General features: G+C 48.1%; 1 protein-coding gene and 1 pseudogene across 1 annotated transcript; one reads left to right on the top strand and one right to left on the bottom strand.

Moving 5' to 3' along the window:
* The first annotated feature begins 3,482 nt into the window (after positions 1-3,482).
* Positions 3,483-27,861, top strand: LOC135892248 (interferon-inducible GTPase 5-like). The gene is made up of 2 exons (XM_065419951.1): positions 3,483-3,548; positions 26,554-27,861. The coding sequence occupies exons 1-2, from the start codon at positions 3,483-3,485 to the stop codon at positions 27,838-27,840; spliced, it is 1,353 nt and encodes a 450-aa protein (XP_065276023.1). The 3' UTR covers positions 27,841-27,861.
* Positions 27,862-52,294: 24,433 nt separating this feature from the next.
* On the bottom strand, positions 52,295-53,536 carry LOC135892800 (interferon-inducible GTPase 5-like; annotated as a pseudogene).
* Positions 53,537-60,999: the final 7,463 nt, after the last annotated feature.

Below are 60,999 nucleotides of genomic sequence, written 5' to 3'. Positions count from 1 at the left end.
GCTGGCTCATAAAATTTAAAAGGTTGTAGAGCAGTTTTTTAACTAAGGGCTGGGGTAAAGTCGACAGGTGCAGAGGAGCATGTGGTTCGGACAGAGACATCCCTAAGTGGAGGATCTGTTAATGGAGATTCTCTATGTTTGAGTAAGGAGGAGAGGATGGAAGATGATAAAATATGGGTAGGATCCGATAAGAAAAAGTCAAATGAAAACAAGACCCATTCAATTACATCATTTAATGGCAGACAGCTAAAAAGCGACAATTTTAAAGTGCTTATATACAAATGCTAGAAGTCTAAACAATAAGATGGGTGAACTAGAGTGCCTCATATTAAATTAGGATATCGATATAACAGGCATCACAGAAACTTGGTGGAATGAGGATAATCGATGGGACACAGTAATACCAGGGTACAATATATATCAAAAGGACAGAACAAGTCATTCTGCTGGTGAAGTGGCACAATATATGAAAGAAAGCATAGAATAAAATGAAGTAAAAATCTTAAATGAACCAAACTGAACCATAGAATCTCTATGGATAGTAATTCCATGTTCTAATAATAAAAATATTGCGGTAGAGATATATTACCGACCACCTGACCAGGATGGTGATAGTGACTGTGAAATTCTCAGGGATATTAGAAAGGCTATAAAAATGAAAAACTCAATAATAATGTGGGATTTCAACTCTTCCTATACTGACTGGGTACATATCACCTCAGGAAGAGATGCAGAGAGAAAGTTTCTTGTTATCTTAAATGACTGCTTCTTGGAGAAGCTAGTCCTGGAACCCACAAGAGCAGAGGCAATTCTTGATTTAGTCCTAAGTGGAGCACAGGATCTGGTCCAAGAGGTGAATATAGCTGGACCACTTGGAAATAGTGACCATAATATGATTAGATGTAATATCCCTGTGACAGGGAAAACACCACAGTAACATTTAATTTCAGAAAGGGGAACTGCACAAAAATGAGAAAGTTAGTGAAACAGAAATTGAAAGGTACAATGTCAAAATTGAAATCCCTGTAAGCGGCATGGAAAATTTTAAAGACACTTTAATAGAGGCTCAACTTGAATGTATACCCCAAATTAAAAAACATAGTAAAAGGATCAAAAAAGTGCCACCGTGGCTAAGCAACAAAGTAAAAGAAGCAGCGAGAGGCAAAAAGGCATCCTTTAAAAAGTGGGCGTTAAATCTTATTGAGGAAAATAGAAAAGATAAACTCTGGCAAGTGAAGTGTAAAAATATAATTAGGAAGGAAAGAATTTGAAGAACAGCTAGCCAAAGACATAAAAAGTAAAATAAAAAAAAAATTAAGTAGATCAGAAGCAGGAATAAACAACCAGTTGGGCCACTGGATGATAGATGCTAAAGAAGCACTCAAGAATGATAAGGCCATTGCGAAGAAACTAAATTAATTCTTTACATCAGTCTTCATGGCTGAGGATGTGAAGTAGATTTCCAAACCTGAGCCATTCTTTTTAGGTGACAAATCTGAGGAACTGTCCCAGATTGAGGTGTCAATACAAGAGGTTTTGGACCAGGACCGGGAACAGATGGTATTCACCCAAGAGTTCTAAAGGAACATGAATGTGAAATTCTACTAACTGTGATATATAACCTATAATTTAAATCAGCTTCTGTACCAGATGTCTGGAGGATAACTAATGTGATGCCATTTTTTTTTTAAAGGCCCAAGAGGTGATACTAGCAATTACAGGCTGGTAAGCCTGACTTCAGTACTGGGCAAACTGGATGAAACTATAGTAAAGAATAGAATTATAAGACACATAGATGAACATGATTTGTTGGGGAAGAGTCAATATGCCTCACCAATCTAAGAGAACTCACTGAAGGGGTCAACAAGCATGTAGACAAGGCGGATCCAGTGGATATAGGGCACTTAGATTTTCAGAAAGCCTTTGACAAGGTCCCTCACCAAAGGCTATTAAGCAAAGTAAGCTGTCATGGGATAAGAGAGAAGGCCCTGTCATGGAAAAGTAACTGCCTAAAAGATAGGAAACAAAGGGTAGGTATAAATGGACAGTTTTCAGAAGGGAGACAGGAAAATAGTGGTGTCCCCGAGGGATCTGAACTGGGACCCATCCTATTCAACATATTCATAAATGATCTGGATAAGGAGGCAACCAGAAAGGTGGTGAAGTTTGCAGATGATACAAAAGGACTCTAGATAGTTAAGTCCCAGGTAGACTGCGAAGAGCTCCAAAGGGATCTCACAAACTGGGTGACTAGGAAACAAAATGGTGGATGAAATTCTGTGTTGATAGATGCAAAGTAATGCACATTGGAAAACATAATCTGAACTATACATATACAATGATGGGGTCTAAATTAGCTGTTGCCATTCTACAAAGAGATCTTGGAGTCATTGTGGATAGTTCTTTGAAAACATCCACTCAATGTGCAGCGGCAGTCGAAAAAGCAAACAGAATGATGGGAATCATTAAGAAAGATATAGATAATAAGACAGAAAATATCATATTTCCTCTATGTAAATCCATGGTATGCCCACATCTTGAATACTGCATGCAGATCTGGTCACCCCCATATCAAAAAAGATATATTAGAATTGGAAATGGTTCAGAAAAGGGCAACAAAAATTATTAAGGGTAGGGAATAGCTGCCATATGAGGAGAGATTAATAACACTGGGATTTTCGTCTTCGAAAGGAGATATGGGGATATGATAGAGGTCTATAAAATCATGACTGGTGTGGAGAAAGTACATAAAGAAGTATTATTTATTCCTTCTCATAACACAAGAACTAGGGGGCCAGCAGATGAAATTATTGGGCAGCAGGTTTAAAACAAACAAAAGGAAGTATTTCTTCACACAATGCACAGTCAACCTGTGGGACTCCTTGCCAGAGGATGTTGTGAAGGCCAAGACTATAACAGGGTTCAGAAAAGAACTAGATACATTCATGGAGGTTAAGTCCATCAAAGGCTGTTAGCCAGGATGGGCAGGGATGGTGTCCCTAGCCTCTGTTTCCCATAATCTGGGAAAGAGGGGACAGGGGATGGATCACTTGATGATTACCTGTTCAGTTCATTCCCTCTGAAGCATTGGCCACTGTCAGAAGACAGGATACAGGGCTAGATGGACTTTTGGTCTCAACCCATGTGGCTGTTCTTATATTCTCATGGTTTTGAATGCCAACTTCAGTCCATCATTGGAGTGCAACTCCACTTCTACTTGCCAGTAGCCGCTGGTCAAGTCCAGAAAGGAGAATAAGCAGGATGTTCCCCACAAGTCTAGAGTGTTGTCAGTCCTAGGAAAGGGATATGCATCCCTCATGGTAACGTCATTCAACACAAACAGGGCCTCTCCCTCCCATTTGTTTCAGTTGTTTGCGTAACTCCGTCGTGTGGCAGAAGGGGATCCACCATGGTTCCAGTGCCACAGATCACGCATCTCCAGTCTCGAGCCAGTGCTCTGTCAACCCTGTGCTCCTCAGGTCATGGTCCCAAGAGAAGAGGACATCAAGGTAATTTCCCGACAGTTCCAGGCTGCCTGCCGTTTCCAGGTAACAGATTCCTCCTCTGCAGCCCCAGCTCCTGCCCAAGAGCTTCTCTCTCCCACGTGTGTTTCAGTCCCATGTTCAGTCTGTCACGGTGATTCCCTCTTTTCTCAATGCCTTGGAGCACTGCTAGTACTTCGGTCATCACCTCTGGGTACACAGTCACCTCTGGGGGGACGTACCAAAGAACATGCCCTGGTACATGACTTGGGCTTCTGCTGTCACACTGGAAACTTTCACTGGGACACTATCACCTGTGTCCTGGGGGCTGGGCCCTCTTCTCCCATAGCCATAGGTGCCGACTCTATGGGTACTCCAGGGCCGGAGCACACATGGGGAAAAAATGAGTGGGTGCTCAGCACCCACTGGCAGCCAGCTCCTCCTCTCCTATCCCAGTGCCTCCCGCCTGCTCGCTGCCCTGCTAATCAACTCCTCCCCCTACCTCCTCCACCGCGCCTCCCACCCACCACGATCAGCTGTTCTCCAGCATGCAGGGGGCACTGGGAGGTAGGGGGAGGAGCGGGGACAGGGAATGCTCAGGAGAGGGGCAGAACTGGGCAGGAAGAGGCAGGGCGGGGGTGGGGGCTTGGGGGAAGGGGTGGGTGGGGTGGGGTGGGGTGGGGTGGGGTGGGGGTGTAGAGGCAGGAAGAGGCGGGACGGGGTGAGAGTTGGATGAAGGGGTTGTGTGGGGGCGGGGCCTGGGGCGGAGCAGGGGGTTCAGCACTGCAGGAGGCTTTGGGTGGGGCAGCCGTGGGCTAGGCCGCAAAGGCTGTGGCCACCCGGTGGTCCAGGGTTGGGGGGGAGCTGGGGCTGCACGGGTGCCTGGCTCGGGTGGGGCAGGGGAGGGTGCGCTAGCCTTGGGCAAGGACCAGAGGCCACAATGGGGGGGCGACTGGGGGTGTGGGGCAGGGACCAGCGGCCACAATTGGGGCTGGGTTCCAGTGGCTATGGAAGGGGTGGGGTCTTGGGCAGAAGGGGCGGGACTGGAGGGCTAGCCTCCCCAAGCCAGCCAATCACCCACCGCCCGTGCCAGCAGGGCTCGCATCGACAAGGCCTAGCTGGTAAAGCACCTACTGTGCTGGCATCCGAGTCATGGTAACCTGGCATGCTACCAGTGCCCTAGGGGTCTGATGTACTTGGGGAACCACAGTAATTACCCTGGTGTCCAAGGTAGGATGCCGGCTGGTAGATTTGGCTGGCAAGGCTTAAGGGGCAGGAACCACAGGTGCGAGGGCTGCTTGGTGGGTGGAAATGACCAACCCTGACAATCAAAGTGTTCCCCTGAGCTCCGAGAGCAGAAATAGGGCAGTGCAGGTGGAGAGATGTGGCCACTCGGCTTCATGCCCAGAGCTCATACTGGGAATGGCCAGGGCTGGGCCGGCTGAAGCAATCTGCCTGTGTGAGCTGCCCAAATAAATGGCTGGGGTGAGGCTGCCAAGCTGGATTTCCTTGGCCTGTTGCTCCAAGACAAAGTCCAGGAGGTTTTTGAAGGACGGACACATGGTACCACAGGTAATATGCCTCTGCCAGGGGTGCCCCACGGGGGAGAGATCCGGACAGCTCGCTGTAAGGACAGACCCAAAGCATGGAAGAGACACTCCCCCCCCCCCCGCAGGATTGGTGTGGAGCTAGAACTAGCCTCATAGATGCTACAGGCATAGACACTGGCTTCCTCCGGGTCAACCCACGGCTGCCCCACCCAAAGCCTCCTGCGGCCACCAACCCCCCAGCCAAGCCACCAGCCCCAGCACCCCACCAAGCCGCCTCACTCCCCCCCTCCCCCCGGAGCACGTCTCAGTACGGCCCCAACCCCAGAGCCCCCCGAGCGCTGGGCGACACCAGCCCCAGCAGGCTCTATGCAGGTAGGAGGGGGTCTGGCCTGGGATGAGCAGGGTGAACGGGGCCACCCCTGGCTATTTGGGAAGGCAATGCCTTTCCTTGCCTTCATTACACACCGCCCATGCCTGCTGGGTCCCAGTAACCACTCAGACACATGGCTGAGGGAAACGTTTTTACTAGGGCTGACCGGAAAGGGAAAGGCTGTAGAGCCCCTAAGTACAGATGGTGAAACAGTTACAGTGCAGAGTGAGATGCAGTGGTTGCAGGCCGGTTCCTGTCTGAGTCCCTGGGGCAGTCCCGCTGACAGCCAGGGCTCTTCAGGTTCAGTGCCTGGGGTGCCCTCGCCAGTCCAATCTCTAGTCCAGCAAACAGGAACTTGGCCAGGCTCAGTCAGTGTCTCTGTGCCCTGGCTCCCTGCCCAGCTGCTGCTGCTCCCTGATAAGTCCCTCAGGAACCTGCACCCAGCACTGATGTCGCACTCCCAGCCTGTTCCAAATGCAGCTCTGCCCACAGTTCCTGGGGCTTCTCTGCAGCTCCCTCCTGCCCTGCGGCTCCCACTGCCCAGCCACTTCCTGGGCCAGGCCCTTTCCCCTACTGGCCAGGGGAAGGGGAAGTGCAGTGGGGAAAGGGCCGAGGGGGTCTGCAGTCCCTGCTTTGCAGATCCAGCAAAGAATTCAGCTGAGATCGTCACCCCATCTCGAAATATATATTGGAATTGGAAAAGGTTCAGAAAAGGTCAACAACAATGTTTAGGGGCATGGAATGGCTTCCGTATGAGGAGAGATTAATAAGACTGGGAATTTTCAGCTTGGAAAAGAGACGGCTAAGAGGGGATATGATAGAGGTTTATAAACTCATGACTGGTGTGGAGAAAGTAGATAAGGAAGTGTTATTTACTCCTTCTCATAACACAAGAACTAGGAGTCACCCAATAAAATTAATAGGCAGCAGGTTTAAAACATAAGAATGGCCATACTGGGTCAGACCAAAGGTCCATCCAGCCCAGTATCCTGTTTGCCGACAGTGGCCAATGCCAGGTGCCCCAGAGAGAGTGATCCTACAGGTAATGATCAAGTGATCTCTCTCCTGCCATCCATCTCCACGCTCTGACAAACAGAGGCTAGGGACACCATTCCTTACCCAGCCTGGCTAATAGCCATTAATGGACTTAACCTCCATGAATTTATCCAGGTCTCTTTTAAACCTTCTTATAGTTCTAGTCTTCACAACCTCTTCAGGCAAGGAGTTTCCCAGGTTGACTCTGCGCTGTGTGAAGAAGAACTTCCTTTTATTTGTTTTAAACCTGCTGCCCATTAATTTCATTTGGTGACCCCTAGTTCTTATATTATGGGAATAAGTAAATAACTTTTCCTTATTCACTTTATCCACACCACTCATGATTTTATACACCTCTAGCATATCCCCCCTTACTCTCCTCTTTTCCAAGCTGAAAAGTCCTAGCCTCTTTAATCTCTCCTCATATGGGACCCGATCCAAACCCCTAAGCATTTTAGTTGTCCTTCTCTGAACCTTTTCTAATGCCAGTATATCTTTTTTGAGATGAGGAGACCAAATCTGTATGCCATTTTGTTGCCCAATCACTTAGTTTTGTGAGATCTTTTTGAAGTTCTTCACAGTCTGCTTTGGTCTTAACTATCTTGAGCAGTTTCGTATCATCTGCAAACTTTGCCACCTCACTGTTTACCCCTTTCTCCAGATCATTTATGAATAAGTTTAATAGGATTGGTCCTAGGACTGACCCTTGGGGAATACCAGCAGTTACCCCTCTCCATTCTGAAAATTTACCATTATTCCTACCCTTTTGTTCCCTCTCTTTTTACCAGTTCTCAGTCCATGAAAGGATCTTCCCTCTTATCCCATGACAACTTAATTTACGTAAGAGCCTTTGTTGAGGGACCTTGTCAAAGGCTTTCTGGAAATCCAATACACTATGTCCACTGGATCCCCCTTGTCCACATGTTTGTTGACCCCTTCAAAGAACTCTAATAGATTAGTAAGACGTGATTTCCCTTTACAGAAACCATGATGACTTTTGCTCAACAATTTATGTTCTTCTATGTGTCTGACAATTTTATTCTTTACTATTGTTTCAAATAATTTGCCCGGTACTGATGTTAGACTTACCAGTCTGTAATTGCCGGGATCACCTCTAGAGTCTTTTTTAAATATTGGTATTACATTAGTTATCTTCCAGTCATTGGGTACAGAAGCTGATTTAAAGGACAGGTTACAAACCATAGTTAATAGTTCTGCAATTTCACATTTGAGTTCTTTCAGAAATCTTGGGTGAATGCCATCTGGTCCCGGTGACTTCTTACTGTTAAGTTTATCAATTAATTCCAAAACCTTCTCTAATGACACTTCAATCTGTGACAATTCCTCAGATTTGTCACCTAAAAAGGACGGCTCAGGTTTGGGAATCTCCCTAACATCCTCAGCCATGAAGACTGAAGCAATGACTTTATCATCTTTAAGTGCTCCTTTTTTATCTCGATCGTCCAGAGGCCCCACTGGTTGTTTAGCAAGCTTCCTCCTTCTGATGTACTTAATAAACAAAAGGAAGTATTTCTTCACACAATACACAGTCAACTTGTGTAACTCTTTGCCACGGGATGTTGTGAAGGCCAAGACTATAACAGGGTTCAAACAACAACTACATAAATTCATGGAGGATAGGTCCGTCAATGGCAATTAGCCAGGACGGGCAGGGATGGTGTCCCTAGCCTCTGTTTGGCAGAAGCTGGAAATGGGCGACAGGGGATTTATCACTTGCTGATTACCTGTTCTGTTCATTCCCTCTGGGGCACCTGGTACTGGCCAATGTAGGAAGACAGGATACTGGGCTAGATGGACCTTTGGTCTGACCCAGTCTGGCCGTTCTTATGTAAGGAAGGAGGGAGAGGAGTGAGGGCAAAGGTTTCCCCATGCTAGGGTGACCACATGTCCCAGTTTGGCCAGGACAGTCCCTTTTAAAGCTCTGTCCCACTCTCCTGATTTTTCTTCCTAAACTGGAAATTTGTCCCATTTCCTCTTCCCAACTGCTCATTTCCCCACCAGCCCACGTGAGGTTGGAGGAACATGGGGGGGGGGGTGAGCGAGCAGCAACACCGGCCCGCAGGGCGGGGCTCAGGCAAGATGTGATGTCAGGCGGCTCAGGCCATCCCCTGCATGGGGGGTGGAGGTGTCCTGAGTCCAGCCCCACAGGGGGGTGTCTCAGGTGAGCATGGTGGTAGGGCTTGGGTGAGCGGCTCAGGCTCGTTCCATGCATAGTGGCTCAACTTAAATGTATACCCCAAATTAAAAAACATAGTAAAAGGATCAAAAAAGTGCCACTGTGGCTAAGCAACAAAGTAAAAGAAGCAGCGAGAGGCAAAAAGGCATCCTTTAAAAAGTGGACGTTAAATCTTAGTGAGGAAAATAGAAAAGACATAAACTCTAGCAAGTGAAGTGTAAAAATATAATTAGGAAGGAAAGAATTTGAAGAACAGCTAGCCAAAGACTCAAAAAGTAACATTAAAAAAAATTAAGTACATCAGAAGCAGGAAGCCTGCTAAACAACCAGTGGGGCCACTGGATAATCGGGAAGCTAAAAGAACGAGGAGTACTTGTGGCACCTTAGAGACTAACAAATTTATTTGGGCATAAGCTTTTGTGGGCTAAAACCCACTTCATCGGATGCATGGAGTGGAAAATACAGTAGGACGAGGTATATATATATATATATATATATATATACACAGAGAACATGAAAAGATGGGGGTTGCCATACCAACTCTAACGAGACTAATCAATTAAGGTGGGGTATTATCAGCAGGAGAAAAAAACTTTTGTAGTGATAATCAGGATGGCCCATTTCAAACAGTTGACAAGAAGGTGTGAGTAACAGTAGGGGGGGAAATTAGCATGGGGAAATAGTTTTTAGTTTGTGTAATGACCCATCCACTCCCAGTCTTTATTCAAGCATAATTTGATGGTGTGTAGTTTGCAAATTAATTCCAGTTCTGCAGTTTCTCATTGGAGTCTGTTTTTGAAATTTTTTTGTTGAAGAATTGTGACTTTTAGGTCTGTAATTGAGTGTCCAGGGAGGTTGAAGTGTTCTCTGACTGGTTTTTGAATGTTATAATTCTTGACGTCTGATTTGTGTCCATTTATTCGTTTCCATAGAGACTGTCCGGTTTGGCCAATGTACATGGCAGAGAGGCATTGCTGGCACATGATGGCATATATCACATTGGTAGATGTGCAGGTGAACGAGCCCCTGATGGTGTGGCAGAGGTGATTAGGTCCTAGGATGGTGTCCCTTGAATAGATATGTGGACAGAGTTGGCACCGGGGTTTGTTGCAGGGATTGGTTCCTGGGTTAGTGTTTTTGTTGTGTGGTGTGTAGTTGCTGGTGAGTATTTGCTTCAGGTTGGGGGGCTGTCTGTAAGCAAGGACTGGCCTGTCTCCCAAGATCTGTGAGAGTGATGGATCGTCCTTCAGGATAGGTTGTAGATCCTTGATGATGTGCTGGAGAGGTTTTAGTTGGGGGCTGAAGGTGACGGCTAGTGGCGTTCTGTTACTTTCTTTGTTGGGCCTGTCCTGTAGTAGGTGACTTCTGGGTACTCTTCAGGCTCTGTCAATCTGTTTCTTCACTTCAGCAGGTGGATATTGTAGTTTTAAGAACGCTTTATAGAGATCCTGTAAGTGTTTGTCTCTGTCTGAGGGACTGGAGAAAATGCGGTTGTATCTTAGAGCTTGGCTGTAGACAATGGATCGTGTGATGTGGTCTGGATGGAACCTGGAGGCATGTAAGTACGTATAGCGGTCAGTAGATTTCCGGTATAGGATGGTGTTTATGTGACCATCATTTATTAGCACTGTCGTGTCCAGGAAGAGGATCTCTTGTGGGGCTGGTGCAGGCTGAGGTTGATAGAGCACTCAAGGACGATAAGGCCATTGCGAAGAAACTAAATGAATTCTATACATTGGTCTTCACGGCTGAGGATGTGAGGTAGATTTCCAAACCTGAACCATTCTTCTTAGGTGACAAATCTGAGCAACTGTGCCAGATTGAGGTGTCAATAGAGGAGGTTTTGGATCAGGACCGAGAACAGATGGTATTCACCCAAGAGTTCTGAAGGTACATGAATGTGAAATTGCAGAACTACTAACTCTGATATATAACTTGTAATTTAAATCAGCTTCCATACCAGATGTCTGGAGGATAGCTAATGCAATGCCAATTTTTGTAAAAGGCCCAAGAGGAGATACTAGCAATTACAGGCCGGTAAGCCTGACTTCAGTACTGGGCAAACTGGTTGAAACTATAGTAAAGAACAGAATTATCAGACACAGAGATGAACATAATTTGTTGGGAAAGAGTCAACATGCCTCACCAATATAAGAGAACTCACTGAGGGGTCAACAAGCATGTAGAAAAGGGGGATCCAGTGGATATAGTGCACTTAGATTTTCAGAAAGCCTTTGACAAGGTCCCTCACCAAAGGCTATTAAGCAAAGTAAGCTGTCATGGGATAAGAGAGAAGGCCCTGTCATGGAAAAGTAAGTACCTAAAGCTAGGAAACAAAGGGTAGGTATAAATGGACAGTTTTCAGAAGGGAGACAGGAAAATAGTGGTGTCCCCCAGGGATCTGTACTGGGACAAGTCCTATTCAACATATTCATAAATGATCTAGATAAGGGGGCAACCAGAGAGGTGGTGACATTTGCAGATGATACAAAAGTACTCTAGATAGTTAAGTCCCAGGCAGACTGCGAAGAGCTACGAAGGGATCTCACAAAACTGGGTGACTAGGAAACAAAATGGTGGATGAAATTCTGTGTTGATAGATGCAAAGTAATGCACATTGGAAAACATAATCCTAAGTATACATATACAATGATGGGGTCTAAATTAGCTGTTGCCACCCTAGAAAGAGATCTGGGAGTCACTGTGGATAGTTCACTGAAAACATCCACTCAATGTGCAGTGGCCGTCAAAAAAGCAAACAGAATGATGGGAATCATTAATAATGGGATAGATAATAAGAAAGAAAATATCATATTGCCTGTATGTAAATCCATGGTATGCCCACATCTTGAATACTACATGGAGATCTGGTAACCCCATCTCAAAAAAAATATATTAGAACTGGAAAAGGTTCAGAAAAGGGCAACATAATTTATTCGGGGTACGGAATATCTCCCATATGAGGAGAGATTAATAACGCTGAGACTTTTCAGCTTGGAAAAGAGATATGAGGATATGATAGAAGTCTGTAAAATCATGACTGGTGTGGAGAAAGTAAATAAGGAAGTGTTATTTACTCCTTCTCATAACACAAGAACAAGTGGGTGACCAAATGAAATTAATGGGCAGCAGGTTTAAAAGAAACAAAAGGAAGTATTTCTTCACACAACACACTGTCAACCTGTTCAACTCCTTGCCAGAGGATGTTGTCAAAGCCAAGACTATAACAGGGTTAAAAAAAGAACTAGATTAGTTCATGGAGGAAGGGGTGCATAAATGGCAATTAGCCAGGATGGACAGGGATGGTGTCCCTACCCTCTGTTTCCCATAATCTGGGAAAGAGGGGACAGGGGATGGATCACTTGATGATTACCTGTTCAGTTCATTCCCTCTGAAGCATTGGACACTGTCAGAAGACAGGATACAGGGCTAGATGGACTTTTGGTCTCAAACCGTATGGCCTTTCTTACATTCTCACGGTGTTAATGCCAACTTCAGTCCATCATTGGAGTGCACCTCCACTTCTACTTGCCAGTAGCCGCTGGTCAAGTCCAGAAAGGAGAATAAGCAGGACTTTCCCCACAAGTCTAGAGTGTTGTCAGTCCTAGGAAAGAGATATGCATCCCTCATGGTAACGTCATTCAACACAAACAGGGTCTCTCCCTACCATTTTTTGCAGCTATTTGCGTAACTCTGCCATGTGGCGGAAGGGGATCCACAATGGTTCCAGTGTCACAGATCACACATCTCTAGTCTCGGGCCAGTGCTCCGTCAACCCTGTGCATGCCAGGTCATCGTCCCAAGAGGAGAAGAAATCAAGGTAATTTCCCAACAGGTTCCAGGCTGCCTACCATTTCCCAGGTAACAGATTCCTCATCATCATCCCTAGCTCCTGCCCAAGAGCTTCTCTCTCCCACGTGTGTTTCAGTCCCATGTTCAGTCTGTCACGGTGATTCCCTCTTTTCTCAATGCCTTGGAGCACTGCTTGTACTTCGGTCATCATCTCTGTGTAAACAGTCACCTTTGGGGGGACGTACCAAAGAACATGCCCTGGTACATGACTTGGGCTTCTGCTGTCACACTGGAAACGTTCACTGGGACACTATCACCTGTGTCCTGGGGGCTGGGCCCTCTTCTCCCATAGCCATAGGTGCCGACTCTATGGGTACTCCAGGGCCAGAGCACACATGGGGAAAAAATGAGTGGGTGCTCAGCACCCACTGGCAGCCAGCTCCTCCTCTCCTACCCCAGTGCCTCCCGCCTGCTCGCTGCCCTGCTAATCATCTCCTCCCCCTACCTCCTCCCCCGCACCTCCCACCCACCACGATCAGCTGTTCCCCAGCATACAGGAGGCACTGGGAGGTAGGGGGAGGAGCGGGGACAGGGCATGCTGAGGAGAGGGGCAGAACTGGGCAGGAAGAGGCAGGGCGGGGGTGGGGGCTTGGGGGAAGGGGTGGGTGGGGTGGGGTGGGGTGGGGTGGGGTGGGGTGGGGGGGTAGAGGCAGGAAGAGGCGGGATGGGGTGAGAGTTGGATGAAGGGGTTGTGTGGGGGCGGGGCCTGGGGCAGAGCAGGGGGTTCAGTGCTGCAGGGGACTTTGGGTGGGACAGCCATGGGTTAAGCTGGGAAGGCTGGGGCCACCTGGTGGTCCAGGGTTGGGGGGGAGCTGGGGCTCACGGGTGCCTGGCTCGGGAGGGGCAGGGGAGGGTGCGCTAGCCTTGGGCAAAGACCAGAGGCCACAATGGGGGGGCGACTGGGGGTGTGGGGCAGGGACCAGCGGCCACAATTGGGGCTGGGTTCCAGTGGCTATGGAAGGGGTGGGGTCTTGGGCAGAAGGGGCAGGGCTGGAGGGCTAGCCTCCCCAAGCCAGCCAAGCACCCACCGCCCGTGCCAGCAGGGCTCGCATCGACAAGGCCTAGCTGGTAAAGCACCTACTGTGCTGGCATCTGTGTTGTGGTAACGTGGTACGCTACCAGCGCCCTGGGGTCTGATGTACTTGGGGAACCACAAAAATTACACTGGTGACCAAGGTGGGATGCCGGCTGGTAGATTTGGCTGGCAAGGCTTAAGGAGCAGGTAGTGCAGGTGCGAGGGCTGCTTGGTGGGTGGAAATGACCAACCCTGACGATCAAAGTGTTCCCCTGAGCTCCGAGAGCAGAAATAGGGCAGTGCAGGTGGAGAGATGTGGCCACCCGGCTTCATGCCCGGAGCTCATACTGGGGATGGCCAGGGCTGGGCCGGCTGAAGCAATCTGCCTGTGTGAGCTGCCCAAATAAATGGCTGGGGTGAGGCTGCCAAGCTGGATTTCCTTGGCCTGCTGCTCCTAGGCAAAGCCAAGGAGGGGTTTGAAGGACGGAAACATGGTACCACAGGGAACATGCCTCTGTCAGGGGTGCCCCACGGCAATCTCTTTATTACATCCTGAGTGGAACCAAACAGACAAGGAAAGTAAGAATCTGTCAGTGATTTGGGGTGTGCCCTTTGGCACCTAGACACCAAGGCATTCCTGGACTATGATGTGGGATTTACTGGGCAGAGAGATCCGGACAGCTCGCTGTAAAGAGAGACCGAAAGCATGGAAAAGACCCCCTCTCTGCAGGATTGGTGTGGAGCTAGAACTAGCCTCATAGATGCTACAGGCATAGCCACTGGCTTCCTCCAGGTCAACCCACGGCTGCCCCACCCAAAGCCCCCTGCGGCCACCCCCCCAGCCGAGCCACCAGCCCCAGCACCCCGCCAAGCCACCTCACTCCCCCCTGGAGCACGCCGAAGTACGGCCCCAACCCCAGAGCCCCCTGAGCGCTGGGTGACACCAGCCCCAGCAGGCTCTATGCAGGTAGGAGGGGGCCTGGCCTGGGATGAGCAGGGGTAAGCGGGGCCCTAGCCTCTGTTTCCCAGAAACTGGGCAGGTGGGACAGGGCATGTATCAGTTGATGATTACCTGTTCTGTTCATTCTCTCTGAAGCATTGGCCACTGTCGGAAGACAGGATACAGGGCTAGATGGACTTTTGGTCTCAACTCGTATGGCCGTTCTTATATTCTCACGGTGTTAATGCCATCGTCAGTCCATCATTGGAGTGCACCTCCACTTCTACTTGCAGGAGCCGCTGGTCAAGTCCAGGGAGGAGAATAAGCAGGCTTTCCCCACAAGTCTAGAGTGTCGTCAATCCTAGGAAAGGGATATGCATCCCTCATGGTAATGTCATTCAACACCAAACGGGGCCTCTCTCTACCATTTGTTGCAGTTATTTGCGTAACTCTGCCATTTCATGGAAGGGGATCCAAGATGGTTCCAGTGCCACAGATCACGCATCTCCAGTCTCGAGCCGGTGCTCTGTCAATCCTGTGCACACCAGGTCATCGTTCCAAGAGGAGAAGAAATCAAGGTAATTTCCCGACAGGTTCCAGGCTGCCTACCATTTCCCAGGTAACAGATTCCTGCTCCTCAGCCCAGCTCCTGCCCAAGAGCTTCTCTCTCCCAAGGGTGTTTCAGTCCCATGTTCAGTCTGTCATGGTGATTCACTCTTTTCTCAGTGCCTTGCAGCACTGCTGGTACTTCGGTCACCGCCTCTGGGTACACAGTCACCTCTGGGGGGATGCACCGAACCCCATGCCCTGGTACATGACTTGGGCTTCTGCTGTCCTATTGGAAACTCTCACTGGGACACTATCCCCTGTGTCCTGGGGGCTGGGCCCTCTTCTCCTATAGCCATAGGTGCCGACTCCGTGGGTGTTCCAGGGTCGGAGCACGCATGGAAAAAAAATTAGTGGGTGCTCAGCACCCACCGGCAGCCAGCTCCTCCTCTCCTACCCAAGTGCCTCCCACCTGCTCGCTGCCCCGCTGAACAACCCCTCCCCCTCCCACCTCCCCAGTGCCTCCCACCCGCCATGATCAGCTGTTCCCCAGCATGCAGGTGGCACTGAAGGGTAGGGGGAGGAGCGGGAACAGGGCATGCTCAGGAGAAGGGCAGAACTGGGCAGGAAGAGGTAGGGTGAGGGTGGGGGCTTCGGAGTGTGGGGGCAGGGCCTGGGGCAGAGACAGGGCCTTATCACCACAGGGGGCTTATCGTGGGGCAGCCATGGGTTAGGCCAGGAAGGCTCGGGCCACCCGGTGCTCCTGGGCTGGGGGGGAGCTGGGGCTGCACGGGTGCCTGGCTCGAGAGGGGCACAAGATTGCACGCTAGCCTTGGGCAAGGACCAGAGGCCACAGGGTGGGGGGGAACTGGCGGTGTGAGGCTGGGTCCAGCGGCCACAATGGGGGATGGGTTCCGGTGGGTATGGAAAGGGCGGGGTCTTGGGCAGAAGGAGTCACCAAATGAAATTAATAGGCAGCAGGTTTAAAACAAACAAAGGAAGTATTTCTTCACACAACACACACTCAACCTGTGGAACTCCTTGCCAGAGCATGTTGTGAAGGCCAAGACTATAACAGGGTTCAAAAAAGAACTAGATACATTCATGGAGGTTAAGTCCATCAAAGGCTGTTAGCCAGGATGGGCAGGGATGGTGTCCCTAGCCTCTGTTTCCCAGAAGCTGGGAAAGAGGGGACAGGGGATGGATCACTTGATGATTACCTGTTCAGTTCATTCCCTCTGAAGCATTGGCCACTGTCGGAAGACAGGATACAGGGCTAGATGGACTTTTGGTCTCAAACCGTATGGCCATACTTTTATTCTCACACTGTTAATGTCATCTTCAGTCCATCATTGGAGTGCACCTCCACTTCTACTTGCAGGAGCCACTGGTCAAGTTCAGAGAGGAGAATAAGCAGGACGTTCCCCACAAGTCTAGAGTGTTGTCTGTCCTAGGAAAGGGATATGCATCCCTTGTGGTAACGTCATTCAATGCAAACGGGACCTCTCCCTACCATTTGTTGCAGTTATTTGCGTAACTCTGCCATGTGGCGGAAGAGGATCCAAGATGGTTCCAGTGCCACAGATCACGCATCTCCAGTCTCAAGCTGGTGCTCTGTCAATCCTGTGCACACCAGGTCATGGTCCCAAGAGAACAGGACATCAAGGTAATTTCCCAACAGGTTCCAGGCTGCCTACTATTCCCCAGGGAACAGATTCCTCCTCCTCAGCCCTAGCTCCTGCCCAAGAGCTTCTCTTTCCCATAAAAAGCAACAGAGGGTCCTGTGGCACCTTTAAGACTAACAGAAGTATTGGGAGCATAAGCTCCCAATCTATCAAAGAAACTGAGGAACCACCTGATCAGCATCCTATACAGCAAACAGAAAAACATCAAGAAAGAGCTCTCCAACCTGGAGACTTTCATAAATAACCAACCCTCCACACAAACGGACTTTACTAAAATAAGACAGGAGATCTACATTACACACTTCACCTCTCTACAAAGGAAAAAGGACCGTAAGCTGTCTAAAATCCTACCTGCCACATGGGGCCACAACAGGGGTACCCCTAACTCACCCAGCAATATCGTCAATTATCCAGCTACACACTCAACCCAGCAGAAGAGTCTGTCCTATCTTGGGGACTCTCTTTTTGCCCCAGCACCCCCACGAACATGATACAGTTCTGCGGTGATCTGGAAGCCTACTTTCGCCGCCTCCGACTCAAAGAATACTTTCAATATAACACTGAACAGCGCACTGATACACAGATACCCTCCCACCAACAACACAGGAAGAAGAACTCCACATGGACTCCTCCTGGGCGTCGAAATGATAGTCTGGACCTATACATAGAATGCTTCCGCCGACGTGCACAGGCAGAAATTGTGGAAAAACAACATCGCTTGCCTCATAACCTAAGTCGTGCAGAACGCAATGCCATCCACAGCCTCAGAAACCACCCTGACATTATCATCAAAGAGGCTGATAAAGGAGGTGCTGTTGTCATCATGAACAGGTCTGACTACCAGAAGGAGTCTGCCAGACAACTCTCCAATACCAAATTCTACAGACCACTTTCCTCAGATCCCACTGAGGAATACACTAGGAAACTGCACCATCTACTCAGGACACTCCCTACACTAACACAGGAACAAATCAACATACCCTTAGAGCCCCGACTGGGGTTATTCTGTCTACTACCCAAGATCCACAAATCTGGAAATCCTGGATGCCCCATCATCTCGGGCATTGGCACTCTCACTGAAGGACTGTCTGGATATGTGGACTCTCTACTCAGACCCTACGCCACCAGCACTCCCAGCTATCTCCGTGACACCACTGATTTCCTGAGAAAACTACAATGCATTGGTGACCTCCCAGAAAACACCATCCTAGCCACCATGGATGTAGAGGCTCTCTACACAAACATCCCACACACAGATGGAATACAAGCTGTCAGGAACAGTATCCCTGATGATGACACAGCACAGCTTGTTGCTGAGCTCTGTGACTTTATCCTCACGCACAATTATTTCAAATTTGGTGACAATATATACCTCCAGACCAGTGGCACCACTATGGGCACCCGCATGGCCCCACAATATGCCAACATTTTTATGGCTGACCTGGAACAACGCTTCCTCAGCTCTCGTCCACTCACGCCCCTTCTCTACCTACGCTACATTGATGACATCTTCATCATCTGGACCCATGGGAAGGAGACCCTGGAAGAATTCCACCATGATTTCAACAGCTTCCACCCCACCATCAACCTCAGCCTGGACCAATCTACATGGGAGGTCCACTTCCTAGACACCACAGTACAAATAAGCGACGGCCACGTTAACACCACCCTATACCGAAAACCCACCGACCGCTATGCCTACCTTCATGCCTCCAGCTTCCACCCCGGACACACCACATGATCCATCGTCTACAGCCAAGCGCTGAGGTACAACCGCATCTGCTCCAACCCCTCAGACAGAGACCAACACCTACAAGATCTTCACCAAGCATTCTCAAAACTACGATACCCACACAAGGAAATAGAGAAACAAATCAACAGAACCAGACATGTACCCAGAAGCCTCCTGCTACAAGACAGGCCCAAAAAAGAAACCAACAGAACTCCACTGGCCATCACCTACAGTCCTCAGCTTAAACCTCTCCAACGCATCATCAGTGATCTACAACCCATCCTGGACAATGATCCCTCACTTTCACAGACCTTGGGAGGCAGGCCAGTCCTCGCCCACAGACAACCCGCCAACCTTAAGCATATTCTCACCAGCAACCATGCACCGCACCATAACAACTCTAACTCAGGAACCAACCCATGCAACAAACCTCGATGCCAACTCTGCCCACATATCTACACCAGCAACACCATTACAGGACCTAACCAGATCAGCTACAACATCACTGGCTCATTCACCTGCACGTCCACCAATGTTATATATGCCATCATGTGCCAGCAATGCCCCTCTGCTATGTACATTGGCCAAACTGGACAGTCACTACGCAAGAGGATAAATGGACACAAGTCAGATATCAGGAATGGCAATATACAAAAACCTGTAGGAGAACACTTCAACCTCCCTGGCCACACAATAGCAGATGTAAAGGTAGCCATCTTACAGCAAAAAAACTTCAGGACCAGACTGCAAAGAGAAACTGCTGATCTCCAGTTCATTTGCAAATTTGACACCATCAGATAAGGATTAAACAAAGCCTGTGAATGGCTATCCAACGACAGAAGCAGTTTCTCCTCCCTTGGTGTTCACACCTCAACTGCTAGCAGAGCACCTCACCCTCCCTGATTGAACTAACCTTGTTATCTCCATACTGATTTATACCTGCCTCTGGAGATTTCCATTACTTGCATCTGAAGAAGTGAGGTTCTTACCCACGGAAGCTTATGCTCCCAATACTTCTGTTAGTCTTAAAGGTGCCACAGGACCCTCTGTTGCTTTTTACAGATTCAGACTAACACGGCTACCCCTCTGATATCTCTTTCCCATGCGTGTTTCAGTCCCATGTTCAGTCTGTCACGGCGATTCCCTCTTTTCTCAGTGCCTTGCAGCACTGCTAGTGCTTCGGTCATCGCCTCTGGGTACAGTCACCTCTGGGGGGATGTACCAAACACCATGCCCTGGTACATGACTTGGGCTTCTGCTGTCACATTGGAAACTCTCACTGGGACACAGCCAGGGGTACTTTTGCCCGAGGCCTGGGCCAGCAGGAAATCACTTCAGCCTAGTGGTTGGGGTTCCAGCATGCCTTCCAGCCCTTCTGTCGGGTCCCCTTTCACCCATCTCGCTCCTAGGGGGCAGCATCACGTTCTCCTCTCACGCCTCTATTTCCCCCCAACAGGTGTCATGGCAAACTGTCTCTGCTTGACAATACAGATGCCTTTCTTGAAACTGAGGTCGGCCTTATACTGCCTGAGGAAATCAGGCCTGATTAGGGCTTCTGGGGAGGCGTCTTCTGCTACCAGGAATTCACAGGCTAGATGGAGGGTGTCCAGAGTAATAGCTGTTTGCCATGACCGTGTGGAGAGCTTTGTTTGCCACTTGGGTTCCGTGGGTATGGAAGGGGCGGTGTCTTGGGCAGAAGGGGTGGGGCTGGGGGACTAGCCTCCCCAAGCCAGCCATTCATCCACCGCCCATGCCAGCAGGGCTCGCATTGACAAGGTCTAGCTGGTAAAGCACCTACAGTGCTGGCATCCGAGTTGTGGTAACGTGGTATGCTACAGGTGCCCTAGGGGTCTGATGTACTTGGGTAAGCACAGTAATTACCCTGGTGTCCAAGGTGGGATGCTGGATGCAAATTTGGCTGGCAAGGCTTAAGGGGCAGTTACCGCAGGTGCGAGGGCTGCTTGGTGGACCGAAATGACCAACCCTGACAATCAAAGTGTTCCTCTGAGCTCTGAGAGCAGAAATAGGGCAGTGCAGGTGGAGAGATGTGGCTGCCCGGCTTCATGCCCGGAGCTCATTCTGGGGATGGCCAGGGCTGGGCCGGCTGAAGCAATCTGCCTGTGTGAGTTGTCCAAGTAAATGGCTTGGGTGAGGCTGCCAAGCTGGATTTCCTTGGCCTGCTGCTCCCAGACAAAGCCCAGGAGGGGTTTGAAGGACGGAAACATGGTACCACAGGGAATATGACTCTGTCAGGGGTGCCCCACGGCGATCTCTGGATTGCATCCTGAGTGGAACCAAGCAGACAAGGAAAGGGAGAATCTGTCAGTGATTTGGGGTGTGCCCTTTGGCACCTGGACACCAAGGCATTCCTGGACTATGATGTGGGATTTACTGGGCAGACACCAGTTTGGGAGTCACACTGCTGGGAGAGAGATCCGGAGAGCTGGCTGTAAGGAGAGACCCAAAGCATGGAAGAGACACCCCCCCCCCGCAGGATTGGTGTGGAGCTAGAACTAGCCTCATAGATGCTATAGGCATAGCCACTGGCTTCCTCCAGGTCAACCCACGGCTGCCCCACCCAAACCCCCCTGCGGCCACCAACCCCCCAGCCAAGCCACCAGCCCCAGCACCCCGCCAAGCCGCCTCACTCCCCCCACCCCCGGAGCACAGCGCAGTACGGCTCCAGCGCAGTACGGCTCCAGCTCCAGTACGCCCCCCCAGCACTGGGCGACACCAGCCCCAGTAGGCTGTATGCAGGTAGGAGGGGGCTACGATAAGATTATTGTGAAGAAACTAAATGAATTCTTTACATCAGTCTTCACGGCTGAGGATGTGAAGTAGTTTTCCAAACCTAAGCCATTCTTTTAAGGTGACAAATCTGAGGAACTGTCCCAGATTGAGGTGTCAATAGAGGAGTGTTTCAACCAGGACCGGGAACAGATGGTATTCACCCAAGAGTTCTGAAGGAACATGAATGTGAAATTGCAGAACTACTAACTGTGATGTATAACCTATAATTTAAATCAGCTTCTGTACCAGATGTCTGGAGGATAGCTAATGTGATGCCAATTTTTTTTTTAAAAGGCCCAAGAGGTGATACTAGCAATTACAGGCTGGTAAGCCTGACTTCAGTACTGGGAAAACTCGTTGAAACCAAAGGGAAATTATGCCTCACCAATCTAAGAGAACTCCTTGAAGGGGTCAAAAAGCATGTAAACAAGGGGGATCCAGTGGATATAGTGTACTTAGATTTTCAGAAAGCATTTGACAAGGTCCCTCACCAAAGGCTATTAAGGAAATTAAGCTGTCGTGGGATAAGAGAGAAGGCCCTTTCATGGAAAAGTAACTGCCTAAAAGATAAGAAACAAAGGGTAGGTATAAATGGTCAGTTTTCAGAAGGGAGACAGGTAAATAGTGGTGTTCCCCAGGGATCTGTATTGAGACCAGTTCTATTCAACATATTCATAAATGATCTGGATAAGGGGTGTAGCCTGATTTAGGGTGTACTGATAATATTAATTTAATACATTAATTTAATTCATAATTAATTTTAATTTAATTTAATTTAATATATTAATAAAAGTAATCATAATTAATTATTAATATTACTTAGTATGGGTCTTAGGCTCGCCAATCTGTTTGATCAGAAACTATTTTTCTTCTCCATTTTAGCCTTTCTTTTTTTCTGCTTCATTTCTACATCAAATACATCACTCATAGAACCCTATGGGTTACAATGCTTAGATATCATCTCGCTATTCCTTAGCTGTCCTAAGCCTCCTCCATGTTTCTGAATGTATTTTCTGGCAAAGTTATCTAAAGCCAGACTGCTGGTAACTCCAACAGACTCTACACTTGCCCTTGCTCCACTCACCTTAACACGAACATAGAACTCATTTGAATTCTAACAATTCACTAGCTTATGTAATAAACTATAATGAACACACTGCTGTTTTACTCTGTAACTGAAGGCGTCCCTTCACAGAAACAACAGGAAATAATACCCCAAACTGGTTTTACAGCTAGTTCAATAACTCCCAAGAAAATGATAGAGGGGTGGGGGCACCATTTATTACAACTTCAACCTTTGGCAAAGCCCCTTAAATGTGTGTATCACATTAAATAATATCGCTTTTTAAATAATAACACTATTACTTTAAATATTACTTTTTATCTTGCAAGATTAAACTCAAAACTTCTAAAGTAAAACTTAAAGTCAAACCACAATACAGAACAGGAAATACTGGGCTTGCTGCCAAGCCGCAGCCACAGGAAATCAGGTTCCTGTGTTCTTAAGAGTGAGTAAGACACACAATCTTGCTTTCTAACTCTTTTAACCTTAACTCTTTACTTATGTCTCAGGTGAGATTCTCAGGGGTCTAAGGATGCCTGGAATCCCTGAAAATTCCTGTCACACACTCCTCGAAACTCCTGCCTGGCTCGCCAGTCTGTAGCCTGATTTACGGTGTAATGATAATATTAATTTATTTCATTAATTTAATTCTTATATAATTTTAATTTAATTTAATTTATTAATAACATTAATAACAATTAATTATTAATATTAATTACTATGGGTCTTAGGCTCGCCAATCTGTTTGATCAGAAGATAAATGTTCTTGTCCTGAATCAGGCTCCACAGAATTTATAAAGGACCCTCGTGGGTATGACAGGAAGCTCACACTGAGACAGATATAGTCATAAAGACTTTTTATTAAAATCAATAATAGTAAGTAAATGGTAAAATACCCAGAGTTGCAAAGTTACAATTGCATTACTGCTATTCAAAAGATACATATGCTAATATAGTATTATATGCAACAAAGCTTTGGTTAATATACTCACACCCTTTCTTGATAACCTGGTGGTAAGAGACAGAGGACCAGCCTTGCAGTTCAGGTTTCTCAGTTTTTGAGTGAGGGATGCAGTGCTTACAAAAATCTAATGCTAAGAGCTATCAAAACTAAATTAGGGTTTACTTGACTAACTTAAACTTAAAATCAAAACCTAATAAACAAAACTAAGAATAAAACTTAGGGAAACTGAGCTTAGCCTAGTTCCCTTGAAACTTAAAGTTTAAGACGAACAAGTACAGCCTACTAATAGTAGTAGAATAGATAGAGAGAGAGTAGAAATAGAATGTAAGTCAGAACGATAGAGCGGAGTAAGTGAGAATGGAGTACTCTATCGAGGTGGGTCACCTCTTTTATAGGGCAAAGTGCCGGAAATCCTTCTTCCTATGCCCAAATTTCATTCCTCACCCATAAACTGTTAGGGTACGCTTACTCCATAGGCTAGTATGTTTGTGCGTATTGAAGACATGTACATATGCACATATATTGTTTCTCTTCTTTAGTTATTTCAGTTCTTTACTTGTAGTGTACCTGTTAAGTCTGTGGGTTTAAAAATTGAAAAAAAAACCTATCCCATTCTCCATTGTCTATTGGTCTAGATAAAAGGTCATAGACATAGGCGTGGGTACTCATCTATTTAGGTAACAAGATATAGGCCAACCTTGCTTTCTGAATAAAAGGTCTTAATATAGATATGCTAACTTTGCCTTAGCTTAACATACAGGATATGGCCTGTAGGTCTCTTGCATTACAGCCAAACTTACTTTAATATAAATCTATAAATCCATTACAATAAACCAAATACTTAAAATATAAGAAACATATATATATATATATATATATATATACACAACCAAGCAGGTTAGTCCTATAGGCTACAGGGGGCAACCAGAGAGGTGGTGAAGTTTGCAGATGATACAAAAGTACTCTAGATAGTTAAGTCCGAGGCAGACTGCGAAGAGCTACAAAGGGATCTCACAAAACTGGGTGACTAGGAAACAAAATGGTGGATGAAATTCTGTGTTGATAGATGCAAAGTAATGCACATTGGAAAACATAATCCTAACTATACATATACAATGATGGGGTCTAAATTAGCTGTTGCCATTCTAGAAAGAGATCTGGGAGTCACTGTGGATAGTTCACTGAAAACATTCAGTCAATGTGCAGCGGCCATCAAAAAAGCAAACAGAATGATTGGAATCATTAAGAAAGATAGATAATAAGACAGAAAATATCATATTGCCTCTATGTAAATCCATGATATGCCCACATCTTGAATATTGCATGCAGATCTGGTCACCCCATCTCCAAAAAGACATATTAGAATTGGAAAAGGTTCAGAAAAGGGCAACAAAAATTATTAGGGGTACGGAATAGCTGCCATATGAGGAGAGATTAATAACACTGAGACTTTTCAGCTTGGGAAAGAGATATGAGGATATGAGAGAAGTCTATAAAATCATGACTGGTGTGGTGAAAGTAAATAAGGAAGTGTTATTTACTCCTTCTCATAACACAAGAACTAGGGGGTCACCAAATGAAATTATTGGGTAGTAGGTTTAAAACAAACAAAAGGAAGTATTTCTTCACACAACACACAATCAACTTGTGGAACTCTGCCACAGGATGTTGTGAAGGCCAAGACTATAACATGGTTCAAAAAAGAGCTAGATAAGTTCATGGAGGATAGGTCCATAAATGGCAATTAACCAGGAATGGTGTCCCTAGCCTCTGTTTGCCAAAGCTGGGAAAGGGTGACAGGGGATGGATTGCTTAAATATGGAGATATACACCTATCTCATAGAACTGGAAGGGACCCTGAAAGGTCATCAAGTCCAGTGTCCTGTCTTTACTAGCAGGACCAAGTACTGATTTTGCCCCAAATCCTTAAGTGGCCCCTTCAAGGATTGAACTCACAACCCTGGGTTTAGCAGACTAATGCTCAAACCACTGAGCTATAAGGGCCCTATAAAGGGTGAGTCTGTGCATTGGCCAGGAATCAAACTCAGGCCTCCCGTGTGGCAGGCAAGAATTCTACCACTGAACCACCAATGCTACTTGCTAAGTACCTGTTCTGTTCATTCCCTCTGGGGCACCTGGCACTGGCCACTGTTGGAAGACAGGACACTGGGCTAGATGGACCTTTGGTCTGACCCAGTCTGTCCATTCTTATGTAAGGGAGGAGGGAGAGGAGTGAGGGCAAAGGTTTCTCCATGCTAGGGTGACCATATGTCCCAGTATAGCCAGGACAGTCCCCTTTTAAAGCCCTGTCCCTCTCTCCTGATTTTTTTACAAAACTGTGTATTTGTCCCATTTGCCCTTTCCAACTGCTCAGTCCCCACACCAGCCCACATGGTTTGGGGGAACATGGGGGTGGGTGTGGGGAGCAACACCAGCCCTCAGGGCGGGGCTCAGACAAGCTGTGATATCAGGCAGCTCAGGCCATCCCCTGTGTCTGTGCGGGGGTGTCCTGAGGCCAGCTGATTTGGGTGAGTGTGGTTGTGGGGCTTGGGTGAGCGGCTCAGGCCAGCTCCATGCAGAGTGGGCTCGGGTGAGCCCCCACGGTATCCGGTTTTCCTTTTGGGAAATATGGTCACCCTACTCCAGGCTGTTCTCTGAGTCCAAATGCACAGACTCAAGGAAATTAACATTTAAGGGATGTGAAATCACGTGGTCACGCCCTGTTCAGTTACTGGGAGGGAAGGCAGATTTCCTGTGATTTCAGAAACTTAAAAGTGAACTGTTGCAGTTTTTTCTCAGGCTTTTCCTGGCACCACAGGACCCCTAACGATGTGCTGGGGCATCGGAGTCACCCCTGCCTGCCAGGGGAGAGCCTCCACCCTGCTCCCTCCAGCACAGCGCCCCCTAGTGGCACATGTACGCAGAAATGAATCTTTCTCCTTTGGGCATTCTAAACACTTTATTTTAACTCTAGATTATTTTATTTATTTATTGCAAGTTGTGAGCAATAGCTCCTTTCCTGCCAGCCCTGTGACTCTGTTACATGGATGCAAGGACATCTCTTTTTGCTGGGTCTCTCTCATTGAATCAGTTCCTTGCTACTCCAGTGGCCCTGGGCACTGGTGCAGCTCGGTGCCCCCTGTTCCCTTCTTGTGCAATGCAATAATTCAGGCTTCTGAGGGTGGCAATACTTTGGTCTCACTTTGGTTGTTGGGTTTAGTGTGGGTGCTGGTTGCTGTCAGTGGCCTGTGACATACAGCAGGTCAGACTAGGTGATCTGGGGGGTTTCTTCTGGCCTTCAACTCTGTTTCTATGGCTCTGACTGTTGGGAGGGAAAACCCCTAACCCTGACTGGAATTTGTGTTTCTTTTCCGAGGATAACGGAAGACTCAAAAACTCACTCAGATGGTTTCTTTTCAAAATGGAGCAGTAAACTGCCCGGTCTGTCTGAGGAGGAAACTGAAAAATTCCAGACCGCTGTCAAAGCTGGGAACTTCTCAGAAGCCATGTCTGTGGTGAAGATGTCTGTTGACACGTTAAGAAATACCAAGCTCGACATCGCCATCACAGGGAACTCAGGCTCTGGGAAGTCGTCTTTCATCAATGCCATAAGAAGCCTGAATGATGATGACAGTGGTGCAGCTAAGACTGGGGTGACAGAAACAACCAATTTGCCAACTGCTTATCCCCATCACATGCACCCAAATGTCACTATGTGGGACCTTCCTGGGATCGGAACAATGAAGTGTCCAGCAGAAAAATACATAAAAGATATGAAATTTGATCGTTATGATTTCTTCATCATCATCTCAGCTGGGCGCTTCACAGAGGCTGATACCAACCTTGCCAAAGAAATCAACAGCATGGAGAAGAAGTTTTACTTTGTTCGCTCCAAGGTGGATATGGACTTGTCTAATGAACGAAGAAAAAGAGATTTCAAAGAGGAGAAAACTCTAGCGGCAATCAGAAGTGACTGCATGGAGCAGCTACAAAATTCAGGGATCATCTCCCCACAGGTTTTCCTGGTGTCGAGATGGGACTTTCACAAGTACGATTATCCCCAACTGCAGGAGACTTTGGTGAAAGACCTCAAAACTCACAAGAGACATGTTCTCATCTGTGCCCTGCCCAGTAAGTCTGAAAAAATCTTGAAAGAAAAACAGAAGGCCCTGCAGGAACAGATCTGGAAACAAGCCCTGAAGTCGTGTAGTATCGCTGCTGTTCCTCTCCCATTTCTCTCGGTTAAGTGCGATGTCAAGATCTTGGTGGAAAACATGAGAGAGTATTGCAAGTCCTTTGGCCTGGATGATGATTCCCTCAAATCACTCGCTAAGCAGGTTGGGAAGTCTGTTGATGAGCTGAAGTCTGTGATACAGTCCGCTCTGGCCAAAGATATAACAAGAGAAGAAGCTTTGAAGCAGCTCAGAGAGGCTACAGGGGAACGTATGATGACAGTTAAATATTTTATCAGCGTGATACCACTGATTGGCACTGGGATAGCAGCAAAGAGATCGTACAGTGTCACCTATGAAGTGCTACATACATTTTTGGATGAAGTTGCAGAAGATGCTCTACGAGTCCTGAAAAAGGCTTTGGAGGGAGCAGAGAATAACCAATAAGAGTGTCCCAAGGCAGAGCTTCTCCCCAACTTCCCAGGACAAACTGCCACAGCCCTGGTCTCCTTTCTGCAGTTTGATTGTCCCAAATGTAAACAAACCAAGAGACAAAACCATTTTTCAGCTCAGCCTTCCACTGCCGACTTTCACAGCCTCTCCTCCCAGGGGTCTCTGGGAGTTCTGCTGCTCCTGCTTCCTGGCTCTCTCTCAGCCAGTCCCTCCTCAGTGGGTCTCTCTAGGGTCTGTCTGCACTGCACACTAAGCGTGGACTCCGACTCGGGCTTGATCCTCAGACCCACTTCCTTCCACAGCCAAATCAGTTAGACTCGGGTCAGTGAGCACGCAGGAACAGGTTCTAGGAGTCTGCTGGGAGGGTGGATCATAGCCTGAGTCCCACTGAGACTCAGGTCCAAGCCCTGTCATTCGGCAGTGTGGACGCAACTCAAGCTTCAGACCCAAATCAGAAGCTCTGTGTGCTGCAGTGCGGACGTGCTAGTAGAGCCCCAATATCTGGGTCCAACACTTGTAAACCCAGGTTTCCAGTGAAATGTAGACACTCACGCGCAGGCTTGGAAACACCAAGTCCACAAGCTCGGGACTTACAATGCAGTGTAGACGTGTATTGCCCCAGGTGAGAAACCAGAAAGGAGCAACAGGTCTGACACCAACCCCAGGTCTAGTGGAGACTGGATCTGAGTAGAGAGGAGGTGATGTTTCCTTCCTTCTCACATGTAATGTGACAGACGAGAGAAAGACTGACTAAGATTTAAGATCATTTTTAACCAGGCTGGAACCAGACACAACTGGGGTAAAATTCTCAGCTTCTGCCATGTCTGTTAATCATCCCATAGGATGGAAAAGCTTAAGGGGACACTGTCTGATGAAATACTTTATTAAACACACACTCCTCTCCTGTGTCACTAATAGCACCGGGCAGAGGTGTGAATTCTCAGCACCACTGTGGCCTGACCTACACTTAACAATTAGATCAACCTAGCCACGTTGCACAGGGCTGTGAAAAATGTCACACACAGACCCTGAGCACCATAGATAGGTCACCTAGCCCCTGGTGTAGATGTGGCTAGATCAATGGAAGAATTCTTCTGTCCACCTAGCTCCTGTCTCTTGGAAAGGAGGATTAACAACATCAATGGAAAATCCCCTTTTGTTGATGTAGGAAGTGTCTATACTATGTCACTACAGCTGCAGTACGGGACTACCCAGAGTGCAGACATGGCCTACAGGGATGTCTGCACTATGGAGACTGTCTATCAGCGTAGCTATATCGCTGTAGAAACTTAGATGCAGCCTATGCATATGGAAAGGGTTTTTCCATCACTATAGGAACCCCATTTCCCTGAGTGATGGTTTCTTCCATCATCATAGCTGTGTCTACACTGGGGTTACGTCGGCATAGCCAAGTTGATCAGGGGGGTGCCAGATCTGGGACTAGTCTACTAGTTTCATAGAATCATAGAATATCAGGGTTGGAAGGGACCTCAGGAGGTCATTTAGTCCAACCCCCTGCTCAAAGCAGGACCAATTCCCAACTAAATCATCCCAACCAGGGCTTTGTCAAGCCTGACCTTAAAAACCTCTAAGGAAGGAGATTTCACCATCTCCCTAGGTAACCCAGTCCAGTGCTTCACCACCCTCCTAGTGAAAAAGTTTTTCCTAATATCCAACCTAAACCTCCCCCACTGCAACTTGAGACCATTACTCCTTGTTTTCATCTGGTACCACTGAGAACAGTCTAGATCCATCCTCTTTGGAACCCCCTTTCAGGTAGTTGAAAGCAGCTATCAAATCCCTCCTCATTCCTCTCTTCTGCAGACTAAACAATCCCAGTTCCTTCAGCCTCTCCTCATTAGTCATGTGCTCCAGCCCCCTAATCATTTTTGTTGCCCTCCCCTGGACTCTTTCCAATTTTTCCACATCCTTCTTGTAGTGTGGGGCCCAAAACTGGACACAGTACTCCAGATAAGGCCTCACCAATGTCGAATAGAGGGGAATGATCATGTCTCTCGATCTGCTAGCAATGCCCCTACTTATACAGCCCAAAATGCCATTAGCCTTCTTGGCCACAAGGGCACACTGTCAACTCATATCCAGCTTCTCGTCCACTGTGACCCCTAGGTCCTTTTCTGCAGAACTGCTTCCTAGCCATTTGGTCCCTAATCTGTAGCAGTTCCTGGGATTCTTCCATCCTAAGTGCAAGACTCTGCACTTGTCCTTGTTGAACCTCATCAGATTTCTTTTGGCCCAAACCTCTAATCTGTCTAGGTCCCTCTGTATGCTATCCCTACCCTCCACAATATCTACCACTCCTCTCAGTTTAGTGTCATCTGCAAACTTGCTGAGGGTGCAGTCCATGCAGATCCTCCAGATCATTAATGAAGATATTAAACAAATCTGGCCCCAGAACTGACCCTTGGCATGACTTGCCCTTGGTGAATCGATGCTGATTGTTCCTGATCACTTTCCTCTCCTCTAAGTGCTTCAGAATTGATTCCTTGAAGACCTGCTCCATTATTTTTCCAGGGACTGAGGTGAGACTGACTGGCCTGTAGTTCCCTGGATCCTCCTCCTTCCCTTTTTTAAAGCTGGGCACTACATTAGCCTTTTCCCAGTCATCCGGGATCTCCTCCGATCGCCATGAGTTTTCAAAGATAATGGCCAATGGCTCTGCAATCACATCTGCCAACTCCAGTGCATCCGGCTCCATGGATTTGTGCTCATCCAGCTTTTCTAAATACTCCCGAACCACTTCTTTCTCCACAGAGGGCTGGTCACCTCCTCCCCATGCTGTGCTGCCCAGTGCAGCAGTCTGGGAGCTGACCTTGTTCGTGAATACAGAGGCAAAAAAAGCATTGAGTACATTAGCTTTTTCCACATTCTCTGTCACTAAGTTGCCTCCCTCATTCAGTAAGGGGCCCACACTTTCCTTGACTTTCTTCTTGTTGTTAACATAGCTGAAGAAACCCTTCTTGTTACTCTTAACATCCCTTGCTAGCTGCAACTCCAAGTGTGATTTGTCCTTCCTGATTTCACTGCTGCATGCCTGAGCAATATTTTTATACTCCTCCCTGGTCATTTGTCCAAACTTCCACTTCTTGTAAGCTTCTTTTTTGTGTTTAAGATCAGCAAGGATTTCACTGTTAAGCCAAGCTGGTCACCTACCTTATTTACTATTCTTTTTACAGATCGGGATGATTTGTTCCTGAACCTCAATAGGGATTCTTCAAAATACAGCCAGCTCTCCTGGACTCTTTTCCCCCCTCATGTTATTCTCCCAGGGGATCCTGCCCATCAGTTCCTGAGGGAATCAAAGTCTGCTTTTCTGAAGTCCAGGGTCCGTATTCTGTTGCTCTCCTTTCTTTCTTGTGTCAGGATCCTGAACTCGACCATCTCATGGTCACTGCCTCCCAGGTTCCCATCCACTTTTGCTTATCCTACTAATTCTTCCCGGTTTGTAAGCAGCAGGTCAAGAAGAGCTCTGCCCCTAGTTGGTTCCTCCAGCACTTGTACCAGGAAATTGTCTCCTACACTTTCCAAAAACTTCCTAGATTGTCTGTGCACCGCTGTATTGCTCTCCCAGCAGATATCAGTGTGATTGAAGTCTCCCATGAGAACCAGGACCTGTGATCCAGTAACTTCTGTTAGTTGCCGGAAGAAAACCTCGTCCACCTCACCCCCATGGTCTGGTGGTCTATGTCAGACTCCCACCACAACATCACTCTTGTTTCTAACTCTGGGGCTCCTAAACCACTCCTGGGGCCAGACCTCTTATCTGGGATCCTCCCTTGGGAGGTGAGACGCTGCTGGCCACATGTCCTAGGGCCAGTGCTGGGACCTCCTGAGCTTAGGGTTACTGTATTTCAGGTTCCCAAAAGGAGCACGCTGCCAGAGGGATGAGGGAGCTGGGGGGAGGGAGAAGGGAAGGAGAGGGGGAGCTAGAGGGAGGGTACAGTTGGGGGAGCTGGAGGGGTATGTGCAGCAGAGGTACTCACTGGAGATGGGGGGCAGTGTCACTCCATGTCATGGTGGTACAGCAGCTGGCAAAAGCCCAGGACACAGCAAGACCTGACATTCAGCTCCTCTCCGCGGGGTCCCCTCCCCAGGGCTGGGAGCCAGGGCCTGGGTAAGCCAGATCCAGCCGCTCTGGCTTGCAGGGGAATGAATCGATCAGCTGTGGATGCAGTGAGGGAGCAATTGGGGCTGTTGCTTAATGGCAGCTTATCTGCTCTGCAAAAACCTAGGACATTTCCTGTTATTTTTTAAATCGCCCCCCACCCCCTCCAGGCTGAGAAAGGGGCTCAGAACCCCACGTTGTTTGACGGCAACCTCACAATTCCAACACAACTGTGGAAACTCTGATCTTGTATTTTAACCTCTTGGGGAATATGTGGCAGGGAAGCAAAACACACAGGCTTTGGCAAAGGAAATTCTTAACCACAGACACCAACCAGCAAACGTGCTCTGGTTGCAAAACTCGATCCCCCAGCCCGCAGGGATCCATATGAACCCCACAGGGTTTGGAAACTTCCAACTGCTAAACGTGTATCAGAGGCTTACTAGTTAATGAGACTCTCACCTCTGCAATTGACAACCCTGAGCTGCGGTTTGAGCTACTGCTGATGCGTTTAACCCCTGATTTGCTTGATTGATGCTGAGTTTAGATTTGCCTGGGTGTCTGGGAACCACCGACCCCGCTCAGACTGAGCTGAGGTGCTGGGTTTGTAATCACAGGGTGTTTCAGGCTCTCATGACAATTAGTTCATGTGATGCTACATATCAACCTGTCGCTGTTGATTTGCTCAATGTTCCACACTCGGTAACCAATGTGGATTCAATCTCACCGCTCCGTGTACTCGCTGCTTGTGGTTTGAGCATCATTCCAAACCTTGTAGAAGTGCATGTATCCTTCAATAAACTGCTGTAGAATTTAATCTGACACTTGTGCATCTGAGCTTTATTGCTCTTAGGAAAACAGGGATTAAGGGGCATACACTGGATCCGTGCTTGGATTCCAGCCCGGCAGGTTGGGTATTTGGATTTGATATTTATATCTCGGGAAGGGGGTCGGATAATTGGCTGGGTATCAAGAACAGCCAGAGTTGTCATAATGAATCATAATCAAAAATATTGGTGTGGCTATTAAACCTCCAGCTTCAGGGTTTAAGCCCATCTCTAACTCTTAGGCCTGGTCTACACTATGAGTTTAGGTCAAAGTTAGCAGCATTAAATCGAATTAAGCCTGGACACGTCCACACGACGAAGCCCTTTTTTTTTTTTACTTAAAGGGCCCTTTAAACTGGTTTCTTTACTCCACCTCCGATGAGGGGATTAGCACTAAAATCGGCCTTTGCGGGTCGGATTTGGGGTAGTGTGGATGGAATTCGACGGTATTGGCCTCCGGGAGCTATCCCACAGTGCTTCATTGTGACCGCTCTGGACAGCACTCTCAACTCAGATGCACTGACCAGGTAGACAGGAAAAGCCCCGCGAACTTTTGAATTTCATTTCCTGTTTGCCCAGTGTGGACAGCACAGGTGACCACGCAGAGCTCATCAGCACAGGTAACCATGATGGAGTCCCAGGATCGCAAAAGAGCTCCAGCATGGACAGAACGGGAGGTACGGGATCTGCTCGCTATATGGGGAGACTGATCAGTGCTAGCTGAACTCCGTAGCAGTAAACGAAATGGCAAAATATTAGAAAAAGTCTCAAAGGCCATGAAGGACAGAGGCCATAACAGCAGTGCCGCGTGAAAATTAAGGAGCTAAGGCAAGCCTACCACAAAGCCAGAGAGGTAAACAGAAGGTCCGGGGCAGAGCCGCAAACATGCCGCTTCTACGCGGAGCTGCATGCGATCCTAGGGGGTGCAGCCACCACTACCCCAACCGAGTGCTATGACTTCGTCAATGGAGAAACATGCAACAGGGAAGCGGGTTCGGGGTACGGGGAAGATGAGGATGAAGATAATGTAGATAGCTCACAGCAGCAAGGAAGCGGAGAAACCGGTTTCCCCAACAGCCAGGATATGTTTATCACCCTGGACCTGGAACCAGTAATCCCCGAACTCACCCAAGGCGTGCTTCCAGACCATGAGGGCACACAGGGGACCTCTGGTGAGTGTACCTTTGTAAATATTACACATGGTTTAAAAGCAAGCGTGTTTAATGATTAATGATTAATTTGCCCTGGCAATCGCGGCCAGTACAGTTACTGGAAAAGTCTGTTAACGTGTATGGGGATGGAGCGGAAATCCTCCAGGGACATCTCCAGAAAGCTCTCCTTCATGTACTCCCAAAGCCTTTGCAAAAGGTTTCTGTGGAGGGCTGCCTTATCCCGTCCGCCATGGTAGGACACTTTACCACGCCAGGCCAGTAGCACGTAGTCTGGAATCATTGCATAACAAAGCATGGCAGCGTATGGTCCCGGTGTTTGCTGGCATGCAGACAACATCCATTCCTTATCTCTCTTTGTTATCCTCAGGAGAGTGATATCATTCATGGTCACCTGGTTGAAATGGGGTGATTTTATTAAGGGGACATTCAGAGGTGCCCGTTCCTGCTAGGCTGAACAGAAATGTTCCCCGCTGTTAGCCACGCAGTAGGAGGGAGGGGTGAAGTGATCATCCCAGAGAATTGGGTGTGTGTGGGGGCGGGGTTAGTTGGGTTTGTGCTGCATGTTAACCCAGAAACCGCAGCCCCCCCTTTTACATTGCAAACCCATTTTAAATGGCCAACCCAAGGGGTGCTTGGTATGGGAAATGAGGGCGCTACTGTTTGAAACCATTCCCACATGTTAAGAAGTTTAAAAAAGCCAAAAGACTGTGGCTTATCATGGCTGCCTGCAAGCTGAAATCTGTTGCCTGGCACTGCGTGAGTGATCTCTCACACCAAACCGGCAGGCCCTCAATATAAGTGGAAAAATGCGACCTTGTAACGAAAGCACATGTGCTGTGTAATGTGAACAGCAAAATTTAATGTGAAAGAGTGTACCCATTGTTCTCTAAAATGTGTCTTTTTTAACCACCTCTCCATTCTCCTCCACCAGCTGCAAATGTTTCTCCTTCACAGAGGCTAGCGAAGATTAGAAGGAGAAAACAGCGGACTCGGGATGACATGTTTACAGAACTACAGATGTCCTCCCACGCTGACAGAGCACAGCAGAATGCGTGGAGGCAGTCAATGTCAGACTACAGAAAAGCACAATATGAATGAGAGGAGAGGTGGCGGGCTGAATCGCGGGATGAACAGAGCAAGTGGCGGGCTGAAGATGATAGGTGGCGTCAGCTTGCAGACAGAAGGCAAGAGTCGATGCTCCGGCTGCTCGAGCATCAAACTGATATGCTCCAGCATATGGTTGAGCTGCAGGAAAGGCAGCAGGAGCAGAGACCGCTGCTACAGCCCCTGTGTAACCAACAGCCCTCCTCCCCAAGTTCCATAGCCTCCTCACCTAGACGCCCAAGAACACAGTGGGGGGGCCTCTGGCCACCCAGTCACTCCACCCCAGATGATTGCCCGAGCATCAGAAGCCTGGGCTTCAATAAGAGTTAAAGTTTTAAACTGCAGTGTGTCCTTTTCCTTCCCTCCTCCCCGACCCATCCCGGGCTACCTTGGCAATTATCCCCCTAGTTGTGTGATGAATTAATAAAGAATGCATGAATGTGAAGTAACAATGACTTTATTGCCTCTGCAAGCGGTGCTCGAAGGGGGGAGGGGAGGGTGGGGTGGTTGGTTTACAGGGAAGTAGAGTGAACCGGGTGGGGGGGCGGAGGGTTCATCAAGGAGAAACAAACAGAAGTTGCACACCGTAGCCTGGCCAGTCACAAAACTCGTTTTCAAAGCTTCTCTGATGCGCACCGTGCTCTGCTGTGCTCTTCTAACCGCCCTGGTGTCTGGCTGCGCGTAATCAGCGGCCAGGCGATTTGCCTCAACCTCCCACCCCACCATAAATATCTCCCCCTTACTCTCACAGATATTGTGGAGCGCACAGCAAGCAGCAATAACAATGGGGATATTCTTTTCGCTGAGGTCTGAGCGAGTCAGTAAGCTGCGCCAGCGCGCTTTTAAACGCCCAAATGCACATTCCACCACCATTCGGCACTTGCTCAGCCTGTAGTTGAACAGGTCCTGACTACTGTCCAGGCTGCCTGTGTACGGCTTCATGAGCCATGGCATTAAGGGGTAGGCTGGGTCCCCAAGGATCACGATAGCATTTCAACATCCCTAACGGTTATTTTCTGGTCCGGGAAGAAAGTCCCTTCCTCCAGCTTTCGAAACAGACCAGAGTGCCTGCAGACGTGAGCATCATGTACCTTTCCCGGCCATCCCACCTTGATGTTGGTGAAACGTCCCTTGTGATCCACCAGGGCTTGCAGCAGCATTGAAAAGTACCACTTGCGGTTTATGTACTCAGTGGCTTCGTGCTCCGGTGACAAGATAGGGATATGGGTTCCGTCTATCGCCCCACGACAGTTTGGGAATCCCATTGCAGCAAAGCCATCCACTATGGCCTGCACATTTCCCAGAGTCACTACCCTTGATATCACCAGGTCTTTGATTGCCCTGGCAACTTGGATCACAGCAGCCCCCACAGTAGATGTGCCCACTCCAAATTGATTCCCGACTGACCAGCAGCTGTCTGGCGTTGCAAGCTTCCACATGGCTATCGCCACTCGCTTCTCAACTGTGAGGGCTGCTCTCATCCTGGTATTCTGGCGCTTCAGGGCAGCGGAAAGCAAGTCACAAAGTTCCATGAAAGTGACCTTACGCATGCGAAAGTTTCGCAGCCATTGGGAATCGTCCCACACCTGCAACACGATGCGGTCTCACCAGTCTGTGCTTGTTTCCCGGGCCCAGAATCGGCGTTCCACGGCATGAACCTGCCCCAGTAACACCAGGATTTGCACATTGCTGGGGCCTGTACCTTCTGTGAGGTCTATGTCCATGTCAATTTCCTCATCACTCTCATCGCCGCGCTGCAATCGCCTCCTCGGCTGGTCCTGGTTTTGCTTTGGCATGTCCTGGCTCTGCATATACTCCAGGACAATGTGCGTGGTGTTCATAGTGCTCATAATTGCCGCGGTGATCTGAGCGAGCTCCATGATCCCAGTGCTATGGCATCTGGTCTGAAAAAAGGCACGAAACTATTGTCTGAGGAGGGAGGGAGGGAGGGGCGAGTGACGACATGGCGTACAGGTACAGGGAATTAAAATCAACAAAGGTGGCTGTGCATCAGGGAGAAACACAAACAACTGTCACACAGAATGGCCCCCCCAAAGATTGAACTCAAAACCCTGGGTTTAGCAGGCCGTTGATTTCACGGAGGGAGGGGGAAGCAAATGAATACAGAACAAATCTATTTTTTACATCTTAAGCTAGCAGCCGATGGTGCAGCATGACTGATAGCCCTCGGCATCTTCTGGGTGCTTGGCAGAAAATACTGGGCGCTTGGCAGAAAATAGTGTACTACGACTGATAGCCGCCATCATCATTGGGAAGGCAGCAGAATATGACTGGGGGACATACGGAGTTTTAGCCATCATCTGATGATACCAGTCATAACACACCATCTACTGCCAAAAGGCAATTAGCTGCTGCTGTGTAGCAATGCAGTACCACGTCTGCCGGCACCCAGAGGACATATGGTGACGGTGAGCTGAGCTGAGCTGAGCGGGCTCCATGCTTGGCGTGGTATGTTGTCTGCACAGGTAACCCAGGTAAAAAGGCGTGAATCGATTGTCTGCCGTTTGCTCTGACGGAGGGGGAGGGGCCTGACGACATGTACCCAGAACCCCCTGCGACACTGTTTTGCATCATTCAGGCATTGGGATCTCAACCCAGAATTCCAATGGGCAGCGGAGACTGCGGGAACTGTGGGATAGCTACCCATAGTGCAACACTCCGGAAGTCAATGCTAGCCTCGGTACTGTGGACGCGGTCCGCCGACTTAATGCACTTAGAGCATTTTATGTAGGGACACACACAATCGACTGTATACAACCAATTTCTATAAAACCGGCTTCTATAAATTCAATCTAATTTCCTAGTGTAGACATACCCACAGGTGGGTGGGAGTGGGACCAGGAGTGGGGCCAGGAGCAGAGCCGAGATGGAGCACCGAGGCCAGCAAGCTGGTGCCGGATCAGAGCTGGCAGCCGGGTCTCAGGGCCCCGGGCAGGCAGGTAAGGCCGGGGATGGAGCTGTGTGGTGCTCCATCCATGCCCCCTCTGGGGGCTGGCCTAGGCCCCAGCTGTGCTCCCAAATGTTCTTCCATGCCCACCTAGGGGAGCATGTCACAAAGTTTGGGGACCTCTGCTCTACATCCTTACCTCACCAGACTCTGGAGTATCACAGCCCCAAAGATACGATGGGTTTGAGGACCCAGACTGAAGGGAACAAAACCCCATTAACTGAACACATTCTAAGGTAGGAAGGAGTTGAAAGACACAAAGGGTATTGAACAAACCAGACTGTCTAAACAGAAGGTACGGTGTGATAGAAATATGTATAAATAATACCTACCTGTGATAAAGGATTTGGTGCTACAGTTAAACCTCATGATAAAAAGTTTGATGCTAATGTTTAATCTGATAACATAAAAATTCATACTGATGGTAAATCCTATGGAAGGGTGCAATATGCATAAATGTTTGGAAAACAGATGACTAAAGGGGGATATGATAGAGGTCTATGAAATCATGACTGGTGTGGAGAAAGTAAATAAGGAAGTGTTATTTACATAACCAAAGAACTAGGGGTCACCAAATGAAATTAATAGGCAGCAGGTTTAAAACAAACAAAAGGAAGTATTTCTTCACACAACACACGGTCAACCTGTGGAACTCCTTGCCAGAGGATGTTGTGAAGGCCAAGACTATAACAGGGTTCAAAAAAGAACTAGATAAATTCATGTAGGATAGGTCCATCAATGGCTGTTAGCCAAGATGGCCAGGGAAGCAAACCCGTGCTCTGATGACTCGGCAGCTGGGACTGGTCAACAGAGGAAGGATTATGTGAAATTGCCCAGTTCTGTTCATTCCCTGTGAAGAAACTGCCACTGGCCACTGTTTGAAAACAGGATACTGGGCTAGATGGTATGGCCCACTGTGGCCATTCCACCCATGAAGGAATCCCTCCCACCCTAGACTTTACTGCACCAAACCCTATTTCAACCCTTCCTTGGGTGTGCCACATCCCTCTGTCCCCTGCACAGGGTCCTCACCACACTACAGGAAATGAATCACCATTTGCTATTTTCTGGACATCAGCACTTTGTGTGGAAAGGCCTGAGAGGGGTCAAGGATCCATCACAGGTGGGAACAGCTGCATAGGATGTCATTTGACTTCTATATTTGGGAGGGCGGCTCCAGTGAAGCCAATGTGAGTGCACCGGGGTACAGGGAGGATTCCGCACCTGAAGAGTCTGTCTCTGTCAGACACAGCGGGGGAAGTAGAAATAGAACAGAAGGGACCGACATTGGGTGTTTCAACCACAGCTTTCAAAAGTGAAACCACGACCCTCTCTCCCTGGGACACTGCTGCAGACACAGGACGGGGAGGCCAGGCCAAGGCAGGGGAGATCACAGGGCCCTGTCTGCACAGCCCCTAGGCCAGCGATGAGCTCACTCCCACAGCACTGAGCTCTGCATTTCCTGGCTTTTCCCTTTTCACTCGACTCCTGCATTTAGTTTGTAAGTGTTTGGGGAGAGGTGGGAAAACTCATCAGTCAATGGCACTGTAGCACGCTTCCTGGGGCTCTGGGCTGGTATCACCTGGGAGTTGGGTTCCCCAGCTACTGAGACGGAGGCTGTCAGAACCAGACAATCTCCCATCTCCTCAGTGACAAGTTCTGCCCCTTACCCATTTTTTATTAAAATGCAAACTGTCAATTGTTTGCAAATCAGGCTGCAGAACCAGCTGCGCTGTGCTCCTGTCAGACCTCACCAGGTAAGCAGGGGCAGGCTGAGTCCGTATTTGTACGGAACCCCCCCAAATCAACACCAAACCACGCACAGCAACAAACCAGATTCTCAGCTTGTGCAAATCTCCACAGCTCCTTTGACTCCGGTGGAACTACATGGATTTACACCAGCTGAAAACTTGGCCAGAGTCTGTAAAACCCCCCTGGGATGATCTGTTAGCTCAGTATTAATTTTATTGGCACCAGTTCCTGCAGCTGTTGTTGGCATGAGTGCACCGAACTGCCTGTCCAGTTGTTGTTTACATAAAACTATATGTGACACGCTCCATTCTCTTTCAATATTAATCAATATAACAAGGAGCGAGAGGAGAGAGTTTCCTAATCAAACAGCTGGAGACTGGCCTGTTTCGTCAAGAAAGCTCAGAATAACTGAAGCATTTGAGGCTCAAGGTGAGAGAGTCTCTGTTTTGCAGCTTGTTGAGCAACCACAAGGGGATGGAAAGGTGCAGGGGCAACATGTCCCCCCACATTTCAGGAAAGGCCTTTTAGAAATAGATGGAGATATCCCATCTCCTAGAACTGGAAGGGACCTTGAAAGGTCATTGAGTCCAGCCCCCTGCCTTCACTAGCAGGACCAAGTACTGATTTTGCCCCAGATCCCCAAGTGGCCCTCTCAAGGATTGAACTCACAACCCTGGGTTTAGCAGGCCAATGCTCAAACCACTGAGCTATCCCTCCCCCCAACCTTTTGTCTCACCGCAATCTTTTCCAGGGTCTATTTCTTTGCTAGGACCCAATCCAAAGCCACTGAAGTCTAGCGGATGGTTTCTGTAAAGTGCCAACTCTTAGGTGCTTACAGGCAGAGAGGGTTCTGATGCCCTCTGACTGCCGAGGGGTCTCATGAATGGAGGCTTTTTTGCTCTAGATTTAAATGGCTTGTGCTAAGGAAAAGCTTTGAGGAGGGCTTTGCTGGGGGAAGAGCTTCGATAGCGTCCGCTTTCTCCCATTGCTTTCTCTCATTTCTGGGTATTTCATTGATTTGTTTTAGCTCATTTTTGGCAGCTAGCGCCATTAGGTTTTGATACGTGTGAATGTTATTAAATAGTCTATCAGTACTGTGGGTTGACGAATTTGGGGTCCGCTTAAGGATTGGTGGATAGCTGACACCTGTGCTCCAGCGTTCCAAACTTTGACCAACCGTTCCTAGTCATCACAAATGCGTTTGAGTTTGGTGTGGGAGCAGTCTTAATGCAGGAAGGACCGGATCAAGAATTCCATCTCTTGTGTTTCTCAGCAAAAAAATGTCTGAGAGGGAAAGCCATTGATCAATCAGCGAAAAGGAATGTTACACCATTGTATACGCTCTGGAAAAGCTACACCCCTACGTTTTGGGATGGTGTTTCCACCTGCAAACCGACCAAGCTGTGCTGAAGTACAGGAGCGCTGCCAGCTTTTCTGCCACCCTAGGCGGCGGAAGGTCCTGCCCTGAAATACCGCCGCGGTCGCTGCCCCCCAAATTGTAGTGCCCTAGGCGACCGCCTAGGTCGCCTAATAGGTTGCGCCGGCCTGCTGAAGTGGCTTCATACCATCAAGGAAAATAACAAAAAACTTCTTTGGTGTAGTTTAGCTCTCCAAAATTTTGATTTTAAAATACAACACATATCAGGGGCTTCTAACAAAGTGGCTGATGCACTCTCCCATGAAAGTTTCCCAGAATCAACTGGTTAAAATCATCCTTAAAATGTGGAAAATGTTGTTAGTTTTATATAATCAGTAGTATTTCTAGAGGTGCATGTGTCTTATTAACTCTGTTACCTCCTACAGCTCCAGGATCACTCAATGAAAATAATAGACGGCAGGTTTGAAACAAACCTAAGGAAGTATTTCTTCACACAACACACTGTCAACCTGTGCATCTTGTTACCAGGGGATGTTGCAAAGGAAAAAACTATAATTGGGTTCAAAAAAGAATTAGATAAGTTCCTGTAGGTTAGGCCCCTCAATGGCTATTAGCCAAGACGGTCAGGGACGCAATCCTAAACTCTGGGTGTGCCTAAGACTCTGACTTCCAGAAGCTGAGACTGGACAACGGCATGGATCACTCCAATTGCCCTGTTCTGTTCATTACCTCTAAAGCATCTGGCCCTGGCCACTGTCGGAAGACAGGGCTAGATGGACCTTTGATGTGACCCAGTCTGGCTATTGTTATGTTCCTATGTAGGCCTGTCTGCCCCAGGGTGGTGTATCACTACAGCAAATAGTCGCCCCTCCCTTTTTGAGACTGCGCGGCACAAGGTAGATCTCATACACGTCACAGGCACAAGCCCGCAATGCCGGCCTGTGGAGCCACACCCAGATGGGACCTATCTAGGACTTTGTAACTCACTGCTACTACTACCTCATGACTGTGAAACTGAGGTGTGGGCATTTTTATACTCCCTGTCCCTGCTCCAGCCCCTTTAAACTGGGTAAAAGGACCCCAGAGTTGTATAAAGGGTTGCTAAAGGCCCCAAATCAGCTGGGAGAAGATTTCCCTGGCACAGGAATTCCAGAAGACAGCCGCTGTCCTTTGCAGGACTCATCACAAGTTCTGGTGTAGGGGCATGGTGGATGTGGGATTGGGGGAGGAAGAGACGTGGCTACAGTGTAAAACACTGTAGAGATTCCAGGCAGCTCTGTGGCTAACAGGCAGCGAGGTACCAAATGCCATAACTTTGACAAGCTCACAGGACTTTTCTATGTGAACCCTGAGGCCACAGCGTGTCCTAGAACGGGGAAGGTGCAAAGGTGGGTTAACACTACCAGTGCTCCAGGGCTGGGAGTTCTGTGCTGCACCAAGGATGGGGCACTTGGTCTAGCATGAGGCCTGTTAAAGGAACTGGGCAGTTTTAGAAATGTGGAATTGGTGAATCCTGAATGAAATAAAAGGGCAAAAAACCCAAAACAATCTGTTTGCCAATTACGGCGTTCTTGCTGGGTCTTTTACCCTCCAATTATTGACCTGAACTCTCAGCCTCAGCTTCACCTCGGCGAATTTATGGTCTAGGATTGTCTCGAGTTTTTAATAGCCCTCTCTAGCCTGTGACTCAGGACAGGGTGGGGATATCCCCTTCATGCTGATTGGCTGAGGTTCACATGAGAGGAGCCCCACATGGAATATCAGCTAGATATTGGCCTTGGGCACTGTGTGTCATGCTGAGGGTCTGTATTGTATTTCCGTCCTTTCATCTTCCTTGTCACTCACCTCTGGTTCTTTTCCTGTTTCTCCACATCCTTTCTATACATTGGTGACCAAAACTGGACACCGAAGCAGTGCGGAGTAGAGTGGTGCACTGCTATTAACTCCTGTGCATGCTATGCCACTGTTAATGCAACCTAAAATTGCATTTCCTTTTTTTGCAACAGCCCCCCAGAAGGAGCTCCACTTTCTCCAGCCTTGGAGAGGGAAGGACTGGCTGCCTGGTAGTTAGAAAGAGATACCTTGGACAGAGCAGTGCTGGGCAGGACAGGAGGAGCTGGGGAGCCCCAGCCTGGTGAACTCCCAGGCCGAGGGCCTGAGACAGGGCCTCAAAGAGGTACTAGTGCTGCAGAGGTGCAGCCAGGGCAGGAATAGGCAGCAGGTCCAACCCCCTTGCTGATGATGAGTGGCCAGTTCAGACTGTAGTTGCCCCTGAGGGACGGGGCTAGATGCAGACTGGCAGTGGGTCACTGAGGCGAGGTGGGATTAGGGGATTGGGGTTCCCTAGGGAGGGGTGGACCCCTGAGTATGGGGGCACTGCATGGGGCAGTACCCAAGAGAAGGGGCACCGTGGGCATGTACGGGGAGATAGCAGCAAACCAGTAAAGCCTGAAACCTGAAACCACTATTGCTTATTGCTAAAAGCAGCCAAGTCAGCAGGCCATAAAGTGGCCATGCAGCAGCCTCAGCTTGACCAAGGCAGAGGGTTTTGGGTGCCACAGAAAGGGCAGCTGGACCCCGCGTCCTTCCTGATAAGAATTGTGTTGAAGTTGCTGATACATGCATTTTAGAAGAGCAGGATGTGCCCCAGGAATGTCTATTGGGGTCTCAAGGCTGCAAACTCTGGAAAAACCCACACCTGGTTAATCAATATTCAGAAGGAGCCTCTTGCTTGACCATTGAAACCGCTTGCTTAACAAGTTTTCTTTAAGGGACATGTCATTCTATTACTGATGTATAAATAAGGGGGGAAAGTTTGAGGTAGTGGGACTCTTCTGGACTCTTCCTCTGGATACATCTTGCAGTCCCCACCGGCAGACGGAAGATTTGGCCACCGGAAGCCTGCCGCTGTGTCACTCGAGAGCCACACTCAGCGTTGCTAATTATCAAGGGTTGGGCGTGTTTTACTAACCCGTTGTGGATGTGTGTAAGTGGTTGAAACTAAGGGTATGTCTACACTATGGGATTAATCCGAATTTACAGAATTCGAATTTTGGAAACAGATTGTATAAAGTCAAATGTATGCGGCCACACTAAGCACATTAATTTGGCGGTGTGCATCCATGTACCGGGGCTAGTGTCGATTTCCGGAGCGTTGCACTGTGGGTAGTTATCCCATAGCTATCCCATAGTTCCCGCAGTCTCCCCCGCCCATTGGAATTCTGGGTTGAGATCCCAGTGCCTGATGGGGCAAAAAACATTGTCGCAGGTGGTTCTGGGTACAGGCTCAACCCTCCCTCCTTGAAAGCAACGGCAGACAACCGTTTCATGCCTTTTTTCCTGGGTGAACACAGCAGACGCCATACCACGGCAAGCATGGAGCCCGCTCAGCTCAAGACAGCAGTCATGAACATTGTAAACACCTCGCGCATTATTGTGCAGTTTATGCTGAACCAGGACCAGAAAAACGAGGCAAGGAGGAGGCGGCGACAGCAGCACGGCGACGAGAGTGATGAGGACATGGACATGGACACAGAATTCTCTCAAACCGTGGGTCCCGGTGCTTTGGAGATCATGTTGTTGATGGGGCAGGTTCTATCCGTGGAACGCCGATTCTGGGCCCGGGAAACAAGCACAGACTGGTGGGACCGCATAGTGTTGCAGGTGTGGGACGATTCCCAGTGGCTGCGAAACTTTCGCATGCATAAGGGCACTTTCATGGAACTTTGTGACTTGCTTTTCCCTGCCCTGAAGCGCCAGAATACCAGGATGAGAGCAGCCCTCACAGTTGAGAAGCGAGTGGCGATAGCCCTGTGGAAGCTTGCAACGCCAGACAGCTACCGGTCAGTCGGGAATCAATTTGGAGTGGGCAAATCTACTGTGGGGGCTGCTGTCATGCAAGTAGCCAAAGCAATCATTGAGCTGCTGCTAGCAAAGGTAGTGACTCTGGGAAATGTGCAGGTCATAGTGGATGGCTTTGCTGCAATGGGATTCCCTAACTGTGGTGGGGCGATAGATGGAACCCATATCCCTATCTTGGCACCGGAGCACCAGGGTACCCAGTACATAAACCGCAAGGGTTACTTTTCAATGGTGCTGCAAGCACTGGTGGATCACAGGGGACGTTTCACCAACATCAACGTGGGCTGGCCGGGAAGGGTTCATGACACTCGCGTCTTCAGGAACACTACTCTGTTTAAATGGCTGCAGCAAGGGACTTACTTCCCGGACCAGAAAATAACTGTTGGGGATGCTGAAATGCCTATAGTTATCCTTGGGGACCCAGCCTACCCCTTAATGCCATGGCTCATGAAGCCATATACAGGCAGCCAGGACAGGAGTCAGGAGCTGTTCAACTACAGGCTGAGCAAGTGCAGAACGGTGGTGGAATGTGCATTTGGCCATTTAAAAGGTCACTGGCGCACTTTAGTGACTCGCTCAGACCTCAGCCAAACCAATATCCCCATTGTTATTGCTGCTTGCTGTGTGCTCCACAATCTCTGTGAGAGTAAGGGGGAGACCTTTATGGCGGGGTGGGAGGCTGAGGCAAATCGCCTGGCTGCTGATTACGCGCAGCCAGACACCAGGGCAATTAGAAGAGCACACCAGGAAGCGTGGCGCATCAGAGAATCTTTGAAAACCAGTTTCATGACTGGCCAGGCTACCGTGTGAAAGTTCTGTTTATTTCTCCTTGATGAAAACCCGCCCCCTTTATTGACTCATTCTCTATAGGCAATCCACCCTCCCCCTTCAATCACAGCTTGCTTTCAAAGGAAATAAAGTCACTATCATTTAAAAATGATGTATTCTTTATTAATTGATTATAAAAAGAGCGAGAGAACTGACAAGGTAGCCCGGGTGGGGTTTGGGAGGAGGATTGGAGGGAAGGAAAAGGCCACTAAAAAAAGGTTAAAATAATGAGAGCCTTTTGCTTGGGCTGTCCACTGGGGTGGAATGGGAGGGTGCACGGAGCCTCACCCCCCGCATTCTTACACGTCTGGGTGAGGAGGATATGGAACATGGTGAGGGGAGAGGGGGGTTATACAGGGGCTGTAGCATCAGTCTGTGATCCTGCTGCCATTCCTGAAGCTCCACCAGATGCCGGAGCATGTCTGTTTGCTCACGCAGCAACCCCAGCATTGCATCCTGCCTCCTCTGATCTTCCTGCCGCCACCTCTCATCTTGAGCGTCTCTCCTCTCCTCACGTTGGTCCCTTCTGTCCTCACGTTGGTCCCTCATGTCCTCACGTTGGTCCCGCCTGTCCTCACATTCACTGGCATCTTTCCTATACTTTGAAACCGTGTCCTTCCACTCATTCAGATGAGCTCTTTCATTGCGGGTGGATTCCATGATTTCTGCGAACATCTCGTCTCGCGTCCTCTTTTTCCGATGCCTTATCTGAGATAGCCTTCGGGACGGAGGAGGGAGGCTTGAAAAATTTGCAGCTGCTGGAGTGAGGGAAAAAAGTAGAGAATTTTTTAAAAAGATACATTTTACAGAACAATGCTTATACTCTTTCACGGTGAACAACACTATTCACGTTACATAGCACATGTGATTTCTGTGCAAGGTCGCATTTTGCCTCTTAATATTGAGTGCCTGTGGCTTTGCTGCTAGAGATCACAGACGCAGGTCCGGGCAACAGAATTCGGCTTGCATGCGGCCATGGTAAGCCATTGTATTTTGGCTTCTGCGTCCTCCTTTCCCACATACCAAGCAAAGCCCGTTGAGTGCTGAGGTTTTCCTGTTAACCAGCAGCAGCAGAAAACAAACTAACCCTCCCCCCATCCAATTCTCTGGGATGATTGCTTTATCCCTCCCCCCACCGTGTGGCTGGTATCAGGGAAGATCCCTGTTAGCCACACGTGAAAAGCTCAGCGCCAATCCCCCCCACCCCCGCACTTGGCTTACTACAGGGAAGGATTTCTTTTCAGCCACAGGCAAACAGCCCAGTAGGAAGGGCCACCTCTGTCCCCGTAATTAAATTCCCATATTTCAACCAGGTTACCATGAGCGATATCACTCTCCTGAGGATTACACAGCGAGATAAAGAACGGATGTTGCTTGAATGCCAGCAAACACCGGGACCATACGCTGCCAGGCTTTGTCATGCAATGATACCAGATTACTTGCTACTATCATGGCGTGGTCAAGTGTCCTACCATGGAGGACGGAATAAGGCTGCACTGCCCAGAAACCTTCTGCAAAGGCTTTTGGAGTACCTCCAGGAGAGCTTCATGGAGATGTCCCTGGAGGATTTCCGCTCCATCTCCAGACACGTTAACAGACTTTTCCAGTAGCTGTACTGGCCGCGAATGCATCCAAAGTCCTCAGGGCAAATTAATCATTAAAAAACGCTTGCTTTTAAATGATGTTTTATATTTTAAAAGGTAAACTCACCTGAGGTCCCTTCCATGGGGTCATGGTCTTGGGTACTGGCTTGGGAGGCTTGGGAGGGTACTTCAGTGAGGCTGAGAAAAAGATCCTGGCTGTTGGGGAGAACGGAGTGCTGTGTGCTCTCTGCAAGCTCATCCTCCTCCTCCTCCTCCTCCTCCTCTTCCCCATCCGCAGAATCCTCAGGTGTGGCTGATGAGATTACCCCCACCTCGGAATCCACGGTCAGAGGTGGGGTAGTGGTGGCGGCCCCCCCTAGAATTGCATGCAGCTCAGCGTAGAAGCGGCATGTCTGCGGCTCTGACCCAGAGCGAGCATTTGCCTCCTTTGTTTTCTGATAGGCTTGTCTGAGCTCCTTGACTTTCACGCGGCACTGCTCTGAGTCCCTATTGTGGCCTCTCTCCATCATGCCCTTGGAGATTTTTTCAAAAGTTTTGGCATTTCGTCTTTTTGAAGTTCTGCTAGCACTGAATCCTCTCCCCATATAGCGATCAGATCCAGTACCTCCTGTGCGGTCCATGCTGGTGCTCTTTTTTGATTATCGGCCTGCATGGTTACCTGTGCTGATGAGCTCTCTGTGGTCACCTGTGCTCTCCTGTGCTGGGCAAACAGGAAATGAAATTCAAATGTTCGCAGGGCTTTTCCTGTCTACCTGGCCAGTGCATCCGAGTTCAGATTGCTGTCCAGAGCGGTCACAGTGGTGCACTGTGGGATAGCTCCCGGAGGCCAATACCATCGAATTGCGGCCACACTAACCCTAATTTGAAATGACAATATCGATTTCGACACTACTCCGCTTGTCGGGGAGGAGTAGAGAAATCGATTTTAAGAGCCCTTTATTTCTAAATAAATGGCTTCGTTGTGTGGACGGGTGCAGGGTTAATTCGATTTAACGCTGCTAAATTCGAATTAAACTCATAGTGTAGACCAGGCCTAAGTAAAGTTTAGCTTTTAGTGAAAGCACTCTTGTGCTGTCCTGTTTGTGCCAGCCATCTATCAGTCAGACGGCCGTGTCTCCTCTGATTTATTTCCTGACACCACCTTGCACAGCGTAAAAGTTACCAAGAGCTTTGGGTTGAAAGAACCCCGGGTAACAGAATTCAGAGTAGCAGCCGTGTTAGTCTGTATCCACAAAAAGAACAGGAGTACTTGTGGCACCTTAGAGACTAACAAATTTATTTCAGCATAAGCTTTCGTGGGCTACAGCCCACTTCTCACTTTTAACAGCAGTATCTTCTTCTGCCGATGTAGAAAGAATATTTTCTTCCTTTGGACTAATTCATTCCAAACTGAGAAATCGTTTGGGACCTGAAAAAGCAGGAAGGCTTGCTTTTCTTTTCCAGATTATGAACAAACAGGAAAATGAAGGTGAAGATGACGGAGTTAGCTGCAGAAGCCAATATGTTAAGTTTCTCATGTTGACCTGGCTGACATAGTTGATTTAATCGTTGGGATTTTTTAATATTCCATTTAACTATTTTAGTTAAAAACAGTTTTAACAAAAACAAACCTGATTTTAAAAAAGTTGAATGTTTAACTAAATTCAAAAATTCATATGCTTGTTTTGTTAAAATATGATATGTTTGCTGTTGAAGAAAAAAATCCAGAATACAGAACATTGTTGTTTTAGTTAAATAAAACAATTGAAATGTCTGTCTGGTGATGTTCTCCTCCTAACACAGCCTGGCAGGAAAATCCTCCAAATATTAATGATTAACCTGTTGAATTGGAGAGAGTTCACCTCCCAATGACTTCATAAAGATCTGCTTCAATCACCTTTGGTAAATGAAATAACCAAACAATCATTCATTTTCTGATATAGCTGTAAAACTCATCAAAAAAGTTTTCAAAATAAATCATGGTTTAAAATGTATAGTGTGTATCTTCTAAAACTGAAACCTACATCTATCTCTGAGTTGTGAAGAATATGTATTAAGGTTATAACAACCTTATAACAAGAATGCACTTTTATGTAGAAAACCATGATTAAATCGAGTCTTCCTGACTAGTGATTTAAATCAAATCCACCCTGGCACTCCTTATAGGAATGAGTGGTTATGAAAACCAGTGTCCCCAATTCAAGGTTCTCCTGATCCCAAAGGGCCAGCCACACAACCCAGGTCAACATATAAATCAGATCTTACCCAAAAATCACGCTGTTGCCAATCTCCTTTAGTATTTAAAATCTAAAGGTTTATTCATAAACAGAAAGAAATATAGATGAGAGTTATAATTGGTTAAAGGGATGAAATACTTACAACAGTTGCATAGTCCTTGGTTCAGGCTTGTAGCAGTGATGGAATAGACTGCTGGCTCAAATCAAGTCTCTGGAACATCCCCAGCTGGGATGGGTCATTCAGTCCTTTGTTCAGAGCTTGTTTGCAGCAAAGTCCCTCCAGAAGTCAGAATCAGGATTGAAGACAAGATGGAAGGGCTTCCAGGGCCTTTTATATCCTCTGCCATGTGGAAGGATGCCCCTTTGTACTTACTGTGGAAAATTACAGCAGCAAGATGGAGTTTCAAGTTACATGGGCAAGTCACATGTCCATGCATGACTCAGTTCTTTAGAGGTAGCAGCCATTGTCCACATGCTAGGTTGAACGTTCCCAGGAAGGCTAATCAGATGTACATTGCCATCTCCCAAGGTCCATTGTCATTTAAGTACTCCTTGATTGGGCCATTCAACTTGAATAGTCCCTTCTCAATAAGCTGGCCAAATGTTTCACGGGTGCTACTCAGAATCAAACACATTGAAATACAAATACACAGCCAATACTCATAACTTCCAATACAAAAATGATACATGAATACAAACAGCATGTAGCAGGGTGGTTACCCGCTCCTGCCCTTCAGGGCTTAAAACAGCCCAGGGGAGGGCTGTGGCTGGGGCAAGAAGCCTGGGCTGATTGGGGGAAAGTAGGCTCAGCTGTGGCCAAGCCCCAATCAGGCCCAGCTGGCCCCTATAAGAGGCAGTGAGCCAGGAGCCCAGTCAGTCTCCCTCTGCCTGTAGAGGGAGAAGGGTCTGGCTGCAAGGTGCCAAGCAAGGAGCCTAGCTTGGAGCAGGGCTGGGGAAGGGCCAGAGAAGCTGGGAGCTCCGGCCTGGAAAGCCCCAGGCTGCAGGCCTGATGACAGGCCAAATAGGTGCAGGGTTGCAGGGGGAAGCCCATGGGTACGCAGAGGTAGCAGGTCCAAACCCCTTTGCCTATGATGAGTGGCTTACACTGCAGTCCGCCCCAGTGAGCGGGGGGCTAGATGGGGACTGGCAGTAGTCTAACACTGAGGTTCCCCTGGGAGGGGGAGACCCTGAGGCTGTATGGGGTTACTGCCGGGGGGGCAGCACCCCATATAAAAGGGGCACCGAGGTCCTGGGAGGGACATGGGGCCAGCGGTAAGGCGGATCACCAGCCTGCAGGGGGCGCTCTGGAGGTGGACGAGCTAATTCCTGAGGATCACCTGCAGGAGGTGCCGCAGGGGTGAGTCCCGCAATGCTACACAGCATAATCATAACCAGCAAAGTACAGCCTTTTCATAGATATCTCACCTGACCATCTTTGTACAAGTTTTGTTGCAACTATATGACAGTGGTTGCAATAATGCAATAACCCATGGGACTCCCCACTACTGGGGATTAGCTGTGTAAACCCATGGGATTCCTTGCCACTCGGAATTAGTTGTGTTAACCAGCAGGACTCCTCCCCACTGGGAATTAGTGGGGCTAACCCACAGGACTCCCTACGACTGGGTTTTCCTCTCTGACCATTGTCATGATCTACACAGAGGCTTAATTCAGGTTATAAGTGAATTTATCATATGATATGACTATCTGCAAGAGCAGTAATGATAAAGCAACAAGCACATTAATTATTGATATAGTATAAATGCAGTTGCACTGGCTATAGACTATATTAAAATTTAGCATCTGTATCCAACTCGTAGCAATATGCTGAATTGTCCAAGGGCTCACACTGGCTGTTGGGATCATGATATGATTACATTGCTCCTCGGATCACCTGATGCAAAACACAGCATTGATACAGTCAAGTCAATATATGAGTGTTGCCAACTCTTGTCATTCTCACAATTATTGGTATTTCCCTTTAAAGCTTCCTGGAGTCATGTGATCACAGCAGAATCTCAGTTTTTATTTTAAAAAAGAAGTTGTTTCTAGCCTTAGTTTTTTGTGGCTGTGGAGAACAGCAGGAAAAGGTGACCAAGAAACCCTCAAAACAGGAGGCAAATGAAAAAAACAGTAACACTTTAAAAAATCTAATAATTTTTAGGGGCCTGAATGGTGATTTTTTGAATGCTCATGGTCGACATTACTGGGAAATGCTTGTTCCAGTGCCCTCATTCATTTGTAACCCGGCTGATAGCGCACAAACTAGCCATGGTCTGCACTTCTTCAAATCAAAGGCATTGTTTAAAAGGTGCACAAAGTCTGCTGTAGGTCCTGGCTGGAGGGTCTGGTAGGCCGGGTTCTAAAGAGACAGCAGCTGACAGCAACGTTGGTTGCTACATTGAGTTACATCAGTTGAGGATCTTCGTGTATTCTGTTGGTTTTCCTGTATTAGACAAAATGTTTTGTCTAAAAAGCCTAGAAAATTGACTCACTGCAGAAAATTGAAGAATAAAAATGCCGCTTCTTTTCTGGCTTGATTTTTAAAATTTGGGAGGGTCATGCCTTGATCTCCAGCTGGGATTGGGTCTCTGATTCATGAACACATCTGCTGATCATTTAAGCTTTTTCCCGTCTTCCTTCAAAGCGGTCTTCCGAACCCTTTCGGCATCTTCAGCCACTTCATTGAGAAATCTCAACAGCATGAAGTAGGTGGTTAAAAAAGAGATTCCCGCAGTTAACATGGGACCAAGCACTGGTACATATGCAGTTAATTTAGGCAAACTCGTCTTTAGCAGCAGTTTGATTACAACATCTCTGTTTATTTCTTTTGCCCCGGGAGATATGATAACAGCCTTCAGCTCCGCTATCGGTTTCCCAGTCTGCCTGGCCAGATTAGCCAAGGAGCCGTCATCTAGGCCGAAGTACTTGTAGAAGGCAATCATGGATCCTAGCAGGATGCTAATATCACAAGCAACAGAGATCCCTGGGATAGGAATAACATTGACAAAAGCCGACGCGAGAGAGATTAGCCATATCCACTTCTTCAGGGCAGCTTTCTTCTCCTCTATGATTTCTGCAGACAGGTTTGGCAGACTGAGTAGAAAGGCAAGTCTCTGCAGACCTTGGATATCATCCTGCAAAGTCTTTACAAGGCAAGGAGCATCATACTTCATGAATTCACAGCTGGAGAGAAGGAAAATCTCTGGGTTGCTGATCCCTGCCTTTTGCAGGTGTTTCCTGCAGTCCATCCTGAGTCGCTGCAGGACGCTCTCCTGACTGAATGTTCTAGGGTGATCCCTTTCTTCATTGCGCAAGTCTTCATCCACCTTGGCGCGCACAAAATAGAACCTCTTCCCCATCCTCTCGATCTCTCAAGCCAGGGCCATGTGGTTGCCTTTGAAGCGCTCCGAAGCGATGATCACGAAGAAGTCATAGCGTTCGAAGTTCACCTGCTTCAGGTGTGTGTTTGGCTGAAAATCTGGGGTACCAGTGCCGGGCAGGTCCCACAGCCTCACGTTAGGGTGGTTTGGATAGGGATAAACGGTTGGCTCCGTCATCATTTCTGTCACCCCAGTTGGGGCAGCTCCGTCACCCTCAGCGGTCAGTCCCCGCAGGGCGTTGATGAAGGACGATTTCCCGGCGCCCGTCTCCCCTGTGACTGCAATGTTGAGAATGGTGGATTTGAACGACTCCAGCTCCGCCTGCACTATAGAAGCCACTTCAGCCTGTCCTTTGTCTTTGAAAAGATCCGTGAACTCCTGAAACACCTTTATGGAGCCATTGAAGAGTTCCTTGGGGTCCAACCCTAGATCCAGAGCTTTCATGAGACGTGAGATTAACTCCATATCCTTCCTGAGCGCGGAGACTAGCTCCATATCTATGGCACCTGCAAGAGATTCCCTCTTCCCAAGACAAGAAAAGGAAAAGGCATGTTTTTGGTTAGTGTAAATGTAGCCTTAAAAAATAAAACTGTTCATCTAGCAACTAACAAATTTGCAGCTGACCCCCCACCAGCACATGTGCTGAAAACTTCCATCCCCATCTCCACTGTGCACAAACCTTAACCTCCCCAGTGCACGGACTATTACTCTTGGGGGAATTCTGTGCTCCTGCCTGCGTGCATAATTAACGAGCTGTGCATATTGTTAATAATTTGGCATGGAATTCTCCCGGGAGTAGACTATGGGGCCTTCAGCTGTGCTGCTCTGTGGAGCCAGGAGAGCAGGAGGTCGCCATGGAGGTGTCTGATGTCTGGAGTACGTGTTGCTTTTCGGAATGTGTTGAAGATGGGAGTGAAAGCCAAGGACCACCCAGCACAGGCACAGGGGTGGAGAGAGAGGGGCTCAGACAGCCCCCCACCAGAAAGCAAACTGCTCCTAATTCCCAACTCCCACATGGGGGGCAGGCACCCCTAGAGTGCTGCTCCCCCAGATCCTGGCTGACACGAGGGGTGGATGAGAGAAGGACTCTGACACTCCCAAATCCTGGTACACACCTGGGAGGAGACTATGTGGGGCTGACACACTCCTTCACCCCTCATCCCACCCCCTTGCCCTTCCACTCATCTGCATGTCACCCCTAGCATCCCCCCCTCTTATCCCCACCCCTTCCCCCTGAGGTGGTCCCCAACCCCTCCCCTATCAACCACCCCCATTTATCCCCCTCCCCTCACTGCAGCCCTAAACCTCGATAATCAGAATAAGAAACTACTTGGACAGAATCATAGACGTAGGACTGGAAGGGACCTTGAGAGGTCATCAAGTCCAGTCCCCTGCACTTGTGGCAGGACTAAGTACTATCTAGACCTTCCCTGACAGGTGTTTCACTAACCTGCTCTTAAAAATCTCCAATGACCGAGATTCCACAACCTCCCTAGGAAACTTATTCCAGTGCTTAACCACCCTGACAGTTAGGAACTTTTTCCTAACGTCGAACCTAAACCGCCCTTGCTGCAATTAAAGCCCATTGCTTCTTGTCCTGTCCTCAGAGTTAAGAACAATATTTCTCCCTCCTCCTTGTAACAACCTTTTATGCACTTGAAAACTGTTCTCATGTCCCCTCTCCGGCTTCTCTTCTCCAGACTAAGGCTCTGTCTACACAACGCACCTTACAGCAGTGCCGTTGTGCCACTGGAGCCGCACCGTTGTAAGGTGCTCTGTGTAGCTGCACTTTATCACCAGTCGAGAGCTCTCCTGGTGATAAAATAAAACCACACCTAACAAGGGGGCTCCCAGTGACAAAGCACTGTCCACACTGGTACTTTTCAATGCTAAAACGTATGTCGTTCAGGGGGGTGTTTTTTTTACACCCAGAGCAACAAAAGTTTTAGTGCTGAAAGTGCCAGTGTAGACAAAGCCTAAACAAACGCAATTATTTCAATCTTCCCTTATAGGTCATGTTTTCTAGACCTTTAATCATTTCTGTTGCTCTTCTCTGGACTTTGTCCAATTTGTCCACATCTTTCCTGAAATGTGTTGCCCAGAACTGGACACAACACTCCAGTTGAGGCCATATTAGCACAGACTAGAGCGGAAGAATTACTCCTTGTATAGTTTCCTTTTTCTTTTCAGATCTCAGCCCTGGGGTAGATTGAATTTAGGACCAGATGTTATGTTTGACGGCTGTATCATCCCCCCACGCTGTCCATGTCATGGCTATTAACGCTCAGCCTCTGAGCATAAGCAGTTAGACGTGTGAACATTTGGCAGATGCCCGTCTTGAGAGCTAAATGCTTTTGCTAATACCAGTGTGAATTCTATTCCTGCAAAGGGCTAGCAGCTGCCCTGAATTCTCCCAGGGTGACTCTTGAGTGGCTGAGACCCTTGTGTGAGGATCACAGCCCTGGTTTTATCCCTAGTTCTGTACCAACGTCTCATTGTTTGCAGGGTGGTTGTAGCTGGGTTGGTCCCAGGATATTAGAGAGACAAGGTGGATGAGGGAATTTCCTTATGGGACCAGCTTCTGTTGGTGGAAGAGACACAAGCTTGCAAACTTCACAGAGCTCTTCATCAGTTCTGGCACCAAAAAATCATTGGTTTCAGAGCAGTAGCCGTTTTAGTCTGTATCAGCAAAAACAACAAGGAGTCCTTGTGGCACCTTAGAGACAAACAAATTTATTTGGGCATAAGCTTTCGTGGGCTAAAACCCACTTCGTCAGATGCAAAAATCATTGGTAGCACCTGTGATCCTCTTGAAAAGGATTTTGTGGTGGAGAAAAGGGGATCTTGGGAATCTCTGGCTCAAATGACCCCAAATTTGGATCTGTAACCCTAGCCAGTACCCCCATTAGGCACACATTGGTTCAAGGCAGTCTGATTAACCCCATGTAGATTTTAAAGCACTTGGAAGATACAAAAAGCTGGTCTAAACCTTAACTCTAGCAGGAAGGGCCAAGAGAACTTGCCATTGTTTGTGGTGTGTTCCACATTCATGCGGGGGGGGGGGAAGACTGGCTGGCTCAGGGGAGCTGGAAATAGAAAATATTTCCATTGATAATTGAAACCGACAGATCAGCAAAGTAAGAAAAATGCTGCTTTCAAGCTGATTAGAATTTGATTTAAGGCCAAAAGTTTTGACACATGACGTTAACATAATTTTACACAACTGAGAACTGAAATCAATAAAACTAAAAAAAAAAAAAAAAGCTTAAAAACAAACATTGCTATAAAATAAAAATAAAAATTCTGCTACGCCAAGATATGGGCCTTTCTTCTCCACCGCGCTGCTTGCAGTCCAGCTCTGGATTTTAAATCTCAGCGAGATTAAAGAAACCAACTGGTGGTTGTATTTTTTGTGTGTATTCTGTGGGGGATGAGAGATTTCTGTCGTCCTTAATGCCTCATTTTCGGGCCTTGTAAATGACAGGAACAGCCTCTGGGTTTTGTGGAGATGAATGTGGGGTCCAAAACCTCAGTTATGTTTTGTCACACCACTCGGGCAGCACGGAGGGGATTTAGTGTAACTGAGAATCTCCCTAGTCCCTCAGTACTTTCCCCCCGCCCCTTAATCCACCCCGCTCGGTACCTCAGAGCTCCACAACTCTGCTTTACCACACCTGGACTCTCAGGTGCCCTCCATGGCTCCTCATCATTCCCCTTGAGCCCCCCAGCACATCCCACAATGCCCTCCCCTCCCCAGCTACCTCAAAGCTTCCTCCATTCACTATTCATTAACCTAGGTTTGTAGCAAATCTCATCATAGATCTCTAAGGGTCATCTAGAATATGTAAAGATTTAAACCTTAGCCTATTATTTCCACAAGGTAAAGTATAAGTGGCTAAGTAAACCACACAGGATAGAAAGATGAAATAAGTAATTTAACCATACATTAACTTTGTAGTTTGATTATTGGTTGTGTTTATGCAATAACTTGTTCTCTTTATAGTTAACCCATTTTAAGTTGTGTTAACTCCTTGATGTTACTAATTCAGTTTATATTGCTATGAGAGTGAGTGATTTCCTCATCCTGCTTGCAGGCTAGGGGGCTCTATAGGGAAGCCACATGTGATCAGAGTTAGTCTGCAGAGAGCCACCTTAAAGCAAGTAAGCAATGCCAAGCTGTGATGAAGTGTGCTTCTCTGCCTTAGAGAGCAGCCTGCTTTGTCTCTTTCTGTTTTGGGTTCTTGAATATGCAGATTCTGGATTCTAAGGTATAAAGGCATGTTATAGTGCAACTTTCCAGAAAGATAAAATCATAAAATGCTTTATCTTTTCTGTGTGTGCCATGAATATCACAATGATGTGCCTAACATCTAGGCTCTTACACTCCCACTGCTAACACTTCAGGGACAACAATGGAAAAGCCAGACTGTGCTAATGGCCCATCAGAGAGGATAATGGATTGTGAATAGGCTGGGCTGTTCCATACTGCTTCTGACTCATGGACTCTGGAGTGCTATAAAGTCAGGTGATCTGGTCAGGTGATACTAACAACGCTTTGGTCTGCTGAATTGCTCCATAAGGGGATGGGGGGAACCTAACAAAGGTTTCCAGCCTTATCAAAATTTTATATAAGGCGGGGGAAGAAAACAATGATTGTCTTCAGCTTCCCTTTCCTCTGCCTGTCCACCCCAAAGAGATACTTGAAAACACCTGGAAACAAAAGGACTGAAACTGAAGGGGGAGGAGAACTGCTGGACTCAGGCCAAGAGACACCTGGACTGTGAAGGACTTTACCTGAAATAATATCTAGGGTGAGAAATTATTATTTGTAACCAGTTTTTTTAGTGAATCTAGCTTAGATTGCATGCTTTGTATTATTTTCTTAGTAACCTGCTTTGTTCTGTTTGCTACCTCTTTGACCACTTAGAATACACCTTTTCTTAGTTAATAAAATTATTTCTGGCTTATAATATAACCCAGTTTATGTAATTTCTAACCGGGGGGGGGGCAGTGTATAGGAAGGGGGCGAACTTCATATAACTTTGGGTTTGTACCCCAAGGGGGGCATGAACATCTGGGTGCTGGAGTAAATCCCTTAAGCTGAGTCCTAACAGAGCTGATCCGAGTGTCTCTATGTATGGGGGAATGTGGCCTTGCCTGTGGGTTTTGCGAGTGGAGGTTGGAAAGCCTGGCTCAGCAAGACCAGGTAAAAGGGGGCCCAGACTGACAGAGAAGCAGGGCTCAGTGGTGTCTAAGCACCTCAGGTGACATCCCAGGGTCCCGAACCGTCACAGCTAGGGTGACCAGATGGCCCGATTTTATAAGGACAGTCCCGATATTCAGGGCTTTTTCTTATATAGGCGCATATTACCCTCCATCCTCTGTCCTGATTTTTCACACTTGCTGTCTGGTCACCCTAGTCCTAGAGGGCACTTAAAAAATCCCCAACTTTAGTGACAGGAGTTAACAAGGGAAAACTGGAACTAAAGATTCCTTGACACAATGTCCCTCCTGGACCAAGAGATTCAAAAACTGCTCCTAGGCCAAAAACATCACTAGCAATTTAAACAACAACGAGTCCGGTGGTACGTTAAAGACTAACAGGAGTCCAGGAGAGCTCACTGTATTTTAAAGAATCCTTATTGAGGTTGCAGGAGCAAACCATCCCGATGTGTAGAAAGAACAGTAAATATGGCAGGCGACCAGCTTGGCTTAACAGTGAAAAGCAGCTTACAAGTGGAAGATTGGACAAATGACCAGGGAGGAGTATAAAAATATTGCTCAGGCATGCAGGAGTGAAATCAGGAAGGCCAAATCACACTTGGAGTTGCAGCTAGCAAGGGATGTTAAGAGTAAGAAGAAGGGTTTCTTCAGGTATGTTAGCAACAAGAAGAAAGTCAAGGACAGTGTGGGCCCCTTACTGAATGGGGGAGGCAACCTAGTGACAGAGGATGTGGAAAAAGCTAATATACTCAATGCTTTTTTTGCCTCTGTCTTCATGAACAAGGTCAGCTCCCAGACTACTGCCCTAGGGAGGAGGTGACCAGCCCTCTGTGGAGAAAGAAGTGGTTCAGAACTATTTAGAAAAGCTGGATGAGCACAAGTCCATGGGGCCGAACGCACTGCATCCGAGGGTGCTAAAGGAGTTGGCGGATGTGATTGCAGAGCCATTGGACATAAGCTTTTGTGGGTAAAAAAACCACTTCTTCAGATGCATCTGAAGAAGTGGCTTTTTTACCCACAAAAGCTTATGCCCAAGTAAATCTGTTAGTCTTTAAGGTGCCACCAGACTCCTTGTTGTTTTTGTGGACACAGACTAACACGGCTACCCCCTGATACTATCAATTTATTTATTCAAGAGACAGATTTAATGTTGGCAGAGTCAGTAACCTCACCTACACTCAACAACACATCCCCAGAGACCAGGAGACAGCAGGCACACACTGAACCTCATATCAGAGGATCAGAATGCAGAGCCCATGTGAACTTGACCTCATGATGAAATCTCTCCCAGAAATATGGGGCGATAACAACATCCCTGCAACAAAGAAACTAATGAGTGACAAAGCAAACCAAACTAGCAGAGAGACAGTCACCAAGCAGAACACATTGCAAACAGTCTCAGCCTCAGAAGCTCCCACAATCTCTGGAGAAAGAGAGAAGAGGGGAAGATGACAAGTGAGGGAAGAGGCAGGATGCTGAGAAAAAGGAGGAGGAGAATTTTGTTGCGGTTTCTCTAGGTGCCGACTCTGTGGGTGCTCTGGGACTGGAGAACCCACGTAAAAAAAAAATAGTGGATCCTCAGCACCAACTGGCAGCCCCGCCAATCAGTTCCTCCCCCTCCCTCCCAGTGCCTCCCGCCCACTGCACTCAGCTGTTCAGCGGTGTGCAAGAGGTGCTTGGGGGAGGGGGAGGAGCAGGAAGAGGCAGTGGGAGGGGCAGAATGGGGGCAGGAAGAGGTGGGGCTGCGGTGGAGGCTTGGAGGATGGGGTGGAGTGGGGGCAGGGCCTGGGTCAAGCACCCCCTGGGAACTAGGAAAGTCGGCGCCTCTGGCTCTTGCCCTGCTCTGCGTGTCCCCTCCTTGGGATGGTCAAAGGGGCAGTGGGGCTGGAGCAGTTTATGGAGTGGAGTCCCAACCCTCCTGTGGGCCACTAGATACTCTTACAACTTCTGAGGGCCCCGGGAGGGCAGATGCAGCCAGGAGTGGCTGTAGAAGTGCAGTTCTTTGCTGTGCACCACAGGCGGCTGCAGACGCCTATTCCCATCACTGCCCCCTCCAGTCATTCCAGGGGCAGGGAGGGATGGGCCAATAGAAGGAGCAGTGGCAGCAGCCCTCCATGTCTGAGCCACACACATACTCCCGCTCCCACCACCTTCTCCACAGCTCCTGCCCCCTGAGCCACACGTCTCCTACCTTCAACCTGTCTTCTGACCTCTTCTCCACATGTCCCTCATCCCATCTCCTTCCCCACACATCCCCTATCCTCACCCTAGCTCCTGCTCCCTTCCTCACACATCCCCTCTATCCCACCTCAGTTCCTGCTTCCTTGTCTCCTTCACCCCCTACCCACATGTCAGTTTCTTCCCTTTCTCCCCCATATCCCTACCGCACCTCAGCTCCATTCCCTCTGCCCCTTCCTTTCCACCCCAGTTCAGCCCTCCCACCTTACCCCATCTCAGCTCCAGCCCCTCCTGTCCCTCCATCTCCTTACCCCACCTCAGTCCTCGCCCTCTTGTCCCCCTTTCCAATCCCACCTCAGCTCCTGACCCTATTGCCTCTATTTCCCCTTTTGTCTATGTCAGCTCACCCTTTTCCCCCTAATTCCAACCTTAATTTCAATGCTTTCTCCTCTTTTCCCTGCTTGTCTCTACTCCACCTCAGCTCGCTCTTCCTCATCCCCCATCCACCTGCCTCACCTCAGCTCTTGTCCCCATGT

The sequence above is a fragment of the Emys orbicularis genome, chromosome 20, assembly GCF_028017835.1.
Source record: "Emys orbicularis isolate rEmyOrb1 chromosome 20, rEmyOrb1.hap1, whole genome shotgun sequence".
Lineage (NCBI taxonomy): Eukaryota > Metazoa > Chordata > Testudines > Emydidae > Emys > Emys orbicularis.
This window is presented reverse-complemented; position numbering and strand designations above follow the sequence as displayed.

Coding starts and splice junctions, on each gene's coding strand:
- LOC135892248 (XM_065419951.1), top strand. CDS start 3,483: ATGGTCCCAAGAGAAGAGGACATCAAGGTAATTTCCCGACAGTTCCAG. Junction 3,549..26,553: donor AGGCTGCCTGCCGTTTCCAG/GTAACAGATTCC, acceptor GACTGTTGGGAG/GGAAAACCCCTAACCCTGAC.